General features: G+C 36.9%; 9 protein-coding genes across 12 annotated transcripts in view; 5 read left to right on the forward strand and 4 right to left on the reverse strand.

Annotated features, from left to right (window-relative positions):
- Positions 1–17496: 17496 nt before the first annotated feature.
- Positions 17497–18293, reverse strand: LOC128859116 (40S ribosomal protein S12, mitochondrial). The gene is made up of 2 exons (XM_054095859.1): positions 18068–18293; positions 17497–17976 (listed from the first exon to the last, which is right to left on the reverse strand). The coding sequence occupies exons 1-2, from the start codon at positions 18117–18119 to the stop codon at positions 17585–17587; spliced, it is 444 nt and encodes a 147-aa protein (XP_053951834.1). The 5' UTR covers positions 18120–18293; the 3' UTR covers positions 17497–17584.
- A 320-nt stretch (positions 18294–18613) lies between these two features.
- LOC128859113 (uncharacterized) lies at positions 18614–20480 on the forward strand. Its single transcript, XM_054095855.1, has 7 exons — positions 18614–18919; positions 18981–19115; positions 19182–19323; positions 19392–19578; positions 19644–19865; positions 19919–20170; positions 20243–20480. The coding sequence occupies exons 1-7, from the start codon at positions 18860–18862 to the stop codon at positions 20376–20378; spliced, it is 1134 nt and encodes a 377-aa protein (XP_053951830.1). The 5' UTR covers positions 18614–18859; the 3' UTR covers positions 20379–20480.
- Positions 20447–22723, reverse strand: LOC128859117 (mediator of RNA polymerase II transcription subunit 22). The gene is made up of 3 exons (XM_054095860.1): positions 22471–22723; positions 20891–20992; positions 20447–20689 (listed from the first exon to the last, which is right to left on the reverse strand). The coding sequence occupies exons 1-3, from the start codon at positions 22583–22585 to the stop codon at positions 20472–20474; spliced, it is 435 nt and encodes a 144-aa protein (XP_053951835.1). The 5' UTR covers positions 22586–22723; the 3' UTR covers positions 20447–20471.
- Positions 21828–22464, forward strand: LOC128859115 (ADP-ribosylation factor 4-like). The gene has a single exon (XM_054095858.1). The coding sequence runs from the start codon at positions 21828–21830 to the stop codon at positions 22410–22412; it is 585 nt and encodes a 194-aa protein (XP_053951833.1). The 3' UTR covers positions 22413–22464.
- A 177-nt stretch (positions 22724–22900) lies between the features above and the next one.
- On the forward strand, positions 22901–23996 carry LOC128859114 (uncharacterized). Its single transcript, XM_054095857.1, has one exon. The coding sequence runs from the start codon at positions 23338–23340 to the stop codon at positions 23932–23934; it is 597 nt and encodes a 198-aa protein (XP_053951832.1). The 5' UTR covers positions 22901–23337; the 3' UTR covers positions 23935–23996.
- Positions 23997–24125: 129 nt separating this feature from the next.
- LOC128859111 (acid phosphatase type 7) lies at positions 24126–36660 on the forward strand. Of its 4 annotated transcripts, none has more exons than XM_054095854.1 (5): positions 24126–24512; positions 28193–28356; positions 28415–28758; positions 28897–29392; positions 29464–29947. In XM_054095854.1, the coding sequence occupies exons 1-5, from the start codon at positions 24374–24376 to the stop codon at positions 29611–29613; spliced, it is 1293 nt and encodes a 430-aa protein (XP_053951829.1). In that variant the 5' UTR covers positions 24126–24373; the 3' UTR covers positions 29614–29947. The 4 variants fall into 4 exon arrangements, with proteins under 4 accessions (XP_053951829.1, XP_053951826.1, XP_053951828.1 ...); XM_054095851.1 differs by having other exon boundaries at positions 24127–24512; positions 28834–29392; XM_054095853.1 differs by lacking the exons at positions 28193–28356; positions 28415–28758; positions 28897–29392; positions 29464–29947 and adding exons at positions 25954–26111; positions 26342–26685; positions 26756–27314; positions 27380–28011 and having other exon boundaries at positions 24138–24512.
- A 14084-nt stretch (positions 36661–50744) lies between these two features.
- On the reverse strand, positions 50745–51940 carry LOC128856753 (claw keratin). Its single transcript, XM_054092068.1, has 3 exons — positions 51833–51940; positions 51457–51667; positions 50745–51367 (listed from the first exon to the last, which is right to left on the reverse strand). The coding sequence occupies exons 1-3, from the start codon at positions 51842–51844 to the stop codon at positions 50991–50993; spliced, it is 600 nt and encodes a 199-aa protein (XP_053948043.1). The 5' UTR covers positions 51845–51940; the 3' UTR covers positions 50745–50990.
- Positions 51941–62883: 10943 nt separating this feature from the next.
- Positions 62884–66553, reverse strand: LOC128859118 (DNA topoisomerase 3-beta). Its single transcript, XM_054095861.1, has 7 exons — positions 66301–66553; positions 65473–66220; positions 65211–65411; positions 64549–65143; positions 64190–64444; positions 63730–64126; positions 62884–63658 (listed from the first exon to the last, which is right to left on the reverse strand). The coding sequence occupies exons 1-7, from the start codon at positions 66389–66391 to the stop codon at positions 63357–63359; spliced, it is 2589 nt and encodes an 862-aa protein (XP_053951836.1). The 5' UTR covers positions 66392–66553; the 3' UTR covers positions 62884–63356.
- An 894-nt stretch (positions 66554–67447) lies between these two features.
- LOC128859119 (myb-binding protein 1A) overlaps positions 67448–70374 on the forward strand; it is a 6049-nt gene continuing 3122 nt past the window's right edge. Inside the window, exons 1-4 of the mRNA XM_054095862.1 lie at positions 67448–67829; positions 67891–68085; positions 68156–68341; positions 68407–69810. Coding sequence (XP_053951837.1) covers positions 67521–67829; positions 67891–68085; positions 68156–68341; positions 68407–69810 — 2094 coding nt within the window. The 5' untranslated portion in view covers positions 67448–67520. The remainder of the gene's footprint in view (positions 67830–67890; positions 68086–68155; positions 68342–68406; positions 69811–70374) is intronic.

A 70374-nucleotide genomic window follows, 5' to 3' on the forward strand; every position in this document is an offset into this window, starting at 1 on the left:
ACGGTGCGTCAAATATTCAAATGCAAAAACGAAACAAAAACAAAAAAAAAACAATAGTAAAAAGGGTATAATAGGAGAACGATATTTATGGGCGAGTTTTTGGGTGGAAATACAAAGAAAGGCAAACCATTTCTTTTATAACTACTATTATATTTTATTCAAGGAAGGTTAGGTTATTAAACTACCGGATCACTGTAGCGTTTTTCAAGCAGAAATAAACCATATTCATGAAGCCTTAAAATGTTTAAAGATAAACAGAATATCATCAACGGATATCTGCATTCTAGCAGACAGCCAAGTTACCCTACGAGTCCTGGATGCATTCTAAACAGCATCAAGGAGAGTTTTACGGTGTCGCCAATCTCTAAATGAGATGGCCAAGCAATATCGTATAATCTTATGCTGGGTTCCAGGCCACAGAGATATACCAGGGATCTGTAGGGCAGACCAACTTGCAAGATAAGGTACCTGTATGTCAGACATAATTAATTTTATGGAGATACCCCTCGCAACTTGTAAGCTTCTCATTAAGGACGCACTAATCAGTTCTGCAAATCAAAGATGGATTAGTGTTAACACCTGCGAAATTGCTAGGCAAACAAGTCCAAGGCTAAATTTACGTCTGTCCAAGAGTATTCTAAAACTGAGTAGACTTCAAATCAGGACCTTAGTAGGGGCCCTCACAAGACATTGTCTCATAGGAAATCAAGCAAGGAGATTAGGCGTTTACACGCATAATTTCTGTCGTAGCTGCAGAAATGAGGAGGAGTTGGAAACAATTCAACACCTTTTTTGCACATGCCCGACTCTAGCCAGAAGCAGGAACCGATTTTTAAAATCTTACTTCTTAACGAATATAGATAATCTATACACTTTAGGTATCAACAACCTTTTACGCTTTGCCAAAAGCTCAGGATGGTTCAATATGGAGAGGGAAATGTAGCCCAGCCCCCGCGGTTCACAACGGACCCATTTCGTGGTCATCGTGGCATCGTTGTCTCTATGTGCGATGCGGCTGCCAAACCTTGCCTAACCTAAGGAAATTATAAATAAAAGTTTAAGAACTACTTTAAACTCTACGATGTTTTGAAATATTCTACTTAATACATTTCTAGTTTGCTAGTATATAGTTTTCACTGTCTTGACACCTAAAACAAATAATATATCGCCGCGTAAAAGTTCAGAAATATTCCAACTAATCAGCCGCCATAGCCGAATATATTGGTGCAAGACTACCATTCGAGAGTGCAGAGGTTCGAATCTCCGTGCATGAATTAGTAAAATGATAGAAAAAGTTTTTTCTAATAGCGGTCGCCCCTCGGCAGGCAATGGCAAACCTCCGAGTGTATTTTTGTCATGAAAAAGATACTCATAAAAAATCGTTTGCCCTTCGGAGTCAGCTTGAAACTGTAGGTCCCTCCATGTGTGGAGCGACATCAAAACCTAATTTTTATGGTGCTTCAGTAACTGAACTAAAAGCTCCATATGTCGCAATCTACGTGGGGGAAGGCAAGGTTTAACTCAGAAAACAGGTCGATGTTACTTCAATACCTCCTGTGGATAACCTTCGCTTATTATAAACCACTTTCGAGAGTTTGACATTTTACTACATACATATAGAAACTGAAGGCGCAGCCAATGTAGACCATCCTTACTCGCAACCAACAAAAACAATAGTACAAAAACGACACTATTACCTCTCACAGGAATAATTAAACTTTTCATCGGGGTCTTTTTTTGAGTCTGGAGGACGTCTCAAAAGCGGATCTCCCAGCTCTGCGTAGATTCGCCAAAGGCGTTGACATCCTATATGAAGTCTACTTTCAGAATTCATAGAGGTCGGTTTTCATCTGGTATCGTTAGGGACCAAAGGTCTATGCGTGGCTTAATACCAACCAGGCTAACCTAACCTAACCTTTCATCGGCTCTCTAGACCCACCGATCATATATATTCTTCATATATAGCAAACTTAAAGGCTAAAAGGAAGACGCTCTTCTAACATTAATATCTTGGTCCGTTGAAAAAGATTTTTTCTGATTCAGCTGCTGAAAAGTAGCGATGACATTACTTTACAGTCTTACATTCAAATCAAAATCAGGCTGTTACGAATATTGAAGGCAATAAAAGCTCTCCAATTTTCAGACCGCCCGAAACATCGACCAAAAATATATATCAAACTGTGCTGTACTATATATGGAAGTATATACATATATTTCCCCCCGTGATTCCTAGGCGAAACATAGGGCCTCAATTAGCTGTACTCACTAAAATGGTGACGAAGCTTAGAAAACGTGCAGAATGGGCTTGTAAATCCTTACAAACTCAGCTCAGGCTGAAGCTCAGGTAGCCTGAATGACTTATCACCAAATATAAAGTGGAATTATTACTTGTTTTTCTAGTTTCGCGAAACATAGAAAGTCCCCTGCGGGCTGCCATACCCACAAGCGACATCCTGCGTAGAATAAATACGGTTTGAGACCCCTGTACTAAAAAACTAGGTGCTTTGGCAGAAGCTCATTTTCACTCTTCTGACCCCTCTTAATGATATTTTAAATCAATATAAGTTGTATTTTAGTGCCTAATTTAATTTAATTCGTTTTTTTCGATTCGTAATTCGATTTAACTCGTACCCATTTTTCTTTTTCCCATGCATGTCGAAATGTAAATTGAATACGAATGTTCGCCTTGGAAACATATTTCGCTTTTTATAAGGAACTATTTTATTTGTGGAAAACTAAAAAAAATCAACATTCAGCATGCAAACCTCCAACGTTGATATGCCAATTGGCCACCTACATATGCACAATACCTAAGTTTGCGGAAATGTCAATTTGTTTTGCATCAACTGACTTGCTACTTTCTTACGCCTCAGCTTTGTGCGACTATTGTCATAGGCAGTCATACAAAAATACTTATTTGAAAGATTTCCATCCATACTTTACCTTTCTTTCACATTCCTGCTACGCCCACCAGACCAGCAGTCAGGCGAAGAGGATTGTTTTGCTGAAGATTAGATGGGTAATGCGAAAGTAACTGTAGTTCAAAAAAATGTACAGCATTTTGCATGGCTCATTCGTTATGATGGACTGTCAGAATGTATTGTGTACCGTTAAAGGCAAAATTATATGAACGGTGGGAACTCCGTTGTTTTTGTGAGCAAAACGCTGTTGGATGTATCAATTTATAAATACATATATGTATATATACATATGTATGTAGATGTGTGCAGCTTTGTGCATGCAACTTATTTCAATGTCCGCTTTATTAGCTGTCAACTGCTATTAACTACATATGTACATATTGGAGACTGCAAAATATGCATCGACAATTTTGATTTGGTTAAGAGTAAACGGTGCTTCTATGTATGCCCACACATAAATAGTTCAAAATACATGTGTGTATGTGTGTATGTATCCATGTGCATAACTGAAGTACCATATGCCATCAACATTTTATAAGAATCCATATAATCCCACATAAAAATGCATTTAGAAAGCGCATAACGCCATTTTAAAAATATTTGTATGCATGAAAGGGAAAAAATCAAAAATCACTCAACTCCCACACTTTGCCATACATTTTCCACAAATTTTCCCAGTGCATTTGCCATCATTATTAACTGTCAACGAGGTCTGCGCTCATCAAATGTCACATTGGACACATCTTTAATAACCCTTCAGCTCTATTCTTTTGCACTATTAAATCATGTTTTTTTTTTCTTCTTTATCCCCTTTCATTGTGTTTGTAAACCAAAGAAGCGCCCACAAATACCGTTTTTGCGTTATACCCTTTTTACTATTGTGTGTGTGTTTGTTTTTTGCATGGGGATTTTTGACGTACCGTTATGTGGTTGGAAAGGTGTTCTTGCTCGTTCATTTGCTCACTTTTGTTGACAGCAGTGCCAATTGTGGCAATTGTCACTTTGCCAGCGATAAAATCGTACAACGGAACTACTCTCATTTTACTTCTATTCGACTTCATTGCAATGCGGAAGTATAAATACACACATATATGTACATGCGAGTATACTTCGTATACATGAATCGCCAAATAACTGTTAACTGTACTGAACTACACATACCATATTATTGTATATTTGTCTCATCATGCGGATTTTCGCACTTTGTATCATTTTTTCTCGAGTTTTTCCCAACAATCAGTAATCGCTTCATGCAGATTTTGTTTAGTAGGATTAACGTTAAACTCTGCAATATGAACTGCATGCAAAATCCTTTTTTCACACCTTCACTCGAACGGCTGGTGTTGGTTTTCTCTCACTTTCTATGAAGTGGAAAAAAATATAGTTTTATGAGTTTCAAGTGTTTTAGAGAGAATTAAAAATTTAAAGAATTATCAATCAGAAGCTGTTTGAATAGAGGAACATTCATTTTGGGAAGGAATTTCGTTTTCAACGAAGGCACTTTGTGCAAAGGTGTTAAACTGTTAATATTGAAAAGGATTAACTTTTTAGTAACATACCTAAGTATTTAGTAAATTATTGGCTATATGGCGGCCGCCGTAGCTGAATGGGTTGGTGCGTGATTACCATTCGGAATTCACAGAGAGAGCGTTGGTTCGAATCTCGGTGAAACCAAAATTATTAAAAACATTTTTCTAATAGCGGTCGCCCCTCGGCAGTCAATGGCAAACCTCCGAGTGTATTTCTGCTATGAAAAAGCTCCTCATAAAAATATCTGCCGTTCGGAGTCGGCTTGAAACTGTAGGTCCCTCCATTTGTGGAACAACATCAAGACGCACACCACAAATAGGAGGAGAAGCTCGGTCAAACACCCAAAAAGGGTGTATGCGCCAATTATATATGGTACATATATTGGCTACATTAAAATAATTTAATCGCTATTTTAATATTTTCTTCTTAACTTTTTTTTATTAAATCAACATTTAAACACTAGTTTGGCGAAGCAGTTTTATTATAATAATAAAAATATATACATTTGAAGATTCGTTAGCATGAGAATTTCAAACAAGTAGAGTGTTTTGGTCCGCGGGTTGTTGTTGTTGTAGCAGCATAAACATTCCCCATGCTTATATGTACGTATGTATTGCTCGTAATGCCACTCTTAAGACTTAACTTCATTAGTTTTGAAGATTCGCCCATACGAAGGATATCCAGAGTTACCTCACAATGAAACAAAAAGGAATAAGTAATTGAAATAAAAATTTTAAGTGCCTCATTCATAAAAAAATAAAATTTAAAATGTGATAAAAAAACTAAAACCCTCTCAAAGCACATTAAACAGGTAGTAGCAGTAGAGCAAAAACAACAAGAGCAAAGTATCTTTTGTTTCTTCCGGTCCCTTGACAGTTTAGAGCTGCTGCGACTGCTAATAATAAATAATGATAAGAAATAATAACTTAATATCAATAGCAGGCTTCCTTAAGAATTTTTTAACTCAAACAATAGCATCTGATGTTTTATTATTTGCTATTATCATAATGTATCTTAATAATTTTCCTATACTTGATATATGTACATATGCCATGAATGTTCCGTAAAATTAAATTTCCGTATTATTTTTCCATTAAAAATCCGTGTGAAGTTTTATTTTCTTATAAATTTCGTTGTAAATTTATAAGCATTAAATATGCCATGCAAAACCTGTAAATCGAATGCAAAATATTTCCTAGTACATATGTATATTCCAAATCATTAAGCACCTCACGTGACGCCATTTTTACATAACAATCTTCATAAATACTATGTTTGCCATCAGCGCGAACTTTGAAGCCGTCAAAAATACATAACAATTCATCCCCTAGCATCTTCGCATCCACACACAAGCACATCAAAAAAAAGAACCAATCAGAGCGAAGAAACGGTCAATGGCAGAGGATTTCCTAAAATTAGAGCATTTCGAGGAGTACTATCGCAGACATAAGTAATATATACCTAAGATTGCGCCCAATAGAGAGGCGTAACGTCACGCTGGTGCAGTTGCATGAGTGAGATGTGAAAATGCGAATAAGAATGCAAAAAGATGAAGAAATTACACAAAAGACACACGAATAAATTGCACAATTGTGCGGTCACACACACAACGATTCTGTCAAATTCATTGAGAGCCACCTTTGTATTGTGTACATCTCGTGTCACAGAGCTCAGCGTGAGCGCGAGTAAGAAACTTCATTTTGAGTTTGAAGTAAAAGCAAATTCAATCTAAGCAGTAAAGAGCTGTAAGCAAGAATGATAGAAAGAAGATTGCGCCCATCAAAGAGTACGTGACGTCACGTTTGCTGAGTTGTGCAGTATTGCCAACTATTTGCTCTTCGCAATAAATTTAGTGCTTTTTTATACCGAAAATGCGAAAATTTTGAAGTTTCGTGTTTGTTTCTTTTTTTTAATTTAAAGCTATCGAAACTTAAGGTTAAAAAAAACTGTATTATTATACAAAAGAAGGTTAAAACAGGCCACTCTGAGAAGATTGTAGTGCTAATGAAAATTAGTTGGTTTTTATAAAATTTGATAATTTGAAAGTGTGAATTTAATTTTTTGCTCCTTTTAAGGTTATGGAAGAAGATTAAATGTCCCTCTCACAACTCTTCTTAAGATTGAAAACTTTTTACACATTTTAAAGACGTTTTAATTTACTGAATGCGGTTTAAAACCATAGAGGTGTAATCGTTTCTTCCGGCCATCAATCCTTAGTGGGACATAGGGTATCAAGAGTTGTATTAATTATAAAAATAAGCAACAAAATATCAGAAAATACTAAAGAAACCATACTGACATTTTTACAAAAAGAGTACCTTATCTAGTTACATAACCTCAAATATAGCAAATAAGTCGATCCCTTAACAAAAGAGTCTCGCTTGACAAAAATAACTTATAAATTAAATTGTACATAAGCATAACACATTTATTAAAAAAAACGCACATTCTAAAGACAATTTGTCACGCATACAAAATTCTTTAAATGATTCAATAAAAATTTGTTGTGTTATTTTCTTTTAATGGGAATTTTAGTGCGTTTTTATATCCAAAGGTAGGCAATACTGCAGTAGCGAGAGAGAGATTTGACTGCCGAAAGCAGAAGAACACCAACAACACCTGCAATCGCGGGCAATGCCACCAGATGTTAAAAAAAGTGAAGCTAAATAAAACTAATTAAATTATTGAACTAGTACAAAAAAAATGTATATTTTACAAAATTATAAACATTACTTTTAATTAGAACAGGCTAGAAAAATGGCATGAAGAAAGAACTAAAACTCTCAGACTATATAACAAAAACAAATGCTAAATCAAGTTACGAAAATGGTAATCTGGCCATACTGGAGCTAAAATCACGTAACTCGTTGTCAAATTCGCTGAGAGCAAAGTAACGGGACCACGAGGCGCCATCTCATTATTCTTTCTATCATGAGCTGTAAAGATATGGCCGTATGTACTTGTGGTTACTTCGATACGAAGAGTTTTGGACAGCTGTGTCATTAATTTCATTTAGTTGTGTATCTATGTATTTATAGGCATATTATTACAACTTTCAAGCCAAGCCAGTAATTTTAGCATTTCTAATACTCAGGCTGCTTTGTGTAGTGCAAATTGCACGAGATGAGTTTTGCAAAAGGGTTGCGTCGCTTAATGCCACAGCTACCCACGACCGTTGGTCAATTTTAGGCAAGTGACTTGCCATCGATTTTATCTTATTTTATTTACATTTGCCTTGCTTTTGTTAATCTTTCAAACAGCGTTTGTTTTTCACCCTTCTCGATATAAATGTAGTCTAGTTGCGTTTTTGGTCCCTATGTTGTGGGGTTTCCAGCCGGCATTGTATTGTTGCGCTTGCATTGACCACTTTCATTGTCTGTCGATGCTATTCATCAATTTTATTTCTATGCTGACATATTTATCGGTGAACATTCGCCAAGTTTCATGATTTACGGTAGGAAAATAATGATTTACTAAATAGGAATGCTTAAAGAAGGATTTAAATAAAATATTATGTGTTTTATAAAATGCAATTGAAAATTAAAAAAAAAGGAGTTACAACTTTCAAAGCTTAGAAGAAAAATATAATCCCATTCAACTAGCAACGTCTCTTAACAGACATTTATAGGGATGGGATCAGTCTAGAATGAGTTCATATTTGACTGAGAATCATCCTATAACACACGTAGATATCAGGAGTTGTAAAGAGTCTGAGTATGGGGTAGCGGTGTGATGGTTCTTGAAATACTTAATCAACTAAAAGGCCGTGCATTCGATGCCCACTATGGATATGAAAATTAAATGAAAGAAAATGTTTTTTCGGCACAGGTTGACTACCTAAATGGTTCAAAAACAAAATCAGACATGGGCAAAGCATAAGACAAAATAAGGCATGCAGCTGGATTGTGGAAGGAATACCTACGTATGTATATGGTATATATAATATATATATCACGTTTTTTTTAACAGCTTGAGAACTTAAAATGATAATACAAGCCAGAAATATTGTTTGAAAGAATTTTGATTACTATAATCTGGTAGATAATTTCAATGAATAATGCAATAAATGGATTGTTAAGCGCGCTGCATGGCAAGTTGCGCCGTCTTATTGGAACCAAATGTAGTCGATGTTTGCTGATTATTTTTTGGGAGCAAATTTCAGTTCACCACGAGGCTATTATTAGGCTACTGCGCACTGCGGCTCAAAGAGATCTTTTGTGCAAAGCCTGCTGAGGTATCCTATATTTTAAGGTTTTTTAAAATTTTAGCACATTTTGGGGCTTATTGTTCCATAATTTATATGAATGCACAGCAATACCACCAAGGTGGTATTCTAGTGCCGGACATTCACAAAGAATATTTTCTGAATTTTTAGTGCCCATTTCACAGAATCGTCAGATGATAGTCTCAGAGAAACTAATTTTGTTTAAGGGATATATATATCGGGAGGCTACAGTGCCCTGTAAAGTAAACAGTTAAAAGTCTTAAGTCTACTCTAGTGAGCGAGGGTAGCTTATCAGAAATTCCTTTGTCCGGCGTTAAGAATTGTTTCGCTTGTTTGATTTCTGACAGGGTAGGTGATTAGCCTGCCGCTATCAGTCCTAAGTAGTGGGAATGCCTTAGGAACAACGCCTTCTTACTGCTTTGAGCGCCATCTGTGTTTCACATTTTTCTGGCAGAAGGATCGCACAGATGGTTGAGGACTTCGCTAAATTTGGTGTGTCTGCGCTATTACCGCAGTACCTCTTGCTGGCGCCACTGATGCAATGTGTAACTGTGTGCTTTTCTTTGTTTTTGCTTTTTTTAGCAGCCACAATGCAAATAATGCGCTGACTATTGTGCGGGAGTAAGGATGGAAAGGACAAGTTTTTGAGGTTGAGGAATGAGATAATTTTTTATTTTTATTTTATTTTAGAAATAGGGAAAGTAAGTACCGAGGGCCGTGCTTTACGTGGGATTCGAACCCACAACCTCTGGGATGGTCTTTTGTAAGTACACAGAAAGGCTCAGGGCCAATTAGAGGCATGTTTGCCTCTTTTTTAGCTAGATGGCCATTTCATTTCCCTCATATTCCTAATGTCCAGGAACCGAACCAAATAAAGGGTGTTTTTTTAGAGGTTAGGTTTTCAAGTTGGCACTACTTTTTTCGTAGATGGTCTTTTTGACAGCTGTCACTTGATTTATGCTCAGTTTGGTTTGCCATTTCATAATGAATAGACTTACACCTGAACAACGTTTGCAAATCGTGCAAATTTATTACGAAAATAATGGTTCGGTTCGCGCGACGCATCGAAGAAAATTTTGTTCAGCGATGAAGCTCTCTTTTGGTTGAAAGGGTATGTCAATAAGCAAAATTGTCGCATTTTGAGTGAACATAATCCACAAGCCATTGCTGAGACGCCGTTACATCCTCAAAAAGTCACTGTTTGGTGTGCTCTATGGGCAGAGGGAATCATTGGTCCATATTTCTTTAAAAATGAAGCCGGCCATAATGTTACAGTCAATGGAGAGCGCTATAGAGCCATGATTAATGACTTTTTCGTGCCTGAATTGGACGATGTTGATATGGACGACCTTTGGTTCCAACAAGACGGCGCTAGATGCCATACAGCCAACGCAACAATCGATTTATTGAAGGAAACTTTTGGTGAGCGCATTATCTCGCGCCGTGGACCTGTGGCGTGGCCTCCAAGATCGTGCGATATAACACCGCTGGACTATTTCTTGTGGGGCTATGTGAAGTCGCTTGTCTACGCAGATAAGCCCGAGACGATTGACGTCTTGGAAGAGAATATTCGGCGCGTTATTGCTGATATACGGCCCCAATTGCTGCAAAAAGTGGTCGAAAATTAGGCCTCTCGGCTGGGATTTATTCGAGCCAGCCGCGGCGGCCACTTGCCCGAAATCATTTTTAAAACATAATGGCAAACCCTTATCTTTATAATAAAACTAAATTCTTGGCCATAACATTAAATTATATACGTTTTATTTCATCTTGAAAACCTAACCTCTAAAAAAACACCCTTTAGTACTGTCATGAAGCTCCCTAACATGTTTGCAAATTGCTTTATTTTACAAAAATAAAAACATAGCATTAAGACTTCATATTTCGACTTGACTTTAGCAAAATTTCAAAAAAAACATTATAATTGTAAAAGTGATCGCTGTTTGTGTGGAGCCCGTTTCTCCAGAAGTCCCTTGCGGTGATTATCACAAGCCCTTGGATATTCATCTAAAATCAATCGGACAAGAGAAATTAGTTTCATTAATAGATAATCTTTTGCCTGATCGAAGTTTTTTTTTAATTAACCCTTTATAAGGCAGAAGGATTCAGAGTAATAAAATAACTTGCGCTTACATTTTTGGCATGTTTTTATTTACGTAACAAAAATAAACTTAAAAGAAAAACACTAATTATTTCGGAAGTTTTGGAAAAATAGGTGGTAAAAATATTCCCACTGCCCGTCAACACAGCCACATGCAAGCTGAATTTGAGACATTATTTTCTATGAAATTGTGCAAAACAAGGCGTGATGCAAAGAAGGACAATACACTTGCTGCATTTTATTTTGCTACGCTTATCTTTGACCTTTGTGCTGCACAATTTACAGCGTCGGTAAGTCTCCAACTCTTCTGGCATATGGTCGGTCACCTACGTTTACAAACCGCAGTTCTTCAGGTACAGCATTTACAGTTTTTTGATATACCTCTGGGCATGCTATGCGTGATTTCTTGCAGATATAGGTAGGCAAGCTTGATCTTCTTTTTCTGCTGCTATAGCCACTAATCAATCCTCTGGCAACAGCCACCCGAAATTCTAAGTTGGTAAGCTGTTCTACTCTCGACGTTAGGGAATGTAAAATGAAAGAGTTTGTCAAACTTGCGTCCACCAAGAAGTAGAATATCCGCAACCACCAGCGTTTACTTATCCTTCCGACAGCATACGTCCCCTTCACTTGGTCAAAACGGTCGACACCGCCCATTCTTTTGGTGTATTCTTTCACAACCATAGGACAACTTACAGCTTCCCTGGTGCCACTTTTTTGCGCTCTTTGTACAGTTGTTACTTCCACTTTAGGATGAAATGTATCTTGCCACACAGTAAATGCTTCATCTTGTTTAGTTCTCCACTTGAATTCACCTTTTTTCAACTTTAGGCTTTGGTTTCTGCCGTTTCTTTTTGTGTTATTTTTTATTATGTTAGGTAAAATTGCTCTATTTCTTCTTACTGTTCCAGTGGCATCAATATTTTTTTCATAGAAGTACTGCATGAGAGAAAAATCGCAAAAAAAGTTATCGAATGTAACATGAGACTTGAAATCTTCTTGTGCTAATTTACTTGACAATTTCTTTACGACATTAGCCCCTAGACCCTCTTCTGTTCCTTGACTTGTTTTACCTGTATAAGTTTCATAGTTATACAAGTACCCTGTGCTACTATCACAACAGCACCACACTTTATAGCCCCTTTTTATGGGCTTTAGCGGCATGTACTGCTTCAAACTAGACCTTCCTTTGAATAGTATCATGCTCTCATCGATACTTTGGGAAGAGGAATTGAAGGCATTGTTTTGAAATGATTGACTAAGTAAAGATATAAGAGAACGAATTTTATACAATTTATCAAAACTTACATCTTCTCTACTTGGTTGTTGACTATTATCGTTCAAATGCAAAGTCTCTAAAATTTTCTTGAAGCGTTTTACTGGCATAACTTTAGCTATTTCATTCACACGAAAGCGATACGTGGAAGAATATGATAACCCATTATAATGAGAATGCCTAAAAAATCACTAATTTCCTGTGTGTCAACAGGCTGCCAATTTTTTATATTTTGCTGCTCCGCATACAAGTTTGTCTGAGTAACAATCAAATCGAAGACTTCATTACTATAAAACTTTTTGAAATGCGCTACTAGACGTGCTCTCTTATTCAATGAATACCGAGGTTTTATTGTCGCCTTATCAAATTCATCGGGATCTGGCCTGGATGTCCAGAAAACCTTCCCCCATGACTCAACTTCACATTCAGATTCATCAGTCAATTCTTGTTCTAAGGGTGATGATGACAGTACTATCAAAGGCTCTTCTGGCTGCGAATTATCTAATTGTGAACATAGTGCTATTGTAGATGTACCTGACTTGGAACAACTGTTAGGTGTAGAATTCAAATGAGTGGGAGAATTTTGTAAAAGGTCACTTGAATCATCAGGTGCTTGAAGTAACCGTTGTATTGTATTCACGTTGAACTCTTCTGCCTCATCAGACTCAAATCCGTCTTCTGAGCCATCAGCGGGCATGTCCAACATCTGCTCAATATCATTTTCATTCAAATAGCGCAGCATTTTTCATGAAAATCTGAGAAAAGAAGGAACTAGTTCAACAAATGTACATAACACGTCACGGGCAGCGGGAATATTTTTCCCACCGAGTAAAAAGTCTTCTCACATCTAAATACGATAGTAACTTGTAAGGTATAGCAAACAACTTGTAGAATAAACATAAATACATAATAAAAAAAAGTTTCTTACCTCCTTTCAAATAAAAAATATGAAGATTCACGGAGTAACAAATTTTCTTTCAAAATTACCGCAATTTTTGACAGCTAGTGGCGCAAAAAAAAAATATGTCACACAAACGTAATTTTTTTTTTATAATAATAAACCAGACCTTCTTAGTTGCCAGTGCAACAAATTAGGACTCCTTTGATAACTTACATAAAAAGATAAAGAAAGTTTTTGTTGGTGGTAAATATATCGCCTCTGCCTTAAAAAGGGTTAACAATATGGCGGCCTCAGGAAATATTTTTTAGAGTTTCAAGAAAAAGCGACAATAATGGTTTCAAAAAAATTGAACTTTTTGAAAAAAAGATCCTTCGATCAGGCACGAGGTTTTATGTTTCTCAAAAGCAGTATAAGTATTATTGAAATCTACCAAGCGGTTTTTAAGTTACAGTGATCACCAGTTCAAATTTGTTTGAATTTTCACACAATATTTTTAAGATATTATACTTTAATAAAATGCAAAAAGAAATCAAATTTTTTGAAAATTCTGACTACCCCTAGTTCCTTAAGAATATTCAGGCAGTCATTCATTTTTGAGGGGATTACAGTTGATAGAAGGGCTTTCAAAGCCGCCTGACTATCTGAAAGTAAGTTAATGGGTATAACAATTTTCTTGAAATATGCTTGTGGTTTCTGTGCATACTTGGGTGTCAATGGCGGCAACTACTCGTATTCTGGAACTGCCATAGTCGTGTTCATCTCAATTTCATCCTAATTACTGCATATTTCTAAAAATATTTCTCATATTTCTCTGTTGATATACCGCTCTAAAATTCTGCTTTTTATAATATTTGAAGATTAGCGTTTATGAGTAGAACAATCATGCCCTCATTTTTCTCATTAGCCGTAATATTCGAAATTATGGACTATTAAAAAACACAATGCGGTGTTATTTTCAAGCTGAAAACTAAGGCAAATAGAGTTATTTACATTTTTGAATCCCTTCCTTCTTTAAAACGGAAGCATCCTACGGTATTTTTATAAGTACATCCTGTTCCCCAGTCGTCTGTCGTTCATTCATATCTCTAAGACTCATTAGCAATATTTTGTATCATAAAGCCGACGAAATGCCAATTAACCACTTTGTGGTTTAAAAGTTTATACCTCTGCTAGGTCAAGTGATACTCAAAAAAAAAAAAAAAAAATAAGTAAATGCAAAACAAAATAGAAAAAAGTGACTTGAGCCAAAAAATAATTTCTTAATTGTTGCGCCTGACTGCCTAACAATGCGCGTCGACCTGCAAACGAATGAGGCACTTCTTATAGACAATGTATGAATGCGGTAATCCGTAAATGGAGAGCGGCATGGATAAAGAGACACAAAAAAAATAGCCACAAAGTAACTAATGTAAATAATACCTTAATGAAGGCAAAGTGTGCAATTCTATAGCAGGTTATAAATCCATATAGAAGTCGAGACATTATGCAGCTGTTACCTTCTTCATTACGACAGAAAGATTGTCCTTCGATATGACAAATATAATGTCTAAATATTTGCTAATTGTGTGTAGATTTCACAAACCGGATATTTTTTGTAATGAATCAAATAAATATGTATGTATGTAGATACAGTGTATTTGAGAATTTGAAGCGTAATTATGTCTTATTTGCAATGCTGCGGCTTCATAATTGTTCTCTTGAAGAGCGAAAGTAAAAGCAAAAATTGATAACTGTATTTTCTAATCAAAATACGCACATGTTTTTACTGCAATCAACGATTTCAAAGGCTTAATAGCAATAAAAGCAGTGAAATAATACGTTGCTTGCGAAATTGTTACATGACATAACCTTTTGGTAAATTAGTCAATCATAATTTGCATGCTGTTGCTGAAATCAAAACAACAAAGCTGCAACAGCTCGTCTCTTCATTGCCCATAACGGTATTTTTGTCTGCAGCATAGCAGCTTCAATTTACATAGAATTGTATTCATTTTACACACAAGCAATTAAAACTGCTTTTCATACAAATAATGCACACAATATATTGCTTTTAAGTAGCTCTTCACTTTTTCATTACTCTTTTTCTCCTTAATGCCCGCTTTGCACATTTTACTATTACTGCATTTCCTGACTCCACCAACAGACGTTGGCACTCTGCATTTACTTTCACTCTATTAACACATTAGCAAAACCCTTTAGATAATGTAAAACTAGTTTCGGTTCCTTAAACTTATTTAGTAAAATAAAAATAACTGAACAAATATCCACACTTAACCACAAATTTTCCTAAGAAGAAAATAGGCTTGCGGATAAATAATTTTTTTCCAAAGAAAATAGGCTTCTGGATGAATTTTTTTTTTTTTCAAAGAAATCCCATCAGTAGCATTCGCGTGCCCGGCAACGGGTTACAATGTCGATTGCTACACACAAAGCCGGCAAAAATCACCCTAAAACGGCAGGTGGTAATTTATGTGTGTCATACACAAGTAGATGAATGTTATTTTTTAGATATAGAATATGTCAAAAATAAATAAATAATCCGCAATATGTTCTTATTTTGATTATTTCATAGTTTGTTTTTTTCAATACAACAGATTTTGTGCAGATTTGACCCTCCAAATTGATCGATCGGTGTATAATAGAGTAAAATCAAGTAACGAAAAGAAAAATTAATATACATACATACGCAGTAGAATGGATATGTGCGTGACATAGTGTGGAATCATGATAACTCGCCACGGGACCACCAACATTATTACGAATTAACGCAATTTCCGAGTTATAGGGGGCTTTTAATTGAGATTGCAAGTCATAAAGCATTTTTATAAAACCAAAAGCAAAAGTAACCGTTAAATTCGATTTGCGATTTTTTAATATTTCGTCAAATACGAATCATAGAGGAATATGAATAGCAATAGGTATAGAACTTTTTTGTTAGTCACTAACGACTTTAACGAAGCCATTCGGCTCAGGAAAAAAATACGAGTTTTCGAAAAGCCCAAATAACATACACTTTGTACGAGTTATCCAAGGGAATGAACTTTATTAGAAATTATCGCGATTTTCAACTTAGCGAACTGTGAGTTATCGCGGTTCCACTGTATAGAAAAATAACTAAACAAATTTAGTACAAAAGTTTGCTAACTCAACAACAATCTATGCCAACTGCCATGGGAGCGTCAACTTTTTCGTCGCAACTTTTAGTTTCAAGGGGCAGCTGGAAGCTATACGATTTTCTCTTACCATTCCTGTTCTATCCTTCAAATAAGTCAGTGATGAAAAACTTGTGAATAAATCGTCAAAACTTTTTATCGATATAACTCATACAAATAGTTGCGAATATCTTTTAATGTGAATTTTCTGCAACAAAATGGTGACTTATTCAAAAAGTTTCTTAAAATGAGCATCGATTCATTAGCACTTGCTTTCGAGATCATCTGTAAATCATCTCAAGGGCCTCCGTGACCATTCGGTCAGCTTTTTTTAAGTTTTGGCTCCTAATTGGAAAAATTTCAAACCACAGAATTTTTTTTAACACATTCTGGGTTAGCAGTATGTTTCAAAATAAAATTGCGATTCGAAAGGATTTTATCGCGCCGTAGAATTAGTAAGGTAATTGCATTTCACATCGTGCACAAATGAATGTGTATGTATGTATATATTTGGGTGTGCACTGTACCCACATGAAATGCACATATTTATACATACATATATCTGTACGCCTACACACAAAAGGTTTTAATCAGTTCCTCTTTTCTGCTTGTCATTGTATCGAATGTATACAAAAGGTCAGAAAAACGGTGCAAACAATGGCAGTATGTCAGTAGGCAATGGTCAATAATATCCAAAGATCAAAAAATGCATAATCCGCATATGCATAGTTAGATGCACATTTTTGTAGCCTATATTACGGCTGCTGCAAAAATTGGGATTAACATTGGACACCAAATGACCAAACCACAAATCAACAGCGATTGATATTGAAATGATATACCATATATTAAAAAAGTTTGAAATTTTCGTGCAGGTGTGCCCGATACAAAGCCAGCAAATGTACAAAAAAGTGACAAGAATGCGCTTACAAAGACACAAAACCGCTGGTAATATTACTTGTGCATTGTAATATGAAATGAGAAAATACTCGGATGCTTGTATCCATGAATATATTGCCGTTTTAACTCGCCTATAGCATTTACAATTCCCTAGCTACAATGTCCTGCCATTAATATCTTCCAAGTGCCCTTCTAAAACTTGCTCCATCATCCTTGTAATTGCGGCTCAATCCTTCCGTCTCCTCTGATTGGAGCGCATGCCTGGCACGCGCGGTAAACAAATCTCTCGGATATTGAAATCAACGCATGCTAAACGTAAACAATATCGTGCCCCTACGGAAAATAACAGCCGACAAAGAAAAATAGATAAACAATAAAACGGCAAAAGTTATACGCGAAAAACGCAAACTCATTCAGTGCATGTAGATGCTCCGCAAAAGGGTTAGATATAAATTTGTAGATATGTATTTTCAATAGAAGTGTGACCGGGTTTACTACGTTCTTGGATATTTTATTTTTAATTGTATATAAGTGTACACCTATGTATATTATTTAAGGAAAATAGGTTCCACCACTATTCACTTTTTAATAACATGCGCCAAATCGTAGACGCCACGCACACATTTTAACTTTACGCCAGGTACGTCTTGCAAGCGTCCTACACGGCATAGCACAATGTTATGCTCCTGTAAGTTGTGTCCTTCGCCGGGTATATAAGCGACCATTTCCTTGCCGGTAGATAAACGTACCAATACGCATTTACGATTTGCCGAATTGGGCTTTTTCGGTTTCTTGATGAGTGTCTTAAGGACAACGCCCTTTGCGAAAGGTTTTCCGTCGAGCGGTTGACGTGGTGGACGCTTTTTGTAGTGTGGACCAGTGCGATGCATTTGGTTCAGTGAGGCCATGCGGCTGGCAGGCTCGAATAGACTGCCATTTTGTATAGACTGGAACAGATTACCGCTGAGCACTAAACCAATATAAATTTAAGAAAAATTAATAAATAACTACTTGGTAGATTGCATGGGAGCAGCTGAGTTCTCCATGTGTACATAACAAACCTTTTTGTGACAACTGTTTCGTAACGTTGAATGTCTGTCGCAGGAAGTTCATTGCGCCTACGGTCGTAGTTAACTCTAAGCTGGTCTTTTACTCTAAATTGTCGTTTCTTCCTTTACTAAACAATTTTCATTCACGTAAAATTAGTATTTAAATTAATCTAATATAAAATAAATAGCTACCAGCTGAGCTGACCAAATGGCTAAAAAATACGACTCTTCTTCTTATCATGCAACCACTCCCAATTGCAATCATTGCTGTGAAAGCAATATATTATTACCACATGTTCAATCAAAAGCATTTAACTAACAAATTGAAATGTGTTTTCTTTATTTTCTATTTTGTTCAAATACCATTTATTAACTCTGATATAAAAATATTTCCTCAAAATATTATTTTTTGTAAAACAGTACCATGGCTCTCAAACTTTCCACGATTCAATCACTCTGTGTCAAAAGCGGTGACTCGAACAGCTGTTCGTTGCTTTGCTTTAATCAAAGGTATACGCGGGCTAAAATGATCGAGTGAAAAATCAAGTAACTGTCAAGGTAGTATCTGTTTTGTTAAGACGCCCTGCAAGGCGAATTTATAATATAATAAACAATGATATATGTATGATATAATATAATAATTAGTAAATCCACCTTGGCGGCTTGGTAACTGTTTTGTTAAGGCGTCACCTAAGGTATTCATTGATTCGCCGGCTTATTTAAACTGTAAGATTTTATACTCACTTTATGTTAATTTGTGTGTGAAAATATAAGAAAGTTTAAATATTATCAAAGCCAAGCAGAATGAAATTTCTTGAATATGGCGAGGAATTCTTATTCGATGATATGCCGAAAGTGTACAATGTAAATGATGATCTTTAAACATGTGTATTTATCCGTAAATAAAATAAAAATTTGTTTCCAGCCTACTCAAAAAGTGTTCATTACACGCCTGTACGATTTAAAACAACTGCAGCTGCCGAAAAGAGTACCAAAAATATATACGACTAAGGCGCTCGCTTGGCGGCTGAAGGTGCATTTCAATAGCAATACGGAGCAAGTGTGTACAATATATTTTAACCAAATTCATTATTACAAAACACATTCTTTTTTGAAAATTGTGCAGTTGCTGACGGACTCAAATTTTATCTTCCTGGACCCTTCGAAAAACCCACAAGTTTTGCATCTCAGCGATGAAAAACGCGTTAGGGTGTATGTATTCGAGGAGATCTCAGCAACTCGAAACATTATGGTACTCATACAAAGAGGTGGGAATTCTGGAGTTTCTACTTTTTCTACAATTTGTAACATTTGTTGAAATACATTTGTTTTGTAGAGGGTAAAATAACCCACTTGTATGCCGGCGCTTGTGTATTCTTACGGGAAATTTTACTAGATGATGCTTTTGTTTCATGCATTTCCTTAGGAGTTGAGAAACTATACTTGGATTTAAGGCGTGCAACGAGCCCCTGTAATCCTAGTGAATTGAACGATATTGTGGAAGAATTAGACCGTATATTACAGTAAGTTTCTCATTGATCCATCACTCTACGTATACTACTTAAGCTACTTCTTATCTTTACACCAGCAAAAGCAAAGTATTTGATAAAATACAGCTGCTGGTGCCTATATTTGGCAGTGAGGAATTAGTGGCCGAGTTGGGAAATCAACTTCGCGGTTTGGTGCACTTAAATGACACCTTCCTGAATTTCCATGGTCATTTTTTGTACTTGGAACATTTTCAGATGGACGCTGAAAAGGCGCGTATATTCGTTGAACACGAACCAAATAAGGAGGAGTGCTCAACACAGTATGTAAATTTTTTTTTTAAATGTATAAATACAATTTGGATTAAAATTTCAGTTGTCACAATTCAGAGGTATTAGTTACCGTCAAATTAACAACTGAAAAGCGGGTGAAAGATAAATCGAATAATTATTTCGAAATACACTATTCTCCTCTGCCAAGCCCTTTCAATTTGAAAGTACTCGCCTCCGCAGTATATCCAGGTCACATTTTTGGTATAACATACGGCAATATGGAGCCACCAAGTTTGCCCGAATACTTGCGCGCATTTTGTAGAATACCAGGCAAGGCACGGTTGCCGAAAAAAAGGTGAGCGATAAAGGTGAAAGTAGAATGGAACAACCTATAGGTATATATAAAAAATTTGAAATCGTTCCACAGCAAACGTCCGATCGGCGATGGCAAACCATTGTCTCCTCAAAAGATCAGTCCTAACAAAGATACAACGGCGGCGTATTGTATACGCAAAACGCATTTCGAATACTTGGACGATGAAAGTAATGACAACGAAACTTAGTCGGCAACTCAATATTAAATATGCTTACCCAAGTACCATTTTCATTTGCATCAGTATAAACGAATGTATTGTAATTTAGAATTAAATTTATTTTCATTTAAATATGCTAGTATAATATTCCTCTTCGAGATCGTATAAATCCATTGCCATTTCATCACGCAATTTCATTAGCTTCTTATCGCATTCCATTTGTTTCGAACGAAATAACTGCGAGTTGTTAGTGATCGCTTCATTGACCGAGTGAAAATCGTTCAGAATCAAATATTGTTTAATGTCTGACACAAGTTTCATGAGTGATTCCCCGGCGCGTACTAGAAGATGAGAGAGAGAGGTCATTACAGGGTTGTATTGCAAACTTTAGTTAAAGAAGTATTTAAAATTAAATATAAAGACGTAAATGGAAAACAAGGATTTGTCTGCCGGAAGTTTGCGAACCAAGAGGGCCTTAGCCTACAAATGGCGACTTCCATCCGGAAATAATGAGAGAAAGAAGATTACGTGTTCATACTTACCGATATTCGCAGCTCGCACTTGCATTTCGTAAGTGTCCTGTTCACACTGTGTTGTTTTCGAGATCTGAGAGTCACCTTCACCACGCGCCAATTTAATTATTTCTAAAATGAGATAAGAAAATAGAGTGCATTAAATGTAAGCGTTTAGTAGGGAGTAACTACATTAAGTGTTGAAATATTTATTTAAATAATGTAAAAATAGTTCAAAATATAGTTAACAAGCTCGTTGTTTAAAGTTTTCAAAAACCTGTTACGTTGTAAACGATTCAAAAAGTTTGCGCAATATCCTCATATAATATTTTATATGGGAACGTCCATTTCCAATCTACTCAATTACTTTTTGGGTAAGAAGAGCATACGTATCCTCATGGTAGGTCTGGATGGCGAAGTAGTCACGATTATTCCTACCACTGACTTGAATGTTACGACTGTGGAATACAAAAATATACCTTTCACTGTCTGCGAAACTGGAGGTCAACAACGCATACGCAATTTCTGGCATCATTATTTTATTAATATAGAAGCGGTAATCGGGTTTTCCAATTACTTGTACAATAAGAGTATATACTTATACTCATATTCACTAATACTATTTGTACATACCATGTGTCTGTGCACTTTGTTTTGCCGGCTGTAATAGCAAACTATGCAGAGTTTTGTCTATAATGGCTGAATCATAAAAGAGTGATGTGTATGTTTTTTCAAACCAACAGCTGCTGATAGACCCAATGCATGACTATTGGCAACCGCATATTCCTAAGTTTAATACAGTTGTATACACAAGTTTACCACTGCGTGGCTTTTTAAAAACTAAACTGTGCTAGCCTTCACTTATCAGTGCATCGAAAACACTTGCTTGCCGACCGTATTCCAGGCTGTACACTATTTTTTGGGTGCAGAATTATTCTTCACTTGAGTTTTCTTAAGTATCCACGAAATGGGCGGTCGTTTATCGCAGTTATTTGGACGTCGGTTTCCTAAAGCTGAACCGGAATTGCGTGTTGGTATGTTAGGTCTAGATAGTGCCGGAAAAACAACTATACTTTATCAGCTGAAATTGGAACGTAATGTAGATCCACTACCCACTGTTGGCTTCAATGTGGAAAACGTGCGTTGCGGTAAAATGTTGCTAAATATTTGGGATGTTAGCGGTGCTCACCCGAGTACACGTACACTTTGGCAGAATTACAATCAAAATACGCGTGCCATTATCTTTGTAATTGATGCGACAGATGTACGCCGGTTGCCACGCGCCATAGATGAGTTACGTTGGTTGTGGTGTCGCCCGGAGCTGGCCGAAGCAGTTTTTCTTTTATTTGCTAATAAACAGGATTTGCCGGGCGCATTAGGTGCTGAACAATTGGTGGCATTATTGCAGTTGCGGACACTATCACAGCAATGGGCCATTCAAGAATGCTGCGCCATAAATAGTACGGGACTGTCTGAAGGATTGCAACAGTTGCAACAAATGCTGTCAAGCACGCGCAATAAGCGTCTCAGTGCAACATTTTCAATTAAATAGTACTAAATATTTGTGTAAAAAAGTTAACTGAATGTAGCTGTTTTTGCTTTAAACTTGCCTTCGAAATTCTCCAACATGCTACGTACATCTTCTTTGAGACGTGTGTTATAGGATTTCAGCAGTGCTTCCTTCGATTGTGGCAATGCACGAGCGCTGCCAGCATTGCTACTCATTTTCAATATATATGTTTTCGTAAAAATTAAATAATAAAATTTACACTCTAAACAAAATCAAAACAAAGTAATTGTAGAGAATTTTAAATGTTCTCTGGTAATTGTCACTTAAAGGTGCATCGATAAACGGCCTGCCAGATCACTTGAAAATAATTGAATGGTAGCACGGTAAAAAGAGTGAGAATTTTGCTTGAATACGAGTAGTACCAAGGTAACGTTGCAAGCGCAACAATATTTGTATGTATTTTGTTCCAGTAATTTGGTGGTTTGAGTTTGACAATTGAGTCAGAATGTATACAAACATACGGATCAAAAAAGGAACACCAAATTGCAACAACAATAAACTGCTCTAGTAACTGCACTTTGCAAAGATTTGTCTTGAAAAGTACTATTTAAAACACATTAGATGAAATGTTTAATAGAAACGTTAATTACTTATCTTTTGCGATCTTAGAGGCATTCACATAATATTTATAAATACACGAATCAATTGTTTTCACTATAATTGGGCCTACGTCACAGAACAACACACATTCATATGCGCACATGAACTGTCACACCAACTGCATTTCTCAAATGAGTATGCAAAAAGTGTTTCCCTGCTACGGCAATATAATAAACGGTACATGTAAACGCTATATAACAAATTCACCTGCGCATGTCTATTACTAGTACTCGTTTTTGTGTACCATAAATATTTGTATTGCATTCAAATATCAATTGCTTACACGCAGTATGTTTAGATTCCCAGAATGTTAAGACGGTGGAAAAAAGTACTTTGCGTGTGTTTTTTTGCATTCCTTGGTGCAGGGATGGTGACATCAGAATCACCAAATGTAGAAGAATATTTTCATGTCTGCCTAATGGGCTTAAATGACGCTGGAAAAACCGCTAATTTTAATAGTTTATTGGGCAGAAACTTCACAGAAACCCGCCCCACAATCGGTTTTGATGTCAGTGATGTAAAATATAAAGATGTTGTATTTGCGTTTTGGGATCTTGGGGGTCAGTGTAAAATAAAAGGCTTATGGAGGCATTATCTTGGAGATACTACGCATGCCATTGTATTCGTAATTGATGCAGCAGCGGGAATGGAAAGATTGAAAGTGGCAAGCAGGGCGATGCATGAAATGTTTCAGAAAGCAATTATACCCAAAGAACTTTTCGTGTTGATATTGGCGAATAAGCAGGATTTAGAAGGTAAATTGAGCAGTGCAGAGATAATAGATGGTCTAAATCTTCTGGAGCTAAAAAACGAGTGGGATTTATTAGAAACTTCGGCTAAAGATTATGTTGGCATAAGTCAGATCTTAGATAGTTTATATCAAAAACTAAATAAAAATAAATGAAATGTCCAATAGTAAATGTTATTATTATTAATGAAAAAAATATTAACGAGAAATAAAGGAGAATGAACTAGACAAAATTTAAAAATGAATTCATTAAAAGAATACTTATCAATCAATCAAAGAAATGGCATGGTGTCAAATCGCATTTGCTCTTATTGCTAACGTCACGTAATGCTTTTAACGTAGGTAAATACAACTCTGAGGACTACGCGTATTACAATACGTTTCGTTCTGCGGCTGCCTTTATTTTTGTTTGTCATTTTTGGTTTATTTTAGCAGTGTGTTAAAGAATTGTGTTATTTTATCGCATCATTTATATCATCCAATTCGTCAAGCACAATTAAAACATTTGAATATATATGCATATTTAGTGCATATATTATATAAGTAAATTATTAAATTCAACTCTTATTCAGTGGCGGATAAATTGTGGAACTCAATGCGTTCGTTGCTGTTAATTTTATTTCCTTTGCTGGCCAGCGTTGCTGCCCAAAAGTCGGAGGAACTCATTTCCGATTTGGAAACTTTGAACAAAGTACGCCACTTGCAGCCGGAGCAAGTGCACTTGGCATTTGGTGGTGAGTAGGCATAAATGTAAGGCTGTGTTGAAAAGTGAATTGCAAATATTAATATATAGTAATTATTTTTGATTTCGCAATTAATTATACTTGCATTCATTGCAAAGACACAAAATAAAAAAAAATTTAAAATGTAAAATGAATATTGACACCAATACTACTTCTCATGTTGCTTCCCAATAAGTTTTGTTTGTATATTGTTGAGTATTTACGAAGTAGCAATGATATTAGCAAACGCACTACTTCATAAAAATAGGGGAAAACGGGGCTACAATAAAAACACATTTAGGCACACTTGATCATGCAAAAAAGGAAATTAAATTCTAATGTAATAGAATATGAAACCTGCTTGTTATATGGATGTATTAAATATTAAAATGCGTATTATATTTAAAATTATATAAGGTCTTCATCATTCAATGTTTAATCGTACTTTTACACTTGTGTTAAGACCTTCAAAATGCATTGTTGCTAAAGAATTTTTATACAAAAAAAAAAACGAATAATAAAAACTTGCATTCACTCCAGTTTTTTTTTTTGGTATGTTTCAATGTGTTACGCAGCGCGGAGTTTCTTTTCATTTCATTAATGCGGAACTATTTAAGAATTATATACTCGGAAAGTGCCTTATTGCTTTCTTTTCGGAAAATGCATGTGAGTAATAATTACATATTTTAGTACTGAGGCATGTAGTAAATTTAGTATAATTAGGGATAGGCTAAAATAAGTGCTTAACTGCATACAAATTAAGGGGAAACAATCTTCCATCGGCCCAAATGAATCTTATAAGTTATACGCTAAAAATATTTTTGAGAGTTGTGTCAAGAGGTCTGATCTCGAATTTTTTTCTTTCTATGTTATTACTAACTACTTTTAAAATTAATTGAGCGCGTGCTTGCTTAATTGAAAACTACGATTTGACAATGTTAAGAGTTATAAAACTATCAGTAAGATATTTCTAAGATGTCTCTGAAACGGATTTCGAATGTAAATCTGTATTTGCATAAAGAAATAGTAATCGCATCATTTCAGTTATTAAGTGTGTAGGTAGGTACGTACATACATATGTTTGTCTTCATGGCCTAGTTTGGTTTTTTCAAATCCTCGCTTACACTTGACGCCAATTCGCCAATACAAGGCACTCTATTGTTCGCATTTAGTAGCTTACGCTGATAAGCTAGCATAGAACATATGGCAGTTCTCTAATAAGTTTGCGGTGCTGACAGAAAAAAGGCAAACCGAGATAAGAAAACAATAACAATGACCAATGCAATGGAATTATTATATTTATATATTTTCTAATAGTGCGTATTATATTTTTGTTGTTTAGTAATAATACAAAGAATATTTGAAATGTACCTACACTTTTAGCAGCCTTTATTATCACAAGTTTCATTGGCACTACTGCAATCATGTCTGTTTGCTACTTCTGTATTTACAGAACAACCCAATGAAGTTGTGGTAACATGGTCCACACGTGATGATGCCATTGAATCCATTGTCGAGTACGGTTTCGATGGTTTAACGCAGCACGCCAATGGTACTTCCCTGAAGTTTGTGGATGGCGGTGATAAGCAAAAATCGCAGTACATACATAGGGTAAAGTTAGCACTTTGCTGGTCAAGTAAATGTAATATATTAGTATGATTGGCGTATGGGTCCCTGAGCACCGTTTCGTGCCACATTTTGTGACCTTGTAAAAAAGGCTGGCGCCATCTACAATTTACTAATTTGCATTTCACTGCATTGTTATTGTTTTCTTGAGCTATATTTGAAGAACGCCGTTTTATTTATTTGTTTCTACTCTCCGATTTCAATATGTACAACAGGTGAAGTTACTTAATCTCTTGCCCAATCGCACTTACGCGTACCACTGTGGTGGCAAATTGGGTTGGTCACCACGCTTCGAGTTTCGTACAGTACCTAGTGGAGACGATTGGTCGCCAACTGTGGCACTCTACGGCGATATGGGTAATGAAAATGCGCAATCGTTGGCACGCCTGCAACAGGACACCCAGAGCGGTATGTATGATGCAATAATACACGTTGGCGATTTTGCCTACGACATGAATACGGACGATGCGCGTGTAGGCGATGAATTCATGCGGCAAGTGGAAACGATTGCCGCCTATGTGCCGTACATGGTGGTGCCGGGAAATCACGAGGAGAAGTAGTGAGTTCGAAATTTGTTTAGAAAGTGAAATCCAATGCAAACTAAATTTATTGAACTTATTCGTGTGCAGCAACTTTTCAAATTATCGTGCGCGTTTCAGTATGCCCAGTGGCACGGAAAATCTTTTCTACAGCTTCGATTTAGGACCGGTACATTTCATAGGTATCTCAACGGAAATGTATTATTTTCTCAATTACGGTTTGAAGATGCTCGTTTTTCAATACGAATGGCTTGTGCGTGACCTGGAGGCGGCCAATCAACCAGAGAATCGTGCACGGCATCCATGGATAATCGTCTATGGCCACCGGCCAATGTACTGTAGCAATGGGAATGGTGACGATTGTACGCATTCTGAGACGTTAACGCGGGTTGGCTGGCCCTTTCTGCACATGTTCGGATTGGAGGAGCTCTTTTACCAACATGGAGTAGACGTAGAGATATGGGCACACGAGCATTCTTATGAACGTTTATGGCCTATTTACAATTATACCGTATATAACGGTTCATTGGCAGAGCCATATCGCAATCCGGGTGCGCCAGTGCATTTGATAACCGGGTCGGCAGGCTGTAAGGAGGGACGTGAACCATTCGAAAGGGATACGCCCGGGTGGAGCGCCTTTCATAGCCAGGTGAGTTGCAGTCGAGGCGATTAAAAAAGGACAAATTTAATTGTGTAATAATTTTAATATCGTAGGACTATGGCTACACACGGATGAAGGCATACAATCACACACATATCTACTTCGAGCAAGTGTCCGATGATAAAAATGGTGAAATAATCGATTCATTTTGGATAATCAAAGACAAACACGGCAGCTATTTGTAATTTTAAGTTTAGATAGAGGAGTTAAGGATACACAAGTGTTCCGAAAGAGCACTAAATTGGAAAACGAAGAACAATAAGTCTAGAAGAAGCTATTGCATTGCATTGGCATAGTTTAAGTTGGCTATAAATATCGAAATATCAACATTCCATTTGAAACAATCGAACCATTGGCTCATAAAGTAATAATTAAACGCGAATTTAAGTGAATCTCAAGTATACTGTACCTTTTTTATTTATCTTTTATTCACTTGTTAAACACAGCAAGAAATTTTGTCAACGCACAAACGCTTATATACATACATACATACATATGCACTTATGAAATTGATGCAACATTAAAATAATTTTTATGGTTTTAATTTGAGTGTTTAAACTCTTAAGAAATATATATACATATACACACATATATATACATATATATGAATATTTGTAGTACATAACTGTAGTTTTTTAAGCATCTGAAGTATTTCTTGGGTTTTAGTCAATTAATTTGTAAATATAATTTTAACTAAATAAAATAAAGTGGTTAAGTATGACATGCTTTTATTTAATTAGCTTCAGACGGTATTCAAACCCAAACTTTTAGCAACATACATGTTTACATATTCACTATCACTTTTGTGAAAGCCGTCTGCCTAAAAATACCAATCACATATTTTGAAAATATTCTATATTTTGAAGAGTCCATCCGCGATTTGGTTGTCACTTGGTCAACACGCGACGATACCAAAGAGTCTATCTGTGAATATGGCCTTGAAACTTTTGAATTTGTGCAAAAAGCGCTGCAACCACCACAGAAGTTTGTGGATGGTGGCAGCGCCCATAGCACGCAGTACATACATCGGGTAAGTTTTATTCGCTTTACATTCCAAATCCTCTTTAACTACTCCTTTTTCACAACAGGTAACCTTGTCGAATTTACAACCTGAGCAACGCTACATTTACCATTGTGGCAGTCCCCTTGGCTGGTCACCACAATTTTGGTTCCGCACGCCGCCTGTGCATGCGCACTGGTCGCCCTCCTTCGCGATTTACGGCGACTTGGGTAATGAAAATGCGCAATCGTTGCCGCGCTTGCAGCAGGACACACAACGTGGCATGTACGATGCCATTTTGCATGTCGGTGACTTTGCTTACGATATGCATTCAGAGAATGGCGCTGTCGGTGACGAATTTATGCGACAACTCGAAGCAATAGCCGCTTATGTGCCGTATATGGTGTGTGCCGGCAATCACGAGCAAACTTAGTGAGTAGTGTGAAGACGGGCAATGTGGAGTGTGTAGCAAATAAAGTTATATTTTTCAATTTTGACACACTCCAGCAACTTTTCAAATTATCGCGCGCGCTTTAGCATGCCCGGTGGTACAGAGAATCTCTTTTATAGCTTCGATTTGGGTCCCATACACTTTGTGGCCTTCTCCACTGAGCTCTACTATTTTCTCCATTATGGGTTGAAGAGTTTGGTATTTCAGTACGAGTGGCTGGTACGTGATTTACAGGAAGCGAATCGACCGGAGAACCGCAAGCAACGACCCTGGATCATCACTTTTGCCCATCGTCCAATGTACTGTAGCAATGATAATGGTGATGATTGTTCGCAGTATGAAACTGTGGTACGCTCTGGTTTGCCGCTGATGCATATGTTCGGACTGGAGCCGCTGTTCTATGAGCAGGGCGTTGATGTGTCCATATGGGCGCATGAACATTGCTATGAGCGGCTATGGCCTATTTATGACTATCAAGTCTTTAATGGCTCACTACAGGCGCCCTATCATAATCCACGTGCGCCTGTGCATATTATAGCGGGTTCGGCGGGCAATAAGGAGGGGCGTGAACCCTTCTTCAAGGTAATTCCTAAGTGGAGCGCCTTTCACAGTCAGGTGAGCAAACGGAGGAAAAATGTAGTCAAACATAATATTTGATTGTACATATTCATGTTATTATTTTTCAGGATTTCGGTTACACACGTTTGAAGGCTCACAATGGCACACATTTATATTTCGAGCAGGTATCCGATGACAAAGACGGCCAGATAATAGATGCATTCTGGGTTGTGAAAGACAAACATGGCAGTTATGTTGAAGCTAGGGAGAGGGTTTGAACTTTGCAAAAATATTTTTAAAATATACCGACGTACATATATATATATATACCATATGTGTCATATATAGGCTGTGACATCGCCAAACAATTGGTGTAGCCAAAGCAAATTTTATTCAAAATATTTTATACGATTTATACAACAAATATCTCATTTTATTATTCAATTAATCATATAATTATATTTACATGTTCGCGCATATTACATATACATACTTATATAATAGAATTATGCATGCATAATATCGCATAATTTTTTTATAATTCCAAAACGAATAGACGCTGGCTGTGCAACATTTTGCCTTTAATGCGAATAAATAAAATAAATTAAAATTCCTTCATTTTGTTTTTACTATTATTGCAAGAAAAACATGTATGCACTTCTAATGTGTTTAATTCTTATGATTATATTACTTATTATTTAACAATAAATGGCATATAAAGAAATATATCGGCCGCCGTAGCTGTTGTTGTTGTTGTTGTAGCAGTATCTTCGCCCTGTCAGTGTAGTGTAATTACCGGTCGTCTTCGTCTAGCTCATCTAACGGTAGGCCCAGGAAACTGGCTGTTTCGACGGGTTGGGTCCAGAGGGAGAGGGGTGTTAGATGAGTGGGTTCGTTGGGGCATGTGAAAAGGTGGTTAGTGTCGTGCGGGGTGCCTTCACATGCTGGACATATGTTTAGTATGTCGGGGTCGATTCTGGATAGATAGGAGTTGAACCTGCTACAGTATCCAGAACGTAATTGTGCCAAGATTACGCCGGACTCTCGGGGAAGCTGGAGCTCTTCGTCTGCGATGGGTGGTGGTTGGACTCCGATAACGGCATTCGGGGGTCGGGAGCTTAAGAAGGTGGTAAGGGTCTCCCGATGGAAGTCGTTAATGGTCTGTCTGTATACTGTCTGATCCTGGAGTGATCTGTCTGTTTTGTCCAGGATCTCGTCCACGTAGTTGAGGAAGTGTCTCCTGATGTGCCTGGGAGGTGGCTCGGGCTCGAGCAGGTGTCTACATGGGTGAGGCCTACGGTGACACCCTAGCAGAAACTGCTTGCCGTGCATTTTGTTGTGCTCCTTAACAGGGAGCATGTTAGCCTCGTCGTGTAAGTGTTGAATTGGGGACATCAGGAGACATCCTGTCGCGGTCCTAATGGCAGTATTCTGGCAGGTCTGGAGCTTCGTCCACTGCGTATCACTGGTTCCAGGCGACCAGATAGGCGCGACATAATATAGTTGAGAACCGGTCGGCCTATTGCTTTGAAAGTCGACAGCAACATTTCTTTGTCTTTGCCCCAAGTGCTGCCGGCAAGCGACTTGAGGACCTTGATGCGATTCTGTACTCTCGTTGCAATAGCGGTTGTGTGCGCTGAGAAGGAGAGCAAGCTGTCAAAGGTGACTCCCAAAATTCTGGGGTTATTAACCGTCGGTATTGGGGTATCATCGACGTGCACCTGAAGTTGCAGCTTGACCTCCTTTGTCCAGGTGGTAAAAAGGGTCGCCGTGGATTTAGTGGCAGAAAGTTTTAAGTTTCTCGCAGTGAAGAAGCAAGAAAGGCGGGCGAGGTAGTCGTTTACCTTAGAGCATAGGCCATCAATGTCATTGCCCGACGCCATTATCGTGCAGTCGTCGGCGTATGAGACCAGTGAGACTCCCTCTGGTGGCTGGGGGAGTTTCGAAATATAGAAATTAAAAAGCAAGGGTGAAAGGACACCACCCTGCGGTACTCCTTGCTTTATTTTTCTCTGTTTGGAGGTTTGGTCTCGAAATATCACCGACGAGTGATGACCACTCAGGTAGTTCGCGGTCCACCTCTTCAGCCCTGGCGGGAGTGTCGACTGTAAAATGTATTCTAGTAGCGTGGCGTGGCTGACTGTATCGAAAGCCTTTTGTAAGTCCAACGCTACTAGGACAGCCCTCTCGCAGGGGCGGTTTTGGTTTAGTCCGCGGTTTACCTGGGTGTTTATGACGGTGAGTGCCGTGGTGGTGCTGTGCACTCTACGGAAACCATGCTGGTGTGGGGCTGGAGCCAGATGTTGTGTGAAGAGTGGGAGTAGAAGGGCTTCAAGTGTCTTCACTACTGGGGAAAGGAGAGTTATCGGGCGATAAGACTCCCCTTGGTTGGTGGGTTTCCCAGGCTTCAGTAGTGGGACCACTCTCCCTAATTTCCACTTATCAGGAATGATGAGAGTGGCCATGGACAGATTGAAGACCTTAGTGAGATATTCTACTCCCAATGGACCCAGTTTTTTCAACATCAGCATGTTTAGTCCGTCGGGGCCGATGGCTTTTGATGGTTTCATTAGTTTGATGGCCCCCTGAACCTCGTCGCTGGTGAAAGTAAGCGGTGCACTGTTGTAGGGCAGTTTGTGCAACCGTCTGGTGGCACAACGTTTGGAACTGTCGACCGAAGGATGCAGTATAAATTGCCGGCTAAAATAGCTCGCGCATCTCTTCGGGTCCGTCGAAGTACGACCGTTGAAGGTGATATCCACCTTGTCGTTGTGCTTCGGCGGGTTCGACAGGGACCTTACGGTGGACCGGAGCTTGCTCACACCAGAGGTGAAGTTACAGGACTTCAGATGCTCTACCCATTTGGTCCGCTTATGTTGGGTGACCAGTTGCCGGATCTCCGAATTGAGATCCTTTATTCGAGGATCCCCGGGATCGGCCTGACGTAGACGGTCACGCTCGTTTGCCATAACGGCTGCTTCGGCTGGGAAATTGGGACGTAATTCCCGGATCCGTCCAGCGGGTATGAAGCGAGCCGCGGCGGCTGTGATCGCCTTGCGGAATGCGCGTTCGCCTGCGCGCACATCGGTGGGAGTGGGTAGGGCTGCGAAGATGTCTTCAGTAAATTCCGCGAATCTGGTCCAATAGCTTTGTTAAAGTTGACGTATGACCGGTGATCCGCGGAAACGAAGTCGGCAGGTCTCTCGATCGAGATGATAATGGGCAAGTGGTCTGATGCGAGCGATAGCATAGGTTATGCTATTTATCAGACCAGCGCTAGCAATTGTTATGTCAGGCGAGCTGCTGCAATTGCCCACTACCAAAGTTCCCCTCAAAAATTTTGTTTCACCTTACCTAACGAGTAAACCTGGAATCTATCATCCTTGTAACACTTTTCACCATAAGTACGGTGTCAAGGATGATAGATTTACACGGTTTGGTCAATAAATAACTATAGTGAAAAAAGAAATTGTGAGGGGAATTTCGACTGTCACGTAACGGGGGACTCGGTAGCCGGATTCAGCACGATCATTTCACATATATTCACACACTCGTCCAAGCAGCCCTTGTTCAGACGACAATGAAGTGTCATTGGTTAATTTTTTTTTTCGTAAATTAAAAACACAATCTTAGTTTTTGTGTAAACAAATCGGTTCAAACCGCCTATCAGCTGAATCTATCAAATTCGCTGAGAGCTGGATAACATTCTGTTATTGACCACACCTTCTCAATTCTTTTCAAAATGGTACATTTTTTTATACATTACATGTGAGATGCCACGCCCGCTATATGTTGGGATTAGCATTTCTGCATTAAAGGAAGATATTTCCTTCAAATCAGTGCATGCTTCATTGAAATGTACTGACAATACACGAGGTTTAAATATCTTACCTATGTAATTATGTAAACACATCGTTATTTGTTTAAATTTTATTTGAAATGAATAGACTGTATTTGGCATGACATGATTTTTATTTATTTTTATTATACAATTTAATATTTTTGCAAATTTGTCTTCAAACCGATTTTATTTTACTTACCTTTGATGATTTAATTTGTTTCGATTTAATTTTTTCTCCAATTCATTCATTTGATCTGAGCTGATTTAAAGATTTGACTTAGCTTGATTTGATTCGACTTTAGGTTACTTGATGTGATTTGATCAATTTTATATGACGTGATATAATTTGATATGACTTGACTTTACATGGTGTGATTTGATTCAATTTTGCATGACGTGATGTAATTTGATATGACCTGACGTTTCATAATTTGATGTGACTTAATTTGATTAGAACTGTAATAATTGCTGCAATTTTTCTTTTTTTGGGATGACATCACGTTCTGTCTCATAATTGCTGCAACAATGCTAACGTTGCGTATTCGTCAGTAAAATACTGACAATTTGATGGTCATCACTAGCTAATCAAGCGCTGTATAAAATTATTCATTTCGGAGTGGAAGTGGAAAGAAAGTTTTTATTTAATAAATAACTTGGAGTTTAATATTGTTTTTAGCGCAAAATTAAGTTGAAATGAAACGAAGTTATTGATCCATATTTTCAAATAACACGTTCAACGTGAAATAACATCTGCAGTATTGCGGCAGGTAAACAGCTGTGTATCAGCAATTAACAGAGTCGCAATATTGTTGTAATTATTGAGTATGGCGAACACATCCCTCACTCGACTTTATATGATTTGATTTTGATTTGACAACTTCACTTGACTTTTTTCGATTTGATGTGATTTGACCTTACGTGATGTGACTTAAATTGACTCGACGTGATGTGATACGTTGTGATGCGTTTTGATTTGTTTTTACTTGATTTGCTTTGGTATTTACTTCATTGGCATGTTTTGATTTGATATGTTTTGACCTTAATTGATCTGATGAAATCCGACTTGGCCAGAATTTTTTTAATTTGACTTAACTTGAAGTGATCTGGCTTTACTGATTCTATTGGGCGTGCCTATATTTGACTGATTTCATTTGATTAGATCTGATGTGATTAAATTTAAGCCATTAAGATTTGATCGGATTTAATATAGGGTTTTTCAGTAAGAGCGCTTCAACTTTTGAACTTTTTTGAATAAAACACAAACGGTTTGACTTTTTTAACTAATTTTTTTTTTATTATCGAGTTTGAACATATACATTTAAGTATGAAATTCGATTTCTTTTGCATTGACCACCGCGTGCACGTTTTACGAAGTCCAATCGTTGAACCCAATTTCGACCACTCTTTTGCATAAATCGGCCGAAATTCCAGCAATTTCGCGTTCAATATTGGCTCTGAGCTCACAAATCGTCGCCGGCTTGTTACTGTAGACCAATGACTTCACATAACCCCAAAACGGGACGGCTTGTTAAATGGACCGTAAAATGGCCGTAATGCTCTTAAAGTAGCAGCAACAGAACGATTATTTTCATAAAAAATTTGCACGATTTGCAATCGTTGCTCAAGTGTGTAGCGTTCCATGATGAAATGTATACTAATGAAGTTTACAAATGACAAGCGAAAAATAAAAAATATTGCGTCGTTCGCCCTCCCTATCGGAAAAAAGTTGAAGCGCACCTATTGAATAACCCTTGTGTATGATATGATCCAACTCGTATAAGTATCATACTATGTGATCTAGTGTGGGGTTTTGATTTTTAACTAATTTTTGTTTGTTCTTAAATAGCCTCTATTACGTTTTTCTCCTAACCATTTTTTTCTTCTCTTCTTCCCCTAATTTTCAAAAGATCGCTTGAATGACATAGTCGTCACCTGGTCCACCCGCAACCCCACCAATCAATCAGTTGTGCTGTACAGCGAAAACTACTCCGATGCCAAAAGCTTGGTCAATGTTACTGGTGATTCGCGACGCTTCGTTGATGGCGGCTCCAAGAAGCGCTCTCAATACATACATAAAGTGGCGCTGCGTGACTTGAAGCCACAAACGCGCTATGAATATTCTTGTGGCAGTGATTGGGGTTGGTCGGCGCGCTTCTCTTTCACTACATCGCCCGCAGGCAGCGATTGGCAACCGCGACTGGCCATCTATGGCGACATGGGCAACGAGAATGCGCAATCGTTGGCACGCTTGCAGCAGGATACCCAACAGGGCATGTACGATGCCATTATTCATGTGGGTGACTTCGCCTATGACATGGACACGGAGAATGCGCGTGTGGGTGATGAATTTATGCGGCAAGTGGAAACCATCGCTGCCTATGTGCCATACATGGTGTGTCCCGGCAATCATGAGGAGAAATAGTGAGTGTGAATAGTGCTAGAAATGGGAAAATTAATAACCAATATTTATTTTGGAATGCTTAGCAACTTTTCGAACTACAAAACACGTTTCAATATGCCAGGTGAACGTGATAGCCTTTGGTATAGCTTCGATTTAGGTCCCGTACACTTTGTGTCCTTCTCCACCGAGGTGTATTACTTTTTAGATTATGGTTTCAAGATGCTCACCAAACAATTCAAGTGGTTGGAAGATGATCTACGCGAAGCCAATAAGCCAGAGAATCGTGCACAACGCCCATGGATCATCACCTATGGTCATCGTCCGATGTATTGCAGTGACGACAAGGAGTACGATTGCAATGAGAAGTTGGAGACATATATACGACAAGGTTTGCCGCCGGTGAAGTGGTTCGGTTTGGAAGATTTATTCTACAAAAATGGTGTGGATGTAGAGATTTTCGCACACGAACACTTCTACACGCGACTTTGGCCTATTTATGATTTCAAGGTGTACAATGGATCGCTAGAAGCACCCTACACTAATGCCAAGGCACCAATACAGATTATAACAGGCTCGGCTGGCTGCAAAGAGGAACGCGAACCATTTTCACATACGCTGCCAGAGTGGAACGCCTATCACAGCAATGTGAGTTTATTTAAAACGAATTTATGAGCTTTTTGTGTGTCAAAATTTTTAAATCATACGTTGAGAAATATGTTTTTTTAATATTAATAAATTAATTTATTTTATCTTCTATAGGATTACGGCTACACGCGCATGAAAGCATTCAATCACACACATCTACATTTCGAGCAAGTTTCTGATGACAAAAATGGCGAAATTGTTGATTCCTTTTGGATAATCAAAGACAAGCATGTGGCTTATACCGAAATGTAATTGCAAAAATGGCGGCAAGGGTATCTTAAGTGTCCCCATAACAAATATGCTTTTGAAGTTTGGCTGTAAAACTGACTGTTTTTAAATACAAAAGACGATAGATGCAATTTTCTTAACAATTAGCATTCAAAGGAACTTAAAAGAAAGTTAAAATGTTCTATATAATATACATATATGAAAAGTCAACATATCTTTGGTCAAAATAATTAAATTTAACCTCACTTTATTTAAAAATCTGCAAAATTTGCGCAAATTCATATAAATATATAGGAAAAATATAAATAAAACGATAAAAATATGACTAATTTCTAAATTCGAATAAAATTACAAAAGAATAATAGTATTACATTCTGAAAAGCATAACGGGAGAAGTGTGTGCCACTGTGACAAAGATCAGTGATCCGAACAATGATAGAATGCTGAAACATCACTTGATTCTCCGTAGAATTTCTTGTCGGCGAATTTAGTATAACACTGCAAAACCTGCTATATCGAACTCAGTTAGAAAACTCTGCAAGTGGTAAGTCATCATAGGCAGCCGAAATTGGAAAATCAGTTCAAGGACTGAAGCGGTCCGAACAGATTTTCAAGCTCATTTATTCTTTCATTTCATTACTCGGCAGCCAATGTTAAGCGAGGTATCATTTTTGGATCAGCGAAAACTAAGAAACAATAATCAATCCTCTGCGTACTTTCTTCACCGACGAGCTGCAGATGGTCCCCGGTAAGGCCGAAGCTTCCAATATCCCCGACTTTAAATCGAATGCTGATGCTTAAACATCTGGGCATCTTGTGGAAGTAAATTTTTTCACTAAATACATTTTTCGAAATTTGCCAAGACAACCGAGGCGTTGTTACTCTTGTTCTTTCTTCTACAATCGAAACTCTCCAGTCGTAATAAGCAGCATAATCTGAGTAGACACTTACTAGAATAGTAGCTGCCTTCCTAATTTTCCAGTAGAGTCGTTAATTAAGTGAGCTTACCGATGAAGACCTAAAATATAAATTACCAACAGCTTTCAGGGCCCACGGCATTACGAAAACTCTTAAACGACATGCATCTTGAGTTTACTAACTCCCTTCGTGTCACTGGTTTTATCGCATGAAGGCGATGAGCTCGAGAGCTTTGTCGTTTATACCGATGGCACGAAGGATAAAGAAAAGTGTAGCTGGTTTCGAAATGTTGGTTTTTATATTTTGACGTGATAACGTCTTATATAATAATTCGATTTAGCCGGCTGCACGCACGAAAAAATGTGTCGTTACCTTGCTCATTTGTCGTTACCTTGCTCATTGCATTGAATGAACTGCAAGCGAAAGCGCGGAACGAACGACAAAGCAAACGATCGGCAACGTTCGACATCTTGCTCTCTCCTACTTAAGTGAGCGTATATATGTATGTATATGCGCATATGTACATATATAAATTCACGTATTTGTATTTGTATATGCCTTCTTATTGATTATTATTAATTTGATTCACTTGAAGAATTTAAAATAAAACCAAGTTTGTTAATAATACCTGTTGCTTTAATGTTATTATTATTAATTTTTTTATTATATATGAAGGAAAAAATGTATGGTAATATTTACCACATACCTTATAAGATATGTGGTATACTAATATATGTATATAAACATGCATATACATATACAATTTCGCGCAATTTTCAAAAAGAACAAATCTATATGTAAAGATGCATACAAGTCATATGGACATATCAAATATACGAATCTATTCCGCACGCAAGCAAATGTAAGCTAATGTGCTTGAACTGCAAGCGAGAGCGCGGAACGAACGACAAAGAGCACAATCGGCCCCCGCGTTCGGCAACGTTCGACATCTGGCTCTATCCTACTTGAGTGAGCATATATATGTATGTATATGCGCATATGTAGGTATATAAATTCACATACTTGTATTTGCATATGCCTTCTTCCTGTGTGCATGGTCATGAACCATTTCTCTGTTGAGAATAGGACAATGATAGAAAAAGTAGGAAATGAAAGGGAGTGTTTCGAGTGTAAAGTGTCATGAAGCAATAATTAAAGGTGATGTAAGTAGCCTAATTTCACCCTGTGTTAGCCATCTTGAAGCTACTTAATAAATCCGTGTTGTCCTCTTGGAAAAGCTACTTTTTATTTCAGAGCAAATTCTAAAGAAAAAGTACTCAAAAGCGTAGAAATTAAAACTTTTGCTGAAAAAGTTAGCAGGCAATATTGTTTTGCCTATTCCATTTTGCTTAGACTTTCGCATCTTTCAATTTCAATTTATTTGATTTTTTTTTTTCAAACTCGAAACGCGCTGAATTATTTAAAGCGATTTGCAATTTTTGCTTCGAATTATTATCAAGCCTGCAATATACTAATTCAGCGTATGATACATGAGGAACAATGAGTGATCTAACAAGTTTTAATTTAACTTTACGCAACGGAACAAACCTATCAAATAGATAGCTGACTAAAGCATTGAAATGTTGCAGTTTTTCATCCACTGTTGTGAATAACCGACACATATTCCAATTAAGCTCGGCAGCCTCCTTATTTAAGAGATCATGCTGAATAAGCTTAAAGTCTCTAAAAAATATCTCCTTTACTTGATTGTGTCTGTTGAACTGGATGTTGTAAGATAAGAATATCAACTCGTGGTCGGAAACTCCAGCCATAGGAAGCTGATCAATATGACTGACGTAATCTCTGTCACTGACGCAAAATACATCCAAAAGACTTGGTTTGCAGTGGGGTGCAAAGCGAGTAGCATATTCATTGATTAAGGAAATTCCTAATGATTGGAAACGATCTATCAAACTCCTGGAAAAAAAATTATCACAAAGAAGGTCTACATTTAAATCGGTGAAGGAGTTTAAATAAAGCAAGGGGATAATGAGATAGATAGGAATGAGATCAAAATAAAAAAGATTACATTGTAAAGCCAAGAATATGAAAAGTAACAATGAGATGAACGAAATAGAAATGATACTAAAATAAAAATGATTACAATGCAAAGCAAAGAGTTTGAAAAACATAAATGATAAATAAGAAAATAAATTTAACGCAGACATAACATTAATAATATAACGCATAAATGTTTTTGTTTTTACATATTAGCAGTTGCCATGCTCTCTATACTCGTTTTTTCAGTTATAATTACAGCATCAGTTTGGGGTCGAGCTCTAACAAACACTTGCCCACGAACAGAGAAAACTGACGTTAGACGCTTTTGCTTTTTATACTGCATAGCCAAACGCATTAGTTCGCGATTTTTTCTTGCAAGACATTCGTGGATAAATAGCTTCCCTTCAATACTGTGAAAGTGCTCGTCTTTTATCTTTGCAGAATTTAGCTACAGCTTTCAGCAGTTGAGAGCGATCTGCAGCAGAGCTCAATTTGATTATAATTGGAGCTACGCTTTTATTGTTTGGGCGTCTACTTGTGTTTCTGCGTATATATAAATTTATCTTTTTTAACACAGATTTTATACTTGTAACTTTGCAGGTAATCTCGTTAAAAAATCAAATGTATGATTAGCGGACGTGAGGAAATAAAAGTGGTTTTTCCTTGTTAAGAGTTTCCACTATTTGTTTTATTTATTACTTCAGTGTAGGTTTACAAGTGGCACATATAGATTCCAATCCGATGCATGGTCAAAATACATATATATATGACACAAATCCATGGGAATAGTTAAGTTAAAAATATAAATAATTAAGTACCAGTTATAAAATAACATAAAATTATTCTATGGCTTACAACGACCTTTTTCAATTTTTTACTACATTTTCAGAAAGGGGATAAACTTATGCCCTTTTTCCCCTTGCTTCCAAATTGCATCAATGGATTAAGTAGCATCCGAAATCAGTTGTCAAACTTTACTTAACCTTGTATAATTGAATCATGGTAAAGTGTCTTGAAAAAGGCAAATCGATGATGGTGCCTCTTAGTGTTGTTGACTTATTAACGTCTGATGCACAATCGAAATTGAACATATCTTTCATGAATTTGATAAACGTTTCGTCATTTTTCACGTTTGTGTAAATGTAACTTGACCTATTCCATTGCAATTCCATTTACCTCCTCCTCTATATCCATACAAAATATCTATCAAACAAATAAAATTAAAATTTTGTTTTGAAAATTGCAACCATTCCATCAATATTTTCTTATGACGTTGTCACGTTAAACTATCGTCAGTAAACCGACTTTACAGACAACCTCTTTTTTCTATAAGGTAATGCATATAGTGGAAATTCAGGATTATAAGAAAACATGACATTTTTTGGACTTTTTGACGTGATAACGTCTTATAACTCGATTTAGCCGGCTGCACGCACGAAAAAAAGTGTCGTTACCTTGCTCATTAGTGTTACCTTGCTCATTTGTCGTTACCTTGCTCATTGCCGTTACCTTGAATAAACTGCAAGCGAAAGCGCGGAACGAACGACAAAGCAAACAAAGCAAACGAAAGGCAACGTTCGACATCTTGCTCTCTGCTATTTAAGTGAGCGTATATATGTATGTATATGCGCATATATACATATATAAATTCACGTATTTGTATTTGCATGTGCCTTCTTACTGATTATTATTAATTTGATTTACTTGAAGAATTTAAAATTAATAATAGCTGTTGTTTTAATGTTATTATTATTAATTTTTTTATTATATATGAAGGAAAAAATGTATGGTAATATTTACCACATACCTTATAAGATATGTTGTATACTAATATATGTATATAAACATGCATATACACATACAATTTCGCGCAATTTTCAAAAAGAACAAATCTATATGTAAAGATGCATACAAGTCATATGGACATATCAAATATACGAATCTATTCCGTACGCAAGCAAATGTAAGCTAATGTGCTTGAACTGCAAGCGAGAGCGCGGAACGAACGACAAAGAGCACAATCGGCCCCCGCGTTCGGCAACGTTCGAAATCTGGCTCTGTCCTACTTTTTTTTTTTTTTTTTACCCTTTATTATTGTTTCTATTTCAACTTAAAATATTTACAATTTTTCTTTCTTTTTGGGTTTCAACAGTATTTAGAAGCCAATACAACTATATACATTTATCTAAGAAAAAAACAAAAATTAACTCGTTATTTAATTAATTTAATTATTTAATGAATAAATATATTCATAAAATTGTGACACCATTTACATCTGCAGGCCAGTTGGTCGTTTGCGCTTAAGTCTCCTCGTCTCGGTTTCCTCTTTTAATGGAAGTTGCCGAATTTCCCTGTTAGAATGTTGTAGTAGTCGGTTTGTGTGTCTTAAGCTGTTGTTGCGTATTTCTTCTGGACTGTTTTTACTTTAAGTTCTCGATGGATATTATCATTTAGTATATACCACTCTGCTTTTGATATTATACGGAGTATCTTATTTTGCGTTTGTTGTATAATTTTTATATTTGTTCTGCTCGCAGTTCCCCAAAGCTCTGAGCCATATTTCCATATTGGTGTTATAATTACTTTGTATATTAGTATCTTATTTTCTAGTGAGAGCGTTGAATTCTTTCCCAAAAGCCAATGAAGTTGTTTAAACCTAGTCTTGATTTCGCGTCGTTTTTGTCCAATGTGTAACTTCCAGTTAAGTTTATTGTCTATAATCATACCCAAGTATTTTGCCCTTGTGTCGTGGTGGATTTGTTTATTCTTTATGAATATTGGATTGTATTGTTTTTTTCTCTTGTTAGTGTATGTGACGTGGGCGGTTTTATCTTCGTTTATTTTGATTCCCCATTTCTCGAACCATTGAGTGGTGTTGTCAAGTAATTCCTGAAATTTATAAGCAGCCGTTCTTGGATCTTTGTCTGACGCTAACAAGACAGTGTCGTCTGCAAATGTTGCTATTAGAGAATTCTTAGTTGCCGGTGTAAGGATATCAGCAGTGTAAAGAAGGTACAGAAGCGGCCCAAGGACACTACCTTGCGGTACACCTGCTTCCATTGTTAGTATATCAGAATACTTATCTTCGAATTCTACATAAAATTGTCTTCCAGTTATATAACTTTTCATTAGTTCGTAGTAGTCTGTTGGTAAATAAGTCAAGAGTTTTTGTAGAAGTCCTGCGTGCCATACTGTGTCAAAAGCTTTGGCCACGTCGAGATATACTGCTTCGCACGTTCGTTTTTTATCGATGTCTTCTAAAATTTTGTTTGTAACTCTGTGAACTTGTTGGATGGTGGAATGTTTTTGCCTGAATCCGAATTGGTGGCAAGGTATTATTTTGTCCTTTTGTATAATGGGATCGATTCTGTCAAAAAGCAACTTTTCAAAAAATTTTGATAATACTGGTAGTAGACTTATAGGTCTGTACGAAGTTACTTGCGTAGGATCTTTGCATGGTTTTGGTATTGCGATAATTTGAGCAATTTTCCATACTTTTGGGAAATATTTCAAGTTCAAGATTTGATTGAACAAGTTCCTTATATAGATAAGCCCCTTCTCTGGGAGTTCTCTTAAAATTTTTCCAGTTATTAGGTCGTATCCTGGCGACTTCTTAGGATCAGTTCTCTTACATATGCGTTGTTTTATTTCTTCTAATGTAACATTTTTTGGTTTGCATGGATCTTTTTTTGCGTGGGACGGGAAAAGATTTACATTAGGCGTATTGCTCGTAAAAGTACTTTTGAAGTGTTTTGCGAGAACTTCAGCCTTGTCAAGATTTGTTTTAGTCCAGCTGCCATCAAGTTTTCTGATAGGTGGTTTGTATAAAATTTTATTTTCGATTTTGTTTGTAGCTTTCCATAGTGAATAGTTTGTCGTTATACCGGGTCCAAGTTTTTCGATGCGTCTCTTAAGCTTCAAATTTTTATGGTCGAATAGCATTTGCTTGATTTCCTTTGTAGCAGCGTTTAGCTTGCTTTTGTCAAGTGGCAGCCTTGTTATTTGCCAGCGTTTACGTAAGCGGTTTTTTATTTTGATTTTTTCTTGGGTGTGTGCAGGTATATTATAGCTCGAGGAACAGATAGTTTCTTGTGGAGTTGATTTCATGGTGGCGTTCATTATTGTGTGATTAAAATAGGCTATCGCACTGTCGATTTCGTCAAAGGTCTTTAAGCTTATTTTATTGTTAAGATTACGGATGACTATTTCTCTAAATGTATCCCAGCAGGTTTTTTTGTTATATATGTTTCTATTCGAGGATTCCTTCGTATATGAGCTCTAATATATCATTATTATTGGGGAATGGTCAGACGACAATTCAATTAACGATTTAATTGACATATCTTCATGGTTAACGTTTTTTGTTATAAAAAAGTCGATCAGATCTGGACTTTTTTTTGGATCAGTTGGCCAGTATGTTGGGTCGCCACTACTTATGAACTTGCTGTTGTTCCTTTTCATGGCATCCAGTAAATTACGTCCTTTGGAGTTCGTCAATCTTGAACCCCAAATTGCATTTTTAGCATTATAGTCGTTTGCCAAGTGTTTTTAAAAAGTCGTAGTATTGTGATATGGAATTTATGTATTTTGGGGGACAATATACAGCAGAGATTGTTAGTTTGCCGCCTTCATCTTCGATTTGGATCGATGTCGCTTGTATGTTTTCTTTTTCGTATTTTTCTAATTCGATGCATTAAATGTCTTGCCTAATTATTATCGCTGTGCCTCCATGGGCTTTGTTGTCAGGGTGGTTTGTGACAAATATTTTATAATTAGGTATTCTTGCAAAGCTTTTGTCAGTGAAGTGTGTTTCAGAAATTAGTAATACGTCTATTGAATTATGGTTTATAAACACTATCAGTTCTTTCAAGTGTTGGCCCAAGCCGTTTGCATTCCAAGCAACTATTTTCAGTCTACTTGTGCTGCCCATCTATTTTGTTCACGAGCAGTGTTATAATATTTATTATGTTTGACATTTGTGCGAAGACCTGCTTCATCATTTCTTTTAACTCTTTGATGTCGTCATTTGAAGTTGCTTCAGAATTTGTTTCAGAACTTGTCACATCCGATTGTGGGTTGTTAGAAATAACTTGGGCATATGACATTGTCGGTTTGACATATTGTGAATCTATTTGCCGATTTAAAGCGTTTTGCTGTTTATCAGTATTCAATTCTTTGTTACGTTGCTCTGGGTAGTGTTTTATTTTGAGTGCTTTGTACACCGCGCATCCTCTGTAGCTCGCTGTGTGTTTGCCTCCGCAATGGGCGCGTTGTATGTTGCTGCTATTTTCTACAACACACTCTATAGTTTTGTGATTACCCGCGCATTTTACACAAACTAGAGTTTTTGTGCAAAAGTTTTTAGTGTGTCCGTATTTTTGACAATTTGTGCATTGTGGAATTGTTTTCTTTTGATGAGGCGGTTCAAAACTTATTTTGCAGTGTAATAGATTATTTATTGAATAAATATCTTTATTGTTTGCACCTTGCTTCATCTCCAATGAGAACAATGGCAGAGGTTTCTTTGTGCCTTTTTGCAAAATATTTTGAATATTAATTATTTCATGGCCTAATTCTAGTAGCTCCTGCTTAATTTCATCTTTATCAGCCGAATAATGCATTCCCTTTAGGAATACTTTGAATCATCTTTCTTCCTTTAGTTTAAAAGTATAGTACTGGGTTTTCTTCTCCTTTAATAAATTAATGATTGCAGTATAGTTGTGTGATTCGAGTGGCTGTAGTTTAACTTCATTGTTTTTCAAAGCCTTAAGTTCATATTTGCAATCAGGAATGGTACTCAGTGCCTGCATTAACTTATCAATGCGTTCTACGTTTTGTATGTAAATCGGTGGGGGCTTGCGTTTTTTAATTATTGGGTTTAAGTTTTCTGTAGCGGTTGGTCTTTTTGTTTCACTGTTATCGGCTGGGTCATTGTCTGGTTCGTCGACTGAAAGCAATTCGAACATGTTTGACGATGTTTGCTGGCTGAGCCAATATGACGTTAGCTTTCTTTGGTTTGTTGTTGAGTCTTTGCTTTTATGTTTTTTTGTGCTATGTATATAATCATTTTGCTTACTTGGGGAGTTGCGGTACCGTTTTTGTGTAGTTTGGACTGCCGTGTTTTTGTTGGAGCTTTCACATTCGTTGTTTTGTTTGTTGGACTGCTTTACTTGTGTAATTTCCTTCGTTGTTTCGGTTTGCTGTTGTTGGATTGCTGGGATAGCTGTGTTTACTGTTTGCAGGGTGTTTCTCTTTGTTGTCATTATCGGCGCTGATGTGAATACCACTGATGTAGTTGTTGTAGCTGAGTAGAATGACGCGAGGGTGGTTATAGGTGTATTTGTTGTTGAGACTTTGTAGTTTGTTTGGTAGGTCGTGCTCGTTGGGGTTTTGTTTTGTTCACTCCATGAAGTTGGTTCGCTTGGTGACAGTACATTTGGTGTTGTTGTACGAGTTAAAAGTTGTTTTATATGTACACATGTGTTCGCTGCGTTATCGCGAGGTTCGCTGGAGTTTGTTTTTGGCGCAAATTTTGACGAATTTTGTCGCTCTTGCGGTGGAGAATGCCCCACAGGCACTCCTACTTGAGTGAGCATATATATGTATGTATATGCGCATATGTAGGTATATAAATTCACATACTTGTATTTGCATATGCCTTCTTCCTGTGTGCATGGTAATGAACCATTTCTCTGTTGAGAATAGGACGATGATAGAAAAAGTAGGAAATGAAAGGGAGTGTTTCGAGTGTAAAGTGTCTTGAAAAAGGCAAATCGATGATGATGCCTCTTAATGTTGTTAACTTATTAACGTCTGATGCACAATCGAAATTGAACATATCTTTCATGAATTTGATAAATGTTTCGTAATTTTTCACGTTTGTGTAAATGTAACTTGACCTATTCCATTGCAATTCCAGGGTATATTCAGAAACGCATTATAAATGCGCAGTAATTGCAGCGCTGGCAGCACTGCCAATGTGACAAGTATTGCAATTGATAGATTGGCAGTATTAAAATTTTTCCTGCAAATAATGCGCGACGTTTGATACAAAAATGGCGTTTTGGAACGCGATGCATTTGCAGTACTGCCATATTTGCATTTCTGAACGCATTGCCAACACTGCAAAAGTACGTTGCGCATTATAATGCGTTATTGAATATACCCCCATTTACCTCCTCCTCTATATCCATACAAAATATCTATCAAACAAATAAAATTAAAATTTTGTTTTGAAAATTGCAACCATTCCATCAATATTTTCTTATGACGTTGTCACGTTAAACTATCGTCAGTAAACCGACTTTACAGACAACCTCTTTTTTTCTATAAGATAATGCATATAGTGGATATTCAGGATTATAAGAAAACATTAAATTTTTTGGACTTTTTAACTGCAGCGCATAAGGGACTCTTTCCCAAACTACTAACTTCCTGAAAAAATCGTTTGTTATTTTTACAAGGGGTTAATCACAATTATACAGCGCACGCTCGATAACGTAAACTAATTCAAACCAAGGCAGTTCACGTTAACGAAAGTGTTCACGTTTTGGAATGCCCAAAAAAACTAAGTAAATATATTTTGTCACATTTAAATTCACATTTTATTCTTGTTTTCGTTACATATTAATTGAAAATTAAGTCATACGATGGTTTTATTTAAAAAAAATCAGTCATCTTTTTTGTACCTTCTATTTTTCTATTTTGAAGCACAGCTTTCTCCCTTAACCGTCTTAGCACACTCATATCATTTTGATCGACGTCTTAATGACCAGCTCATAGTAACGCCTTGTTGAAAATTTCAACTGCTTCAGTCGGCTTAAGTTTCTCCAGTTGCTCTGATACGCTGCCATTATCGGATTCGTCCTCTTGTTGATGATCGTCATCAGCATTGCCCTCCTCGATATCTTCGTTCCATTCATGAATGGCTGGTAACGTGAATTCAATCTGAAATTTTTAATAAAAAAAAAGTTTTTTCAATAACCCACATACATATCTACGAACGCGAACGAACCTCAGGATTTAAACTACTAAGCATATCGACGGTGTTGCTCATCAAGGTGCGAAGTTCAGCTTCCCATTTTTCTTTTAAAACCGCCAACAGAACATTATATTCGGGATCATCAAAAATTTAAAATACTGTTCCAGCACTTAGCTAATGTTGCTTCACCAACACGAAACCAAGTCGCATCCCAAAGATTTATAGCTATTTTTAAGTTAATTTTTTCAACGACTCGAGCAAATCAGACTTTATCGCTGCTATTGAAGCTACAAGGCTGTTTCTGTAATGCAACTTAGTGATTTTTATTGCATTCTGATCCATCGGTTGAATGAAGGGAGTAACATTTGGTGGCATAAACATTGCCGAAATTTGCCCATTCTCCGTTGTCAGTTCAGCTTCATTTTGGTGAGAAGGAGCGTTGTCGATTAGGAGGAGAGCTTTAATTGGTAAGGCTTTCTCCTTTAAAAACGATGTAACCTTAAAAAACAACCAGTTAACCTTAAAAATCGGACAAAACTTAAAAGGAATATTCACCTGTGAAACAAATGACTCACGAAATCATTACTTGAAAATAGCCGACGTCATCCAAGCGGATTTCTAGCTCTTATAGTCGGTGGGACACTGAAAGTTTTTATAAAAGCGTGATTCGCTGCTTCTCGGACTTTACCCCTGGGGCTCTCTTCTCCAAACTTGACGCGTACGTTTTCTCTGGCAAAAGTCTCCAGCATTATATAACTGATCGTTGCACAACTCCAATTCGGTAATTTTCGCTTTAAGTTTTTCTTTAAATGGATCCACTAGCTTAGGTTGCGAAGACAGTTTTTCGCCTGATATTTTAAGAAGATGAATACCGTACCTCTTCTTGAATCCTTGGAGCCATCCATCAGTTGCGAAGAAGTTTGCTTCATTTTCTTTAAATTTTGCATACGGTGCTTTTGCCTTTTCTTTCAACATTAGAACAGTTACTGGCCAGTTTTTATTTCGCATTCGGATAAACCAACGATAAAGAACTCTCTCTCTCTCCATTTTGGGCAACTCTGAAGAACACAGTGTTTCTCTATTTCCAGGTCCACAATACGTGTTGTTTACGCATTTTAAAATCACTTGCGTTTTCGCTTTAATGTTACAAATTGTTGATTTAGCAACATTATATTTCTAGGCGGCCGCCGTAGCCGAATGGTTTGGTGCGTGACTACCATTCGGAATTCACAGAGAGAACGTTGGTTCGAATCTCGGTGAAAACACCAAAATTAAGAAAAACATTTTTCTAATAGCGGTCGCCCTTCGGCAGGCAATGGCAAACCTCCGAATATATTTCTGCCATGAAAAAGCAGAAATAATATATAATATCTCGAATCTAGCGTATAATAAATCTAATATAATATACAGTGCACTCGCGGTAACTCGAATAGCCGCTAAGTCGAACGACGTGCTAACTCGAACACATTTTTCCCCCTATTGACTTCTTTGTAACTCGAACAATAAAAAAGCGCTATAACTCGAACAAAAAAACAAATTTATTTGTACACACATTCTTTTCAAACATGTACATTTTGTACATAGATACATATGTAATATATTAGTATATGTATATAAATTATATGTATACTAGTGTATTGTCCATATGAATATTTCGGCGTTAATATCCCGTTAGTTTTCTGGGAACAACATCTTGCATTGACCAAATTGCTTTAAATTTGTCATTTGTAGTGTATCAGTGCATGTGAGTAATGGATCGTAAAAGGTTGAAATGTTTAACATTAAAAGAGAGGGCTGAATTCCTTAACAAAATTAAACGTGGATGTAGTGTTACTTCTCTAGCGAAGGAATATGGGGTAGCCAAGTCCACCATAAGTCTTATAAAAAAGAAAGACAAGGCAATTTTAAAAGCAGTAAACAACACGTTTTTGGGTCCTGGGAAGAGGAGAACTTTAAAAGCTTCTGAGTTTCCTAAAATGAAAGCCGCTTTATACAAATGGTTTCTGTCCCAAAGAAAAAAGAATTACCCAATAAGTGGACTCATCTTGAAAGAACATAACATGAAACACATAATTTACAGGTCGAATTTACGCTTTATGATGTTAACAAATGGAATGATGGTGCCGAATTTACCGACACAGAAGTAATAATTGAAACTAGTGATTCTGAGTCTGAGTTTAACAACACAACTGAGACATGTGAGCGGATATCATCTGAGGAGGCAGTTAGCTCTATCAATAAGGTAATTCAGTGGGCCACAACTGAACAAGTAAGCCCCGCAAAGGTTAACACTCTTCAATTGCTGCGTGAAAAAGCCATATTCAACATTGCTGCAGGCAAGAAAAGACAAACACACATTACAACTTTCTTTTCGGCCTAACTTTTCTGTTAAAGCTACTTTTTTTGTGTAACTGACACAAAGACTGCCAAATATTTGATGAAAAATATTGAAACGAATTAATTATTTTAAACATATTCATGTTCATATCCATATGTAAATAAATAAATAAATTTAATTGAAAAAAATCGATATCGATGACTGTTTTTTTAACATAGCACACTCAATTGATAAGTCGAACAAATTCGATAAATCGAACAGCGCCTGTTTTAATTAGTTCGAGTTATCGCGAGTGCACTGTAATTATTTCCTTTTCTCGTCTTGATATATAGTATTAACCATTTAAAACAATAGCCGAAGCCCTTAGCAGCCAGTGCTTGTTCCTTTTTTTTCTTACCTTTAAGTGGAATAATTATTTATAATTATTACTCTTTTCAATAAATAAATAAAATAAAAATATATAAGATATATATATATTTCTTTGCTCTCAAATCGTCACAGATGAGTCTTTTTTTAAAAAGCCGAGAATTTTAGCCTTTTGTTTTAATGTCAAGCACACGGGTTTTTTAGAACTTATTTTCACCAGAAAACATATGACGAAACACACTTTGCAAAAACAAAACCGCGGCTGAAATATTTTACTCCTTACATACAATTACGAATAAAATGCCTATTTTATAATTAGGGGATCCTCCAATTTCAGAATTACTTGAGATAAATGTAAACTACATTCAAATAATTGTAACGTTTGTTGTCCATGTTATAGAGCTTTTTGGGTTTGTTCACGTTTTAGAGTAGTCAATGCACAAAAATGTCTGTTCACGTTTTGGGGTGTTCACGCTTTAGAGCGTTGACGTTATCGAGCGTGCGCTGTAGTATTATGAATCAGTGGCAAAAATTAAAAATTAAATTTTAACGAGAGTGAGGGTAGTTAATAAACATAAACATGTTACCAAGGCGTATTAACGTTCTGCAGTCTCGAAAATCAGTTCCCACGAAAATCGGGCACAGCTTGGATTTATATTCGGTTACGGACTTCGAATTTAGACCAATTCACCGAACTTTATTTGCAATCTCTTTTGCTATTACATAAACATCTAACGTAGTACGCCGAGTCACCCAAATGGACAAAAATCCATTCAGTTTTTTTTATATGATATTTATTCCTTTAATTTATTCTATTAATCAGTATGCATTACAAAATCGAAATTTATTTGGCAGCCTTCCATAACAAACTCAGCCTTGTCTGAGTTTTCGTACAACTACCGCTTTCGCTCATAGGTCGAGTTCCCCTATTGGCTTTTAGTAGACGGTACCCGAGACGCCCGGCCCATACTGATAGCCAGTGCTGATGCCAACGCCACCTACAGGTGGCACTACACCACCTCCAAGAGCGCCCAGGCCACCGCCTACCACGCTGTTCGAGTAACCACTGTAATAGTTGGAGGGGTAATTGTAGCCCAAACGCGAGTAGGGATAACCACTACCGAAGCGCGCATTGTAGTAGGAGTAAGGGCTGCCATAACCGCCATAGGGACCGTAGCCAGTAGTGCCGTAGCCAGCATAGTTGCCATAGCCGGGTGAGCCGTAACCACCATAGCCGCCGAGCCCACCAATACCACTGTAACCAGCGTAATTGCCATAACCACCATAACCGGAATTATACAACGAACCGCCATCTTTGAAATGCACAAAAATAAAAATTATTTGTAAGTAATTATTTTATCCACCTATTCTTTTGATGAATTATGATGCCGCAGAAGCCTACCCAAGCCGACACGCGTTGAGTATGGATCCCATGCGCCGCCAATATAACGCTTTTCTTGCTTATGTGTCTCGTCCAGTGGATTCAAACTGCTGGCTGCCGTCTCGAGCTGCTCATCATTCGTGGACTCTGCCGCCGCATTATCCAACACAGAATCGGCATAAGTTGTTGTTGTTGTGAAGCAAAGAGTGAGCACGGCTGCGACAATTATTGGCTAAGTTGAGAGCACAAACAAGGAATTTCACATAAAGAAAAAAAGTAAAAAATACGGATATTTAGTATTGTGAGTAATCCACATGAGTTGTTGTAATTCTAAACAGTTTTACAAATTTAGTCCTTTTCTCTAGAATTCACAATTGGATCCTTTTCTCACACTTACAGCACACTTCATGTTGCTGCTATTTATTTGTACGGTTTTTTTTCACACACGCTACTATCCACCTTTGACTTCGAATTCGATTGACTGAATGTCGTTTGCCAGATGCTTAACGGCTTTTATATCTGAGAAAATTCCACTATTGTTGTTGTTTGTTTGCTTGTCCGCAGTGGCGGCGCTTCTCAGACTTTCAAGCTTGCCGCTGTGCATGTTAGTGCTTTTAGTTGTTGTTTTACAAATTTGTAATATTTTTTCGCATTTGTTGTTTATATAATATGATATGCCGAGGCGCGAATTGTGAAGAGAAAAGTTTGTTTTTACATTTTTTTGGAAATATTAGTGAGGTCTATTAGTATCTAATACATTTCAAAACGTCTGCTGCCACTACTAGCGATGCTGATTAAGTAGCGGATGTAGTATTTGTTTATATTACAGTACATAGCCACGTATGCGCAGTTTAAGGATATGCATGAGTGATAAAACGCCAAGTTCCTAACAGTTTTACTAAAATCATGACCGTCGATGTTTCAGCGGAATTTTAATATCCAATTCCAACAGCTTCAACCGCTGAATTTCTGAAGCCGATTCTTAGACATTACAGGGCATTATTCTAATTCACAGTTTCGTTCTATTCGGATGAGGTTAAAACTTCCATCTCACTTCAATCCTTTTTTTACAATTTACGCTTCTTCAGATCGTTCTTCTTGCTACGACAGTAAACGTTGTTTGAAAAATCCTAGTGGAGTAAGAGTCCTTGCTCAGATATATAATATATTTTAGACGTTCCAATCGCGTTGGCTCGAGTATTGAAATGGCAGAGAGGCATTAGAACTGAAAAGCAAACAAGTTGCGAAGACAAGAAAGCCGAACAAGATGTGAACCAATAAAGGAAGGCCACTGAACATTGAAATTACAATACTGATTGATATACCGGAGGTGTGAATACTCCATTTAGCAACAGTAGATCTGGTGCGTAAATCTAGATTAAATCTTAAAAATAAATTTGAATAAATAATAGGAACCTAAAAGGAATATATATTAGCTTATTAAAATTCAATTGCTATACGAGTACAGCGCACATACTCACACACACAGTGTCTGGCCACTGAATTATGACCGATGGGTGTATGTTGAAGTAACTCCGCAAAAGCTATTTGTCAAAAATGGATTTGGATTATATTGTAAAAATAAAAAAAATACATTTTTTAATGTGTTTTGTTTTTAATGAGTTTCTGTAACAGAACTCCAGTTATACACAAATATTAGAAATTATGGGGTTTTCAAAGCCTTCTGTGGCACACATTGAAACACAAAACTCATCGAAATACAGAAAACTCAGAATTGCAATTTGTGTGCACGTTCCCACGTCCGTCGATTCTGTAAGTACTTCACCGGAGCGACCAGAGTTATGATACCTTATGATAAGAAAGTGCCGGGAATGTTTAAATAAAACAAAACAGAGTTAAATTTCAGGCTAATTTATTTTATCTCCTTCAAAATATGACCCGTCTGAAGCCATGAGTGAAGCCCAACTTTAAACGTTCTCCAGTCCTCCATGCACCCCTGGTAGGCCGACGAAGGGATGGCCTTCAGCTCCTTCGTCGCGTTCTCTGCTCTATCGACTGAAACCTTCTTCCACGAAGTGGTAACTTCAGCTTGGGAAACAAAAAGAAGTCGCACAGGGCCATATCAGGTGAATACGGAGCTTGTACGATGGTATTTACTTGGTGTTTGGTCAAATAATCAACAATTTGGGCTCGGTGCGATGGCGCGTTATCATCATGCAAAATCCAAGAATTGTTTGGCCATATTTCCGGCCGTTTGCGACGTACAGCATCTCTCAAGTGCTTCAAAACGGATAAATAATATTCTTTATTGACTGTCTGGCTCGATGAAAGGTACTCATGGTGCACTACGCCTTGGCAATCGAAGAAGACAGTCTTCCCAGTCAGCCCGGTATTTTTGTTCACAGAGTATATGCCACTGTCAATCCAGCAGTATTTCCCAAACATTTATGGGGAATATTTATGCTGTTACAACCACCAGCGCTTCGAAGAGATCTATTAGGGGAATGCAAGTGAATGCCCCGCAAAAAGGGATAAACAATCAATTCTCCTTAATTACACTAAAAACAAAACTAAGTGGGAATTATAGACCTTCTACTCTCTAGAGACTTTTAAAAACAAATCGATATCCGTTTTTCAGTATTAAAATAATCTATTGACCTCGGCCTTAATTTTATAGCCAGCGACTGTACGTGCGTATTCTGTGCGTTTGGCGGTAACCGTTGACGCTTGGAACTTGTAAATTTGAAATTCTCAACCAAAAAGCCGCATGCGTGCAGAGCATTTGTATGTGTTATTGTTGTCTTTTCGTTTTAGCGGTTTATTTGATTGAGTTTGCGTGAGAAATTTCTACAAATTCAGCGGTTTCGATGAGCATGAATTAGTTTACGTAAATATGTACATATGTATGTAGACTTATAGTACATGTACTTATACTGTGCTTGTACAAAGAACCAATGAATGGTACATGCATACATATCTACATAGCTGCGTGTACTATGTTGTGCCTAATTTTTGCTAGCATAACAATTCGAACGCTTCTTCGTAGCTAAAAGAGCTACATGTTTCTTATTTATCTTTACACTTTGCTGAATTTTCGTAACTTTAAACATTTATGCTTAAAAAAATATATGTACATACAAATGTAAATGCACAGGTAAGCTAGCATACACCCGCATTCCCTGTGGGCTGGTCGCATGCCACCTACAAAACAAAAAACAACAATGCGTCTCTTTATCCTATGCCGCATCGCATTGCGGTAGCCAACCCCAATTGTTGCTGACGTCCCACTCAGAAGATACTTACATATGTATGTACGTACCATGAAGGAGTACAAGGTGGCACAAAATTAATCATCCATCACTAAATAAAACTGAAATTTTTCATGCCAATTCAGCATCCAGATAAGGTTGGGTTAGGTTAGGCAGGTGGCTTGTCTAAGACAAAACACTCGGTGGCCCTAAGGCTACCCCCTAACTAAGTTGCTTAAACCACTTAGATCGTTTTAAGAAAGTGCCTCTAGTCCCTTCATTTTGCAAATTTCCCAGGTCTTCCAACAAATAATCGCCAAGATTTTCGCATGGCTTCTTTGAAGTACAGGGCATTCACAGGTGATGTATTGAATCCAATCAATTTCTTCTTCACCTCCACACTCCTGCAGAAGTCATTGTGAGGTGCACCCATTCTACTGGGTAGGGTGCCTTAGGGTGTTTAGTTCATAAATGTCAAATATGATTGACGTACGACGCTATTCGCACAAATAATAAATCTTCCCATAGGGTGATTCATTTTGTACCACCTTGTATGTACATATATATATATATACATATGTATATGCCTGCATGGCGTTTTTGTATCAAAAAAGGTGTCACTTTGCGGATGATTTTCAAATGTGAACAAGCAAAAGCATGTAAATAAATACTTTGGGAGTTTATTATTTGCTTTTATGTACCTAAAAGTTGTAAATTTGAATGAGTAAAGTAGTTTCTGTTGACCGCCAACGAATTTGCGACCTCTGGCTGGCATAACACGCACACATTTTTATTACACCTCGAATAAATGCATACATGCATACATACATACACATATATGTATATACATACATGTTTGTATATGTATGTGTAAATACATTTGTATATATGCCTATATGAAGCATCACCAGGGGTCATTTATTTACATTAGGTAGCCTACTTTATTGGCTTTTTTAAGAAATCCTTTGTATTGAACTCAACTATTGTCGACACAATTAAGTCCGTTCTTTGCATACAAATGAAAAAATTTGCAAAATTGGATTTTCGTAAGTATCCGGACATTTTGATTGCTCAAAGGCTGACACATAATTTTTTGGATAATACCATATTTTGCTGTTTACAGTTACTGCTCTGCAGAAGAGCATGCATGGCCGTGTAATTTAACTAACAAATCTGTATATTCAAACCCAAATATATACACACATACGTATGTGTGTATTTGCTTAGTAATGGCAAATTTTTTTGTGCCTACAATAAATTCTATTGTTTATCAACTGAAGCCACAAATATGTTAAAAGTATAAATAAACAGCAATTGTGTGCGCCAGTGGAAAGTACACAAAGTACATTTGTACATACACACATACATACATGTCTTTGAAGAAAAAAGCTCACTTGATTACACAAAAAGTACATAGATAGGCATAAATTTGTGAATCAGTGCGTGCTTATCTCGTAAAATATCCGTTTTATTGAAAATGTTTCAAAATTATAGCAGGTCAAATTGATTTATGTTCGCGTCATATGTTGAAATTTCATAACATTCGATTCTAACCAAATTACTGTTGTTATGCCTCTGATACTTGACCCTTTGATTCTTTGCTAACTCTGTATCTGCACACATACATATGTATGTAAGAACATTCATTGCTTTCGCTTAAGTTATCGTGGAACGGATCAAAAACGGGTGGGCAATTTTATACTAAAAAATCAAGTTAAGCGAATCTGGTGAATATTATCTGAAACGCCGCCACTACTCAGACTGGTCGATTTCACAGTCTAATTTACATAAAGTGGAGAAGTGGACTGAAGCAGTGTTACTTCACATTTTGGGGCCGATAGGTGCTAACAGGAATGCCCACAGCCAACTCAGTCTAATGTAACCTAATTCATCAACTTTTTCTATAACCCTTCCATTTAAATAAAAAAAATTTTAAAATTAAAAATTAAAATAAAAAAATATTAAAAAATTATATTTAGATTTAAAAAATTAAAATTAAAAAAATTAAATTGAAATAATACTGTACAACATAAAATAAAAATAAAAATTCCGATAATGGAAAAAATAAAAAAAACCAGATTCTGATAGTGCATAAAATATTGTTTTTTTGAAAATAAATTTGGTACATATAAAAATTAATATTCTTCTTCTTCTTAATTGGCGCGATAACCGCTTACGCGGTTTTGGCCGAGTTTAACCGTGCTGACCGGCGCCAGTTGGACACACCAAGTGAAGCCAAGACCTTCTCCATCTGATCTTTCCAACGCAGAAGAGGCCTTCCTCTTCCTCTGCTACCACCAGCCGGTACCGCATGGAGCCGAAGCGTTTGTATCCATTCGGACGACATGACCCAGTCAGTGTAGCCGCTGGATCTTTATTCGCTGCCTATGTCTATGTCGTCGTAAAGCTCATATAGCTCATTACCGCTAAAAATTAATCATCCTACCGAAAAATGTATATCTTTTGCAAATGACGTCGTACGTAAATCATATTTGACACTTGTAAACTAGACAGCTGCAGTGCACAAACGGACAAGCAATGGAGCGCGTAAAGGTCAAAATAAAGATTTCCATCACTCAAAATCGTTTTTTTTTTTATTTAGTAAAAACATTATTGAAAAACCAAGAAGAATGATTCATTTTTCGCATACATACAAATGTAAGTTATGGTATACATCTTCCGTTTTGACTTAATTCTAGCATTCAAAGTTGAATTTTGAGCTTTCGTGTATTAAGGGGTTAGGAGTAGTCAGAATTTTAAAAAAATTGGATTCTTTTTTTTGCATTTCGAGTTATTCAACAATTACCAAAGGGCGCTCGGGCGCTCCGAAGTGTTCGAGATCAAGCAGCTGCAAGAAACCGACTCCTCGGGTATTATTGTTATGAATATCCATTTTGATGTACATATATATGTATAAGTATACCTAAATATATATGTTCCCTATATATACCCTACTATATATATTTACAATTTCTAGGTAGTAGAAGTGCTGAAAAATATTTTTTTGTTGCCATTATGCCTGTAGTCGTTGCACTGAGCAATCGATAGTTGTGTGTTAACATAAATTATTTTTTAAGATACTTAAATCGAATTTTATTGCAAATGTCGTACATTTTAACCGTTACATGCCTCTGTTATGAGTACTTTTTGCTCTTTGCCTCAAAAGTTACAAAAATGTCCATTTATTGAGGCATCAGAGAGCTAAAAAATATTGCCCGATGTTTTTTTACATAAAAATGTCGAGCACATCATATATCTAAAATGTAGGGATCATTTACTTTCATATGCCGATTTACCATAAAAAAGTACAAAAGATAACAACTTGACAAAAACAAAAATTCAGACGTAAACTTGAAAAAAAATTTTCCAAAAAGTTTGATTTCGTCGTCCAATCTTATCATAAATGTCCTGCAAAATTGTATTTCAAGGTTATGTTAACTTTTCCCTAAGCGCTAAGACAAGTGTCGAATAAGTTAGTTAATTCTTTATTTTTATTTTAATTTTTTTTTTTTTTTTCAACACTTAAGTATTTCAATTTAGTTTTTAGTAGTCTGCGGCAAATTTAAGTATAGCCTTTACATTTGTACGCCTTTAATTAAACGGATAAAATGTTTTCTAATGGTGTGTGAATAAAACGTAGAGACTGTAATTTGACTATAGCTTTAACATACTGTGCATACATGAACATACATACACAAGTAAAGACATACTCACATACATTTATATTACACCAGCAAAGCTGACTAACTGATTAAATCGATTTATAGTATAATTAATCACGTAATTTTTAAACACAAATGTTTCTAAGCAGTCAGGTGTCACATTAAAATCACAAAAACAAAAAACAATTAGAAAAAGGCAGACGAATTTAAAATTGGAAAATATAAAAATGAAATTATTTAGGGCAGTGAAAAAATAAGCTTGCTTTAAGAACATTTTAATATGCATTTGTATGTGCCATAGGCATTTTTTTACTTCTTCAAGTATAATAAATATTGTTCTTCTCTGCTTGATTGGCGCGATTCAACTTACGCGATTTTGATCAAGTTTAACAAAGTTCGCCAGTCGCATCTTTCTCGTGCTAATCATTGGCGTCAGCTGGACACACCAACTGAAGACAAGTCCTTCTCCATAGCGCTTCTGCGCCATAGGATAGGACGGGCATGTTGAGAGCCTTGTGGAGTGTTACTTTTGCTCATCGAGAGAGGACTTGACTACTCAATTGCCTACTTCTCTGCTGAATTTCAAGGCTGCCATAATAAGTAAAAAATATTAGTCATTTTATTATATAATTTTTAACGAATTTACATGCATTCACAAAAAATATTACGTGTATACGGTGCTTTAATAGCACCTGACCCCACGAGTATTTGTTTGTTTTACTCATTCAAATAAACGAGTGCGAACCGCAATTTTTTAAATCGCACATTTTCAGCAATTATAAGGCTCTGACTAGTATAAAAGCCACAGATACATGTGTATATAGTATGCGTTTTAAAAGAATAAAAGAACGTATAATAAGAAACAAAGAATATTTTAAAATGTGTAAGCAAACTGTTGCAAAGGCAACAGTGGCTGCATGCTACTGTCCTGGCAATAGAATACTTCAAAAACCTCAAATACTACAAAAGAAAGTACGAACTTGAAGAATTTTTGGTAATTGATTCTGAGGTATTGTATTTAATACTCTCCTCTATTTTGGCGGCAGGTTCGCACCTAGAGTCTTTAGATTTACAAGAAGTTCAACTGCCATTTTGGCGAAACCAACAAAACGCGCAGAAGTATGCTATAATGCGTAAGCTAATGGTAAGACTACATAACTTAAGGGCTTAGGGGTAGTTAGAGGCCTAGTCAATTGGTTTATTTTACAAAAATAAAAACATAACATTAATGCACCATGTTTCGACTTTATTTTAGCAAAATTTAAAAAAAAAAATTATAATTGTAAAAGTAATCGCTGTTTGTGAGGAGAGCGTTTCTCCAGAAGTCCCTTGCGGTGATCATCACAAGTCCTTGGAGATTCATTTAAAATCAATTGGACAAGAGAAATTAGTTTTGTTAATAGATAATCTTCTGCCTGCTCGAAGCTTTTTTCAAAATTAACAATATGGCCGCCTCAGAAAATATTTTTCAGATTTTCGAGAAAAAACCGACAATTAATTGTTTAAAAAAAATCGAAATTTTTGAAAAAAAAATCCTTCGATCAGGCACGAGTTTTTTATGTTTTTCAAAAGCAGTATAAGTTTTATTGAAATCTACCAAGCGGTTTTAAGTTACAGTGATCACCAATTCAAAACACATAGTTTTGAGAAAAACGCATTTAAGTTTGCTATCTGCTCCGGAGCACCCGAACGCCCTTTGTTAACTGAAAATTTTTGAAAATTCTTCATATAAAAAACGCTAGCATTCGTTGAGTGGACTCTTTTCCCCAACTTGTGCTGTGGGTCTCTATTTTGTCACACAAATGATGCGCCTTACAATTTATGGCGTCTCCAACTCACAGATAGTTTTTCTGAGAAGCGGTTTCCTGACAGAGATGTGTTCTGAAAAAACTTTTTTCTACCCGCACCCACAACTAACCAATAGTAGTCACGCATAAATCATTTCGACTATGGTAGTGCTTGTTCAATTAAATGACTTTAATGTTAGGTTGGGATGAATTAATGTTTATGGATGGTAACAGGTCTGCGGCGATACATATCTGTGCAGTTTTGAAGCGACGCCACGAGATATGGGGTCACAAAAGAGACAGTTTTATTCAGATCTACTCAGAGCCGTTACATTATCCAGGGGCCACCATCTGCAAGAGCTCCGCACTGCCTTAATGATTGCGTCAGTGTCCACTCCTTTTTCGAGGCTCTCTCTCTCTTCTTTAATATGTATATGTGTAATATATATAATGTATATAAGTTACAGTGATCATATATATATATATATATATATGGCGTATTTGTGATGTGCGTCTTGTTGTTTTCCACAAATGGAGTGACCTAAATTTTTATAAATTTACGCCGCAATCTTCGAACGGCAGATGGTTTTTTATGAGGTGCTTCTTCAGGTCAGAAGATTGATCTATCCAATTGGTGTTTCATGCCCGGAGTTTCAAACCTGTGAACTTCCAAATGGTAGTCATGCTATGGCGGTCGCTTTAATACTTGTAAGAAATCAATGAATATCATTTCGATCGCATTCCTAACGAGTATCGAGTTAAGTTATTAAATGATTGGCGGAAGCCAATTTGACGTCATTAATGACAGCACAAATATCAGAGAAACATAAATAAAAGTAAACAATGCATCATAAATTACAAAAAGAGTCGCCAACAATATAAGTAATATATACTATGTGTATATGTATATATTATGCATATATGTGTAACTCAGCATAAGCATATGTAAGCATGTAAGTACATATCTACATACATATATTTAAATACGATGACCAGGGGCCACAAATGTGATGTGACAAAGTCATGCAACTTTGAAAAAAACAAAAAAACAACATTGAGGAAAAACATAAATATCGCAAAAATATTTGCTGCATATGTAAATGGATGGTTGTCTGTATTTATTTATGTACGTGAATATTTCTAATAATAAATTCCCAGACAGTGGTATTTTTTCTTGCACATTAGAAGAATTAATTGTGGGAAGTAACGCGCAAGTTCTAAGAAATATTTTTTTTATTACAAAATAAAATTAAATTCAGCTACAAGTTCAAAGCTGCACATGCGCAAATACTAAAGGGTTTTTCAATTGGCGCGGGTCGATTTTGGCGCCCTGTGGCAGCCATTTTGTTTTGGTGACATCTGTCAAATCTTTTGTTTATTATTCAGTTGTTTATGCCAAATCATCATGGCAAGTTACACGATTGAACAGCACGTTCAAATGATAAAACTTTATTATCAAAATGAGTGTTCATTAACGCAAACGTTGCGCGCATTGCGCCCATTTTCCGGTAGACGTGGTGGCCCTTCCAATTTCTTATGGCCCATATTGAACCATATGGACCTAGACATGTGGTTCCAGCAGGACGGCGCTACGTGCCACACAGCAAACGCCATTTTATTCCATTTCAACATCTACCCGCCCTTATTGAAAAACCCTTTATAAGAAACATGACATGACACACGGCTATGTATGTATGTAATAATGTATGTACATTACCTACCTAAATTGAACATTTTTACAAAATGGATGCATTGTACCTGACATTCGTTTACATTGCCTACAAGGTTGCAATCGAAAAAATTCCCACCCATTAACACACAGGTTTGTTGCTGCCAGTTACAAATTTGCGAGTAATTCAGCAGCCACTGGAAAGTTTTATGGTTACTTCGCTTATTCGTTCAAGGCAACAGGGAGGGGGCTTCAACAGAGCGAACTTCAACATAGTTCAACACATGTAAAGGTACCTGCTTACATGTTGGGAGTAAGTAATTTGAAATTGAATTTTAGACAAGTTCACATTTTGTGGGCAGGGTGGGTTATTAGCTGCGGCTTGTGCTTAGATTGTCAATTATTTTCGTTAAGGGATTAATAAGACTGTGAGTGGATTTAGACAATTTGTGGTTAACAGGTAATAATTAAATATGGTTGCCAGCCGAAAGCCTCTGCTGCTGGCGCTGCGTTTGCTTTAGTTTATTTAATAACTTGATATTATGTAAGCTTTATAAAAGACAAATACAAAATTAAAAAAACCATTAAAAAAAACATAAAAATAAAAAAATATATATGTATGGTAAGCAATAAAAAAAATATATATGTACTATATAAAAAAATATATATAAAACATATAGGCATATAAAAAACAAATATTTAAAACAATAAAATAAAAAAAAAATATTTAAAAAAATAAAATAAAATAAAATATTTAAAAAAATAAAATAATAAAATAAAAAAAAATTAAAAAAAAAAATTTACGAAAAAGAATATATTAGACAAATTAATAACAACAATAAACAAAAACATAAAATAAACAAAAAAATATAAAAAATTAAAAATAAAATAAAAAAAATAAATAAAGGTAAGAAACTAAATACAAATAAGAAAATAAATAAAAATATTAAGAAATATGGGCACATAAAAAAAAATTGTTACAAAAAAAAAATTCGAGTGAATAAAGCAGAAGTAAAATAGTTTTCCATTTAAATTAAGCAATTTTAAATATGCATTTTCATATCATTTAAATACATATGTTGTTTTCAACAAAATCCATAGAAATGATAAGTTTTCCCAATTATGAAACAACATTATTTTTTCGTCCTCAATATTATTTTTTTAATTTCTCTACGATTTGTTGTTTAAGTAAAGTTCACAATTTTAGATAAACGGTTTACTTAATGTAACTTATGTATTTGCACTCTATCATACAATTACTTAATGTAATTTAAAGTAATTATTGGAGCATATGAGTTCGTTCGTTTTTAAATAAATGCAATTACAAGAACATACACATTGAACTTACTTACTCTTTAAGGGGCACAATGTACATATTTTATATATATAAAATTACACCACAAAAACTGTACAATTCAATAGCTACTGATTTTTGTATAATCTTGTTTTCGTTTGTTTTCATTTTAAACAGGCTTTTTAATATGCACTTATTCTTAGCTCCTTGCTGCTCGCTACTTTTGTTTGCATTGCTTGTAGAACGGTCAATCGCATAAATCTACATCTTACTGTTTTGTTGTTACGTTGCAGCTAATGCTTAAACGAAATATGCTGCCAATTGTGCCATTTTATCCTTCGGTTGTCGTGGACCACGCCCACCACGTCCACCGCCTGCACCGCCGCGTCCACCTTTGGTACCACCACGGCCACCGCCTCGGCCACCACCACGCAAATTCACTGGTCGCGATGCGACCGCGCGATGTTTCTCCACCAGGTGCGCAAATATGTTGGAACAAAAAACACAGCCGCTTTTCTCTTCTGTGCCATCCTTGAATTTCGTTTTATCCGACTTGTAGACAACATTGACTAGTTGAGCGCCGCATTCCGTGCACTTTTGTTCTGGTGGAGAGCGAGGCAGAAATCATTAAAAGTAACCGTAATTTTATTAAAAAAATAAAGCTTCAGCTTACCTTCCACTGTTACTTTGGTGGCACCTTTGAAACAATTGATTATGACGTCGCAGCGATTGCAGCCGAGCTTCCAACTAGGCGCCAATGTGCAATCCAGCACAAGTACACCATGTTCGCACTCCACGCAACTGGAAATGCCCAGCGTATTGAGTGAGTGCGGGCAGGTGGGGTGCGTGCATGAGTTGCAGCCACTATTTTTTGGCATATCTCTGAAAGGTGGACGGTTGTAGCAGTACGGGCAGAAGGGATACGAACGTCCTTTGGCGCCTGTTGTAAAGGCCAGCAACTCGAAATCGTCTAGTGGGCATTTGAATTCACGATAGACTTTAACATTACCGCCGTTCGGCAACGAATATGTTTCGTCACAATGCGAACAATGCAGACGTGCTGGTTTCGTCTAAGAATAACATCAAAGCCGTTAATTTGTATTTCTGTATACAGTAAAATTGATATGTCGTACTTGTATGTATTTCATGTAGCGCCTGCACTTGCCGCAACGCGAATGGGCCTTGCCAGTTTCGGCCAGTGGTGAGAAAGACACCTCAAAGAGGCTGTCCATGCTGGAAATATTTTTAACGAAATACAAAAACTTCAGGCGGAATATTTCAATGGCATGGCGCAGTACAGCTTGGAAATCTGCTGAGCCTTTGGCAATTAAATTTAACATACGCTCCACCTCCGAACGCATTGTGGGTAAAACGAGCTCGGGATCGATCTGAAATGGAATAGGGTTTATTGACGGGCATTACTTTCGCCATACGAATTCTCATTTCCTTTGAAATATGCTTAACATAGTTATATATGGATTGCGAAACTGACCTTCTGATACCCATGCACTAGCACAATTCCCAGCGTTGTTGGTATCAGCTTGCGTCCCGTCTCGATGCGCACATAATTTCGTTGTGAAATGTTGTTGATATGCACTGGTATAGAGGCATCTGTACCAATGCCATGCTGCTCCATTAGGGTAATCAATTCAGCCTCGGTGAGGTAGTCCGGTGGTCCTGTTTGAGATTCGACTATACGCACGTCATTTATGGCAACCTTTTCACCTTCAACAAAAGGTGGTATAGCTTCGTCACGTCCGAACGCCTGCCAGGTCATGACCTTTGTGAAACCAGGATCGATTAGTACGCTTGCGGTGCTGATGAAAGTCTCCATTCCGACGCTCAGTTTGGCGGTGGTTGTGCGATATTTCAAGTCGCGAGATACGGTGCCGAGAAAATGACGACAAATGAAATCATATACGCGCCAGGTATCTTTATCGAAGTCACTGCGATTAGCCAGCTTCATAGGGGTGATCGGTGGATGGTCACCGGCGTCCTTACCATTGCGCGGCGAATTGAAATCGCTCAATACGCTACGCGCTTCTTCACCAAACTCGGAGGAAGGTTGCAATATCCGTAGAACGGCGCTAGAATTGATCACCAAAGAAAATTTAAAAAAATGTCTATACGAAAAAATGTTTTTTGTTCACTTACTGCAAATCGAAATTTGCTGGATACTGATTGGTTTCTGTACGCGGATAACTGATATATCCCTGGGTATATAATCGCTCAGCGATTTGCATTGCTTGAAAGGGACCTATACCAAGTCCCGAACTGCAAATACGCATCAATTCCACGGTATTTAAAGCCTGCGGACGTCCTTTGAACTGTTCTTTTGAATTTACACTCTCCACCCTAAAAATATGCAATATACAATGTAACTTCACTGCTTCAAAGCGTTTTAAAATAAACATACAGAGCTTCTTTTTGCTCCTTGACGCGCTGCATCAACATGATGGCAATATCCTTTTTGAATACACGCCCCCGCGCCCATTCCAATGTAATTTCTGGCTGTCCAGCCAACAGTTGCAGATACCAGAAACTCTCTGGCTTAAATGTTTGTATATCATCATGGCGTTTCACACAAAATCCCAGCGTCGGTGTCTGACAGGGGCCGTATGATATTAACGACGAGTCTAAATCGCCATAGCGTCCTTGGAAAAATTTTGTTTGGAAACGCGTAAACGCACAACCAATGCGCAAATCTAACTCTTGACGCGCATCCACTGATTTCGATTCATTTTCGTTCGGAAAACCTAACGATTCCATTGCGCCTTTTATATCCTTCTCGGTGATGGCAGAAAAGTGAGCGCGATATGTTACGCTTCGGCTATATACATTTGGTATGATACGTGACACAGCGTCCATCACTTCATAGCAAATATTTTCGCCTTCTTTATCACAATCGAGCCAGAGCACCAAATAGTCGCAGCCACGCGCTTCATTCGCCAGGAAGGAGCGCATATGTTGTTTAGGATTCGCTTCTTTTTTTTCGGTAGGACAACCGAACAATTCAGCTGGATCTACGCGATCCCAAGAATTGTATTTGCCCACAAAATCTAATGACATGACGTGACCGCACACTGACGTCATTCGGAACAGCACGCTGCGCTCATCGCGGAATGAACCAACCCATTCATGGGTTGAGCAGGAATTACTGGATGCTATAAAACAGAGAAAATAATAAAGCTTATTTAGAATTATTAATAAAGATTTAATTAAAAGATCGGTGATGATGGTAAACCTTTTTTTGTCGTGCTGCGTCCATTTGATAGAATTGTGGCAAGAGATGCCGCCAGCGAAGGCTTCTCCGCAATCATTAATACTTTCTTCATTGTTGTTGCACTCGAAATAAGCAGGAGATTTTATTTCTGCCTTATATGTGTAAATATTTAAAGTTTTCTCCCAAGTTTTTATGTGGAATTGAGGAAAAATGCTAGAAAAGGAAAAAGCACAGTAGTTAGAGAACGTTAATGTATATTTAACGTTCTCTGCAGTAGTGGTGCTACTGTCAATTAAAGCAGTGCTATTAAAACTATATTGGAGGTCAAGCAAATGGCATCCAAACTACTGACTTAAGTGAATTCAACTATATATTAAATTTTTATTTCATTTTTGTTTTTGGCAGATTTTTGTACTTTATTAAATGATGTTTTTATTAAAACTCCAATTGCGAGTGTGGACTGGCAATAGAAAACACTTTTGTGGATTAAAAGAAGAAATGCAAGTTGAAAATAATATTTTACTTTATTATTATCTAATTGTATTAACGGCAGCAGGCCGTCGAAAAAGTGTTGTTAGAGATATGGGGCTTAATAATTAACAAGTAGTTTGGCTGCTGTAAAAACAGCCACATACTTTTAGAAATGGAGCAGGAGTTGCAGAACCAAGGAAATGGTATGCTCAACGATAGAGGTGAAAACGAAAATACACAGCTCGAGTGCTCATTATATCTGAAGACAATTTGGTTTCTTCCACCTTTTTTTTTTGCCTTCATTATTATATAATAACTCTTTCTTGCTAATATTCAAAGTTTGTGCTCTTTACTTATTTGTTTATTTGTTCTTTTTTTACTTTTTCGTTTCAGTTTGATTTCAATAAATTTCCGATTGTAATTGCAGAAGACAACGATTTGTTCGTAATTCGCAAGGTAATTGGGACTGAATTACTTACAAATTATACGTTCTTTACACTTTGTATTTAAGTAAATTACGAATAAGAGAGCGAATTCCGAATGAGAAAGTGAATTACGTGACGTGTGAAAATAGCAAAAAACTACTTATATGATATGCAATTGATACAAAAATAATTATTATTACTTTTGTATACTTGGCATCCCTTTGAGAATCATATTTCTTTTTCTATCTTTCTATCAAATCTGGCAACCTTTGTTGCACATGTGCTTGTTGGCCATAGTTTGTTATTTGAGAAAATTAGCAGCAGATTTAAATAAATTCTGGAGGAATGAAAGACAAACTAGCGAAAAAAGCAGCGAAACGTGATTTGCCTGCTGAGGATGAAGGAGAAATTGAAATTAGCTCCTCGACACCTGCAAAGTCACCCAAGCAAACAAAGTTTATGTTGAATGGCGCAACTAATGGCCAAACAGAGGTGGCCTCAGTGGAGAAACTCCCAGCAGGAAAGACAAGTGCCACAGTGGGCAATTCGCTTTTCCAACATTTTACCGAGTTGACCAGTGAAGAGGAAGAGAAGCGCATGAAAGCGGCACTACAATTGCTACAACAACTGAGCGAAACTAAGGAGCCAGAGAAGGTATGTGGTTTAATTGTTCGCTTTCAAGACATGTTTCTTTATATTTATTTGAAATTTACAGCGTAAAAAAGAATTAGCATACACGCTTAAACGCCTGGTACGTGGCTGTGGCGCTGCTACAAACATCTCGCGAGCTGGATTTTACACCGGTTTAGTTGCGCTATTAAAAACATTCGATGAGCAAGATATTACACTTGAGGATATTTTTGATACGATGGAAAAAGAGTTGCATGTGGGAACAACAGTGGCCAATAAAGTAAATTTATATACTTCTTTCACAATTATAATTGGCTATTATGCATATTAATTACATGATTTTTGAGTAGGACGATGCCGATGCTGTTGTGGGTAAAATATTAGTTTGCGGTGCGGTGCAACAAGCCTCGCGATTGCAAAACGTTGACAATGATGAACATTTGGAACGTATAGCAAACACGCTTTTGAAGGCCACTAAGCAGCGCAGTTATCATGCCTCACTTGCTTATGCTCTACTCATTGAAATTATGGAAAAGGTACACATACATATGCTTTTTTTCTATCCAAAATTTGTGACTACCATATTTATGTTTTTGAACAGCTTTCTGCCAAACAATTTAACACTGTCGTTTGGCCTTTACTGCAAACTGAATTACGCCGATCGTGGCCAAAACAAACTCTACAAACGGTACATTGCCTCATCGCCGTGCAGCGTCTCTTTCCAAATACCGTGAATGCGAAATTCCTAAAATCACTTTTTGGTAGTGCTGATCTACTACAACCGGAGAGCTATGCTCATTTGTATCGGCTTTTCTGGGAACACAGCAATATGCAACTTTTAACACACCCTGCTTTTGAGCATTTCGGAGCTTACATATCTAAAAGTGAGAACCTGAGCTCTTTTTGGACACAGCAGGTTGATGCTGGATTGGAAACAAACAACAAACTACGCGAGTTAATTACTTTGAAAATAGCCACTGATATATTTACTAGTTGGCAGCAGTTACATGAGGCGGAGAAGAAGCGTGTAGTTGTTGCGGATTTATTAAGTCCAAATTTCATGCATCTGTTAGTCGAAGGACTTAAAAATCAAAAACAAAAGAAAGATGAAACATTAAAAGCTTTCTACGATGACTTCTTTGAAGCTCTGGTTAGTTGTTGCACACATCTTGGTGATGATAAAGAACTAGTAGCCGTGATACGCCGTCTTATACTGTCACCTGGCTTATTTGAAATCGAGAAATACACGAGCACACGTATTGTACATCAAATAATCAACGCTTTGGGGGCAACGGGCATTAAGGAAATATATACACTCTATCGAACCATCTTTCTAGGTACGCAGCCGAAAAATATCAGCAACGCAAGTGAAACATGGTTGAATTTCGAACGAATGAACGCTGGTTATATGCTGCAGCATCTTCTAGCACACAAAGCCGTGCGCCAAGAATATAAATGGCGGGAGCAACAATTGCGCTTTCTACTCACCTGCGGCATATTTCATGTCTCGGAGACAGTAGAAATATGCAAAAAGGAAAATGCGTCCCCGTTCAGCAAAGATTTTGGTGAACAATGCAAAAATATGTTTTTTACAAGCCTGCAGAATCGACTGGTCGACTTGCAACAGGAAAAGCAGCTGCTTTTGAAACTGGTGCAATACTGCAATGAACGCATTGAGCAGAAGCATGCTGCGAAACATTTCCGTATCAAGCAATACGACGAGTCATTACATAAATACTGGCAGCAAATGTTCTTAGCGGTAGGTGGCAACGAGATGAGCGCTAAGAAACACGCATCGTCGAAATCGGCGAAAGGGACAGCCGGTGACAACAAACTAGAATTGATTTTCCAAATTTTGCTACTCAGTATGGGATTGCAATTGTTCCGCGAACCGGAAATGTCAGGACCGGTTATAGAAGACTTGCTCAAGTGCATGCAACGTGTCAAAGAGAAACACAGGAATAAGCAAAAGGGAAAGGAAGTCGTCAAAAAAGCTAATGCTGAGGTAAGTTGAGAAGTGCTATATACATATATATTTTTTAATTTAGATAAAAAGTTTATTGGCTTGGGTACATAAAATAAATATTAGTTTGGGGAAAAAGAAATCAGTTATATTTGCGAAAAAAAATATGCAAATGGTCTAAACGTGTTTTATGGTCGATCTATGGCCGGTTAACTTCGATAATTTCTGTGATTTTATCGACATTTTCTTTAACGTCAAAAATGCCTGAACGGAATCTACGAAACCAAAATTGCTGTAATTAGCGGTTACAGTATCGGCGCCATAAGCACCATTACAATTTTAACGATCTGGCTTGCATTTTCGCCATTATCAAAGAAAAACTATAGAATGTGCCAACCCTGTAGCTTGCAACTGAATATAAGAAACAAAAAATTAGGGGTGTGCGAATATTCGAAATTTCGAACTATTCGAAGCGAATCGAACCGAATTATTCGATCCGAGATTCGACTCAAATATTCGAATGTTTCGAATTATTCGAATGGTTTGAACTATTCGAACTATTCGAATTATTCGAATGGTTAAAATAGTTCGAACTATTCGAATAAT

This window comes from Anastrepha ludens, chromosome 3 (genome assembly GCF_028408465.1).
Source record: "Anastrepha ludens isolate Willacy chromosome 3, idAnaLude1.1, whole genome shotgun sequence".
In the NCBI taxonomy this organism is placed as follows: domain Eukaryota; kingdom Metazoa; phylum Arthropoda; class Insecta; order Diptera; family Tephritidae; genus Anastrepha; species Anastrepha ludens.

What these genes read in the sequence shown, in the direction of transcription:
- LOC128859111 (XM_054095851.1), top strand. Translation starts at nt 24,374, where the DNA reads ATGCGTTCGTTGCTGTTAATTTTATTTCCTTTGCTGGCCAGCGTTGCT. An exon ending in GCACGCAGTACATACATCGG is followed by an intron (nt 28,357 to 28,414) that starts GTAAGTTTTATT and finishes TTTTCACAACAG; the next exon opens with GTAACCTTGTCGAATTTACA. An exon ending in GGAGCGCCTTTCACAGTCAG is followed by an intron (nt 29,393 to 29,463) that starts GTGAGCAAACGG and finishes ATTATTTTTCAG; the next exon opens with GATTTCGGTTACACACGTTT.
- LOC128859115 (XM_054095858.1), top strand. Translation starts at nt 21,828, where the DNA reads ATGGGCGGTCGTTTATCGCAGTTATTTGGACGTCGGTTTCCTAAAGCT.
- LOC128859117 (XM_054095860.1), bottom strand. Translation starts at nt 22,585, where the DNA reads ATGAGTAGCAATGCTGGCAGCGCTCGTGCATTGCCACAATCGAAGGAA. An exon ending in CATGTTGGAGAATTTCGAAG is followed by an intron (nt 20,993 to 22,470) that starts GCAAGTTTAAAG and finishes ATCTCATTTTAG; the next exon opens with AAATAATTAAATTGGCGCGT. An exon ending in AGTGCGAGCTGCGAATATCG is followed by an intron (nt 20,690 to 20,890) that starts GTAAGTATGAAC and finishes CTCATCTTCTAG; the next exon opens with TACGCGCCGGGGAATCACTC.
- LOC128859114 (XM_054095857.1), top strand. Translation starts at nt 23,338, where the DNA reads ATGTTAAGACGGTGGAAAAAAGTACTTTGCGTGTGTTTTTTTGCATTC.
- LOC128859113 (XM_054095855.1), top strand. Translation starts at nt 18,860, where the DNA reads ATGAAATTTCTTGAATATGGCGAGGAATTCTTATTCGATGATATGCCG. An exon ending in ATATGCCGAAAGTGTACAAT is followed by an intron (nt 18,920 to 18,980) that starts GTAAATGATGAT and finishes ATTTGTTTCCAG; the next exon opens with CCTACTCAAAAAGTGTTCAT. An exon ending in GCACGGTTGCCGAAAAAAAG is followed by an intron (nt 20,171 to 20,242) that starts GTGAGCGATAAA and finishes ATCGTTCCACAG; the next exon opens with CAAACGTCCGATCGGCGATG.
- LOC128856753 (XM_054092068.1), bottom strand. An exon ending in CTCAACGCGTGTCGGCTTGG is followed by an intron (nt 51,368 to 51,456) that starts GTAGGCTTCTGC and finishes TGCATTTCAAAG; the next exon opens with ATGGCGGTTCGTTGTATAAT.
- LOC128859118 (XM_054095861.1), bottom strand. Translation starts at nt 66,391, where the DNA reads ATGAAGAAAGTATTAATGATTGCGGAGAAGCCTTCGCTGGCGGCATCT. An exon ending in AAGGAGCAAAAAGAAGCTCT is followed by an intron (nt 65,412 to 65,472) that starts GTATGTTTATTT and finishes GCATATTTTTAG; the next exon opens with GGTGGAGAGTGTAAATTCAA. An exon ending in GCTACATGAAATACATACAA is followed by an intron (nt 64,127 to 64,189) that starts GTACGACATATC and finishes TGTTATTCTTAG; the next exon opens with ACGAAACCAGCACGTCTGCA.
- LOC128859116 (XM_054095859.1), bottom strand. Translation starts at nt 18,119, where the DNA reads ATGAACTTCCTGCGACAGACATTCAACGTTACGAAACAGTTGTCACAA. An exon ending in GAAACAGTTGTCACAAAAAG is followed by an intron (nt 17,977 to 18,067) that starts GTTTGTTATGTA and finishes ATATTGGTTTAG; the next exon opens with TGCTCAGCGGTAATCTGTTC.